This window comes from Macaca fascicularis, chromosome 16 (assembly GCF_037993035.2).
Source record: "Macaca fascicularis isolate 582-1 chromosome 16, T2T-MFA8v1.1".
Taxonomy (NCBI): Eukaryota; Metazoa; Chordata; class Mammalia; order Primates; family Cercopithecidae; genus Macaca; species Macaca fascicularis.
The window spans coordinates 41,694,628-41,766,716 of NC_088390.1; the positions used below are offsets into that span (position 1 = coordinate 41,694,628).

Consider the following 72,089-nt stretch of genomic DNA (forward strand, 5'->3'; position numbering starts at 1 on the left):
GTCTTTCTACTCCTTGGTTAGGTATATTCATAAGTATTTTGTTTGTTTGTTATTTATTTATTTATTTATTTTTGCAACTATTGTAAAAGGCGTTGAGTTCTTGATTTGATTCTCTGCTTGGTCGCTGTTGGTATATAGAAGTGCCACTGATTTGAGTACATTAATCTTGTATCCGGAAACTTTGCTGAATTCTCTTATCAGTTCTAGGAGCTTTCTGGAAGAGTCCTTAGGGTTTTCAAAGTAAATGATTATATCATCAGCAGTGACAGTTTGACATCCTCTTTACCGATTTGGATGTCCTTTATTTCTTTCTTTTGTCTGATTGCTCTGGCCAGGACTTCCAGTACTATATTGAAGAGGAGTAGTGAGAGTGGGCCACCTTGTCTTGTTCCAGTTCTCAGAGGGAATGCTCTCAACTTTTCCCCATTCAGTATTATGTTGGCTGTGGGTTTGTTATACATGGCTTTTATTACATTAAGGTTCATCCCTTGTATGCCGATTTTGCTGATTTTTTTATTGTAAAATGACACTGGATTGTGCAGAATGCTTTTTCTGCATCTATTGAGATGATCATGTGATTTTTGTTTTTAATTATGTTTATGTGGTGTATCACATTTATTGACCTGCATATGTTAAACCATCCCTGCATCCCTGGTATGAAACCCACTTGACCATGGTGGATTATCTTTTTGATATGTTGTTGGATTTGGTCAGCTAGTATTTTGTTAAGGATTTTAGCATCTATGGTCATTAAGGATATTGGTCTGTAGCTTTCTTTTTTGTTATGTCATTTCCTGGTTTTGGTATTAGGGTGATGCTGGCTTCATAGAATGAATTAGGGAGGGTTCCTTCTTTTTCTATCTTGTGGAATCGTGTCAAAAGGATTAGTACCAATTCTTTTTTGAATGTCTGGTAGAATTCTGCTGTGAATCCATCTGGTCCTGGACTTTTTTATTGTTGGTAATTTGTAAATTACCATTTCAATTTTGCTACTTGTTATTGGTCTGCTCAGGGTATCAAATTCTTCCTGATTTAGGAGACTTGTATTTTTCCAGGAATTTATCCATCTCTTCCAGGTTTTCTAGTTTATGTGTGTAAACGTGTTCATAGTAAGGGAGGAGACCACCCCTCATATTGTCTTATGCCCAATTTCTGCCTCCAAAGAAAGAATAAGTAAAAACTAAAAGGCAGAAATGAAACCCACAAGCAGACAACCCAGCGCCACACCCTGGACCTGGCAGTTAAAGATCGACCCCTGACCTAATCGATTATGTTATCTATAGATTACAGGCATTGTATAGAAAAGTACTGTGAAAATCCCTGTCCTGTTCTGTTCCATTGTAATTACTGGTGCATGCAGCCCCCCGTCACTTACCCTGTGCTTGCTCAATTGATCATGACCCTCTCACGCAGTCTCCCTTAGAGTTGTGAGCCCTTAAAAGAGACAGGAATTGCTCACTCAGGGAGCTCGGTTTTTGGAGACATGAGTCTTGCCAAAGCTCCCAGGTGAATAAAGCCCTACCACCTTTAACTCAGTGTCTGAGGGGTTTTGTCTGCGGCTTGTCCTGATACATTTCTTGGTTCCCTGACTAGGAAGCGAGGTGATTAACGGACAGTCAAGGCAGCCCCTTAGGCAGCTTAGGCCTGCCCTGTGGAGCATCCCTGTGGGGGAATCCGGCCAGCTTGAGTGACCCGGGTCCTGAGAGCACTCCGGGATAGGCAATTGCCCTGGTGGGACGCCTTGCCAGAGCAGTGCGTGGCAGGTCCCCCATGAAGGATCAACACAGTGGCTGAACACCAGGAAGGAACTGGCACTTGGAGTCCAGACATCTGAAACTTGGTAAGACTTAACCACTCCATTTGAGTGGAAGCGTGACCTGTTCACCCACAGCATGCCTGTACCAGCACTTTGGTTTCTGTTTTTGACTTGACTTGGATTGCTTGATACTTTGGTTTTGGTTTTGACTTGGTTTGGATTTTTTTTTTTTTAATATATATACTTTAAGTTCTAGGGTACATGTGCACAATGTGCAGATTTGTTACATATGTATACATGTGGCATGTTGGTGTGCTGTACCCATTAACTCGTCATTTAGATTAGGTGTGTCTCCTAATGCTATCCCTCCCCTCTCCCCCTACTCCACGACAGGACCCGATATGTGATGTGCCCCTTCCTGTGTCCAAGTGTTCTCACTGTTCAATTCCCACCTATGAGTGAGAACATGTAGTGTTTGGTTTTCTGTTCTTGTGATACTTTGCTGAGAATAATGGTTTCCAGCTTCATCCATGTACCTACAAACGACATTAACTCATCCTTTTTTATGGCTGCATAGTATTCCACGGTGTATATGTGCCACATTTTCTTAATCCAGTCTATCATTGATGGACATTTGGGTTGGTTTCAAGTCTTTTCTATTGGGAATAGTACCACAATAAACATACATGTGCATGTGTCTTTATAGCAGCATGATTTATAATCCTTTGAGTATATACCCAGTAATGGGATGGCTGGGTCAAATGGTATTTCTAGTTCTAGATCCTCGAGGAATCACCACACTGTCTTCCACAATGGTTGAACCAGTTTACAGCCCCACCAACAGTGTAAAAGTGTTCCTGTTTCTCCACATCATCTCCAGCACCTGTTGTTTCCTGACTTTTTAATGATCGCCATTCTAACTGGCATGAGATGGTATCTCATTGTGGTTTTGATTTGCATTTCTCTGATGACCAGTGATGATGAGCATTTTTTCATGTGTCTGTTGGCTGCATAAATGTCTTCTTTTGAGAAGTGTCTGTTTATATCCTTTGCCCACTTGATGATGGGGTTCTTTTTTTTTTTTTTTTCTTGTAAATTTGTTTGAGTTCTTCGTAGATTCTGGATATTAGCTGTTTGTCAGATGAGTAGATTGCAAAAATTTTCTCCCATTCTGTAGGTTGCCTGTTCACTCTGATGGTAGTTTCTTTTGCTGTGCAGAAGCTCTTTAGTTTAACTAGATCCAATTTCTCAATTTTGGCTTTTGTTGCCATTGCTTTTAGTGTTTTAGACATGAAGTCCTTGCCCATGCCTATATCCTGAATGGTATTGCCTAGGTTTTCTTCTAGGATTTCTATGGTGTTAGGTCTAACATTTAAGTCTAATCCATCTTGAATTAATTTTTCTATAAAGTGAAAGGAAGGGATCCAGTTTCAGCTTACTACATAGGGCTAGCCAGTTTTCCAAGCACCACTTATTAAATAGGGAATCCTTTCCCCATTTCTTGTTTTTGTCAGGTTTGTCAAAGATCAGATGATTGTAGATGTGTGATATTATTTCTGAGGGCTCTGTTCTGTTCTATTGGTCTACATCTCTGTTTTGGTACCAGTACCATGCTCTTTTGGTTACCGTAGCCTTTTAGTATAGTTTGAAGTCAGGTAGCGTGATGCCTCCAGCTTTGTTCTTTTGGCTTAGGATTGTCTTGGCAATGTGGGCTCTTTTTGGGTTCCATATGAACTTTAAAGTAGTTTTTTCCAATTCTCTGAAGAAAGTCATTGGTAGCTTGATGGGGATGGCACTGAATCTATAAATTGCCTTGGGCAGTATGGCCATTTTCACAATATTGATTCTTCCTATCCATGAGCATGGAATGCTCTTCCATTTGTTTGTGTCCTCTTTTATTTCATTGAGCACTGGTTTGTAGTTCTCCTTGAAGAGGTCCTTCACATCCCTTGTAAATTGGATTCCTAGGTATTTTATTCTCTTCAAAGAAGTTGTGAATGGGAGTTCACTCATGATTTGACTCTCTGTGTGTTATTGCTGTATCAGAATGCTTGTGATTTTAGCACATTGATTTTGTATCCTGAGACTTTGCTGAAGTTGCTTATCAGCTTAAGGAGATTTGGGGCTGAGACGGTGGGGTTTTCTAAATATACAATCATGTCATCTGCAAACAGGGACAATTTGACTTCCTCTTTTCCTCATTGAATACCCTTTATTTCTTTCTCCTGCCTGATTGCCCTGGCCAGAACTTCCAACACTATGTTGAATAGGAGTAGTGAGAGAGGGCATCCCAATCTGGTGCCAGTTTTCAAAGGGAATGCTTCCAGTTTTTGCCCATTCGGTATGATATTGGCTGTGGGTTTGTCATAAATAACTCTTATTATTTTGAGATATGTCCCATCAATACCTAATTTATTGAAACTTTTTAGCATGAAGGCCTTTTTTGCATCTACTGAGATAATCATGTGATTTTTGTCTTTGGATCTGTTTATATGCTGGATTACATTTGTTGATTTGCATATGTTGAACCAGACTTGCATCCCAGGGATGAAGCCCACTTGATCATGGTGGATAAGCTTTTTGATGTGCTGCTGGATTCGGTTTGCCAGTATTTCATGGAGGATTTTTGCATCGATGTTCATCAGGGATATTGGTCTAAAATTCTCTTTTTTTATTGTATCTCTGCCAGGCTTTGGTATCAGGATGATGTTGGCCTCATAAATGAGTTAGGGAGGATTCCCTCTTTTTGTTTTTTTCTAGTCCTGTGAAAAATGTCATTGGTAGTTTGACAGGAATTGCATTGAATCTGTAAATTGCTTTGGGCAGTATGGCCATTTTAATCATACTGATTCTTTCAATTCATGAGCATGGAATGTTTTTCCATTTGTGTCATCTCTGATTTCTTCAAGCAGTTTTTTTGGAATTCTCATTGTAGAGCTCTTTCACCTCCCTGGTTAGGTGTATTCCTAGGTATTTTATTTTTTTGTGGCAATTGTGAATGAGATTTCATTCCTGTTGTGCCTCTCATCTTGGCTGTCGTTGGTGTATTGAAATGCTAGTGATTTTTGTGCATTGATTTTGTATCCTGAAACTTTGCTGAAGTTGTTTATCAGCTAAGAGAGCTTTTAGGCCAAGACTATGGGGTTTTCTAGGTATAGAATTATGTCATCTGCAAGCAGGGATAGTTTAACTTCCTCTCTTGCGATTGGGATGCCTTTATTTCTTTCCTTTGCCTGATTGCTCTGGCCAGAACTTCCTATACCATCTTGAAGAAGAGTGGTGAGAGAGGGCTTTCTTGTCTTGTGCTAGTTTTCAAGGAGAATGCTTCCAGCTTTTGCCCATTCATATCAATATCAATATTATGATATTGGTTGTGGGTTTGTCATAGATGGCTCTTATTGTGTTGAGGTATATTCCTTCAATACCTAGTTTATTGAGAGTTTTTAACATGAAGGATGTTGAATTTTATCAAAAGCCTTTTCTGCTTCTATTAAGACAATAATGTAATTGTTGTCTTTAGTTCTGTTTATGTGATGAATCGCATATATTGATTTCCATAGGTTAACCAAACCTAACATTCCAGATATAAAGTCTACTTGATCATGGTGGGTTAGCTTTTTGATGTGCTGCTGGATTTGGTTTGCAAGTGTTTTGTAAAGTATTTTCACGTTAGTGTTGGCAAGCATATTGGCCTGAAGCTTCCATTTTTGTCATTGTGTCTCTGCCAGGTTTTGGTATCAGGATGATGCTGGCCTCATAGAATGAGTTGGTGAGAAGTCCCTCCTCCTCAATTTTTTTGGAATAATTTAATTAGGAATGGTACCAGCTCTTCTTTGTACATCTGGTATTATTTGGTTGTGAATTTGGTCCTGGGCTTTTTTTGGTTGGCAGACTATTTATTACTGATTCAGTTTCAGTGCTCATTATTTGTCAGTTCAGGGAATCAACTTCTTCCTGGTTCAGTCTTGAAGGCTGTATGTGTCCAGGATTTATCCATCTCTTCTAGGTTTGCTAGTTTTTGTGCATATAGGTTAGTCTCTGATGGTTATTTACATTTCTGTGGGATCAGGGGTAACATCCCCTTTGTAATTTCTGATTGTGTTTGTTTGGGTCTTCTATCTTTTCTTCTCGAGTTTTTTTGTTTGTTTGCTTTTTTGAGATGGAGTTTCACTGTTGTTGCCCAGGCTTGAGTGCAATGGTATGATCTCAGCTCACCACAACCTCCGCCTCCCCAGTTCAAGTGATTCTCCCACCTCAGCTTCCCAAGTAGCTGGGATTACAGGTAAGCGCCACCACACCCGGTTAATTTTTGTATTTTTAGTACAGACGGGGTTTCTCCATGTTGGTCAGGCTGGTTTCGAACTCCCGACCTCAGGTAATCCGCCTGCCTCAGCCTCCCAAAGTGCTGGGATTAGGCATGAGCCACCGTGCCCGACTTCTTTTCTTTATTAGTCTAGCTAGCAGCCTATCTTTTAATTTTTTTTCAAAAAACAACCCCTGGATTCATTGACCTTTCGAATGGTTTTTCATGTCTTGAATCTCCTTCAGTTCAGCTCTGATTTTGGTTATTTCTTATCTTCTGCTAACTTTAGGGTTGGTTTGCTCTTGCTTCTCTAGTTCTTTTAGTTCTCACAGTAAGTTGTTAATTTGCCATCTTTCAAACTTTTGGATGTGGGATTTTAGTGCTATAAATTTCCCTCTTTTTTTTTTTTTTTTTTTTTTTGAGATGGAGTCTTGCTTTGCTCTGTCACCCAGGCTGGAGTGCAGTGGCACAATCTCGGCTCACTGCAAGCTCCGCCTCATGCCATTCTCCTGCCTCAGCCTCCCCAGCAGCTGGAACTACAGGCACACACTACCACACCTGGCTAATTCTTTTTGTATTTTTAGTAGAGATGGGGTTTCACTATTTTTAGTAGAGAGAGGATTTCACCGTGTTAGCCAGGATGGTCTCGATCTCCTGACCTTGTGATCCGCCCACCTCGGCCTCCCAAAGTGCTGGGATTACAGGCATGAGCCACCGCACCCGGCCATAAGTTTCCCTCTTAACACTGCCTTAACTGTGTCCCAGAGATTCTGGTATGTTGTATCTTTGTTCTCATTAGTTTCAAATAACTGATGGATTTCTGCTTTGATTTCTTATTTAACAAAAGTCATTCAGGAGCAGGTCATTTAATTTCCATGTAATGGCATAGTTTTGAGTAATTTTTTTAAGTCTTGATTTCTGTGTATTGCACTGTGGTCTAAGATTGTGTTTGGTATGATTTGGGTTCTTTTGCATTTGTTGAGGATTGTTTTATGTCTGATTGTGTGGTCAGTTTTAGAGTATGTGCCATGTAGCAATGAGAAAAGTGTATATTCTGTTTTTGGGGGTAGAGAGTTCTGTGGAGGTCTATCAGATCCATTTGGTCCAATATTGAGTTCAGGTCCTGAATATTTTTGTTCATTTTCTGCCTTGAGGATCTTCTAATACTGTCAGTGGAATGTTGAAGTCTCCCAATATTATTGTGTGGGAGTCTAAGTCTCTTTGCATGTCTCTAAGAACTTGCTTTATGAATCTGGATGCTTCTATGTTGGTTGCATATATATTAGGATGGTTAGGTCTTCTGGTTAAATTGAACGATTTACCATTATGTAATGCCCTTCTTTGTCTTTTTTATCTTTTTTGGCTTGAAGTCTGTTTTGTCTGATCTTAGGGCTGCAACTCCCACTTTTTTCTGATTTCTATTTGCTTGGTAGATTTTCCTCCATCCCTTTTTTTTTTTTTTTTTTAGCCAATGGATGCTTGAGAAATGGTTGTCTTGGAGACAGAGTACCATTGGGTCTTGCCAGGATAGTGACTAGGTGCTTTTTTCTTTCTCCAGCCTAAGGTCTTGCTAGGTCGGTAACACTGCAATTACAGTGGTAGAGGAATTGCAGGTTGACTCTGGGATTTCCTCCTCAAAAGAATGTTGAGATGCCTCTGATTGAAGTGACCAGGCAGGGGCAGGGTGGTTGTGCTGGAGTCCCAGGTCAGGTGGCCCTGCCCATTGAGGAGAAGTGAGGACCAGGACCTGCATGGAGAACAATATGGCCACTTTTCCATGAGGTGGGTGCTCTGTGCTGGGGGTCTAGACCGGCCCCTGACCACCAAGGAGTCTCCAGATCCTGGAGACAGCAAGGGCAAGGGCTGCAAGACAGCAACCTACCCCTCCCACTTGGAGCTCTGTCCCAGAGAGCTGCCAAGCTGCTACTGGCTTGATAGCCCCAATGGGGGGTGGCTGTAGAGGTTTTATAAAGGAGAGTGGCTTGTAGGGTTTTATAAAGGGCAGTTCCCTTGATAATTTGATAGAACCTTCCAAACATGAACATTTGGACTTAAAACCCTTCCCATCTCCATCAACCCAGTGAGCAATAATGCTGAACTTTTCAGAAGACAATCTTTCTTAGGAATTTTAAAACAAAATGCAAATGTAAATTACAAAATGTAAATCATAAAATGTAAATGTAAACTAAATATGTTAGTTTACTAACTCTATGTTTTTCATACCCTGGCAACCTCTTCAACTCTCAAGAAAGACTATATGTTGTAAATTAGGAGTCATTTGTCTTTTACATACACAGATAAGTAAAACAAAATGCACAGACATAAGAGACAATGATTAATCTTGCCTCACTGTAAGCACCCTGGCATAGAGCTCATACACTTCTCCTTCTCCCTCCCCACCAAAGTAGTACACAAACACAATGTGTATTACACAAGATGTGGTTTGGCCATTCCTCTCAAAAACAACATTTCACATGAATTTTAACACCAGAGACGTTTACCAAAATGTGTTATTTTACTACCTCTAATTTTAACAAATGTCAGGCACTTCAGAACATCTAGAAAGACTAGATATTAATATTTCAAAAAAGTTCTTAGCATTGTCAGCTATGTATACAGTAGTGGTGAATAAAACACACACACACATAACAATGGTTAGAATATGAAAATGTCTTCTAAATATAACCAGTCAGGCATAGAACCTTCTCTTCCTTCTCAGGTCTTCCACTCCATGTCCTCTAAGCCCCTGAATAAATGTGGACTTGTCACTCTTGGTGTTGCTTCCAGAGGTGGTCTGACAACTCCATTTCAAAAAGTCATCTACAAAAGACATTTATTTTCTATGATTTCTTTTTAAACAAATGGGAATATGCAAGACGTGTGATTTCTAACTCTGTCATACCTTGGGAACCTCTTTACATCTAGGAGGGCCAGATTTAGCAAATGTTTTCTTATAAAAGGTTGGGAGGAAAGTTGAGAACTTGAGAACAGCTTTTTCATCTAAATACACAGGACTTCTATAAATGGCCAGTAAATCTTCCCAAAGTGTGATGGGCCTTTCAGTGGGTCAAATGTGGCATGTTATTCTACCATGTTATTCTACCATTCTTCCAGCTTCAACATCTGGTAGGTAGAACCAAGACCAGCCCTCACCAATGGGTGCCAACCGTTCCACCCATCATGCTTGGAGGACTCCACTCACCTTCCTGCGGTTAAGGCCTTTGTCCAGTGTCATCAGGACTAAGTAGGTCTAGCCCAACTGGGACAAGGTGGTCACCCCACGACCCTGATCTGTGTGGCTCCATGACCTAAACAGGCTGCCGAGCCTGTGTCCGTAGACCTGCCTTCTTGGACGTTTCACACCCTATAAATGGCCTCTGCAACCTTCCAGCGGCCACAATATTTCGCGCCCACCATACCCGGTGCCACCCAGAGGCGCTGCATCCAGGTGGCACATGGGGCTTCCTCTAGGCCCAGCAGTGTTGGGCCTGAAAATCCGCACCTGGCAGAGTCCTGGCAGGGTCCTGACAGGGTCCAGGCTGAGAGGTGGCAGCTGCTATCCGGTCATCTCAGAAATAATATTCCATTGGATATTGCACAGTTTGTTTGTTCATTCACCTATTGAGGGACATCTTGAGTGCTTCTAGTTTTTGGCAATTATGAATAAGGCAGCTATAAACATCCACATGCAGGTTTGCATGTGGATATATATTTTCAACTCTTTTATGTAAGTACCTAGGAGTGTGATTGCTAAATCATATGGTAAGACTGTGTTTATTTTTGTAAGAAGCCACCAAGCAGCAATGAGTGAGAGTTTCTGTTACTCTACATCCTCACCAGCATTTGGTATTGCCAGGTTTTTTGTGAGGTTTTGTTTATTTATTTTTTTGGATTTTAGCCATAGAGTTGTATAGTAGTAACTCACTGTTTTAATGTAAAATTACCAGCCGGGTGTGTTGGCTCATGCCTGTAATCCCAACACTTTGGGAGGCTGAGGCAGGTGGATCACCTGAGGTCAGAAGTTCCAGACAAGCCTGGCCAACATGGTGAAACCCCGTCTCTACTAAAACATACAAAAATTAGCCGGGCGTGGTGGTAGGTGCCTGTAATCTCAGCTACTCCGGAGACTGAGGCAGGAGAATTGCTGGAACCCAGGAGGCAGAGGTTGCAGTGAGCTGAGACCACGCTATTACACTCCAGTCTGGGCTGACAACAGTGGGACTCCATCTCAAAAATAAATAAATAAATAAATTTTAAAAATTACCGACACATAATGTTGGCCATTTATTCCTATGCTTAATTGCCATCCATAAATCACTTTGATGAGGTGTCTATTCAGATCTTTTGCCCATTTCAGTTGGATTGTTTTCTTGTTATTGAGTTTTTAGAGCTCTTTGTGTATTTGGGATACAAGTCTTTATTAGATGTGTGTTTACCAAATACTTTGTCCCAATCTGTGGTTTATCTTTTCATTATCTTAATAGTGTCTTTCTCAGGGCAGAAATTTTTAATTTTAATGAAACCCCATGGCTTATTTTTTTTTCATGAATTATGCTTTTGGTGTTGCATCTGAACAGTAATCACCAAATGCAAGGTCATGTAGATTTTTCTTCTTTAGCCTGGTAATATATGGTGGATTACATTGATCAATTTTCAAATAATAGAGCCAACCTTGCATTCCTGAAATAAATCCTGGTATATAAGTCATTTTATGTATTGCTGATAGTATTTGCTAGTATTTTATCAAGAGTTTTTGGCCAGGCATGGCGTCTCATGTCTGAATTCCCAGCACTTTGGGAGGCTATGGTGGGAAGCTCACTTGAGCCCAGGAGTTTGAGACCAGCCTGGGCAACATAGTGAGATTTTGTCTCTACCAAAAAAAAAGAAAAGAAAAGAAACATCCAGGGATGGTGACCCATGCTACTTGGGAGGCTGAGGTGGGAGGATGGCTTGAGTCTGGGAGATTGAGGCTACAGTGAGCCGTGATCATGTCACTGCATTCCATCCTGGGTGACAGAGTGAGACCCTGCCTCAAAAAAATAACAACGAAAAAGTGTTGTTACATTCATATTTATAAGGGCTATTGGCCTGTGGTTTTCTTTTCTTGTACTGTCTTTGTCTGATTTTGATATTAGGTAATACCATAAATGAATTCACAAAATGAATTGAGAAGTGGCCTCTCTTCTGTCTTCTGGAAAAGAATATGTATAATTGATGTTAACTTATTTTAAATGTCTGGCAGACTTCTCTAGTGAAATCACTCAGGCACAGATACTTCTTTTTTGGGAGCTTGTAAAAGACAAATTCAATTTGAGGAAGTAGTTCATTTCATGTTGTCTCACTTATGAATGCAGAGTTGTTTGTGTATTCCCTCATTATCCTTTGGATGTCTACATGGTCTGTGTTAGGTTTTGAAGGGAAGGCAAGGGTTAAAGAAAGACACAGAGAAAGTGGCGGCTCTACAGCAAATGCAGGCTTTGTGTCCAGCATAAGACCTACAGAAGTGGGGAACCAGCATAATGCCAGTGGCCACTGTTGCTTACAGGTTGGGTTACTTAGAGGTATGGGTGGAAGGGGTCTGGGCAGTACGGCTTGCTGCCATGGAGAACATCGATAATGTGTTCCCAGGATGAGGTGGTTCTGGCCCTTGTACCGGCAGAATATGGTGTTCCTTGCATTTGCTCCCAGCAGAATATGAGGCAGGCTGTGTCTCATGGCTCCAACCCCCATGGAATATTTCACTTTCACCAAGGTCTGCGAAATGGAGGGGGACTTACAAAATGGTGCTGTTTAGACTAACAGTCTGTATTGATATTCCCCACTTCATTCCTGATATTGGTAGTTTATATGCTATTTTCCTTCATTGTAAATCTCCCAAGATATTTGCCAGTCTTATGGGTCTTTTTTCAAATAACTGGCTGTTTGTTCTATTGATTTTCCTATTTTTCTGTTTCCAGTTTTATTGATTTTTGCTGTTTATTTCCTTCTTTTCTGCTTGCTTTGGGTTTATTCTGCTCTACTTTTTCTATGATCTTAAAGGGGCAGCATAGCAACTATTCTTTTCTTTTCTTTTCTTTTCTTTTTTGTTTTGACAAAGTCTCGCTCTGTTATCCAGGCTGGAGTGCAGTGGTGTGATCTCAACTCACTGCAACCTCTGCCTCCCGGGTTCAAGCCATTCTCCTGCCTCAGCCTCCTGACTAGCTGGGACTACAGGCACGCGCCACCATACCTGGCTAATCTTTTTGTATTTTTAGTAGAGACAGGATTTCACCATGTTGGTCAGGCTGGTCTCAAACTCCTGACCTCAAGTGATCTGCCTGCCTCAGCCTCCCAAAATACTGGGATTACAGGTGTGAGCCACCGCACCCGGCCTCTTGCTTTCTAATTGTATTAGTTTCGTATTGCTGCTGCAACGAATTACCACAAATTTAGCAGCTTAAAACAACATGAATTTATCGTACAGTTCTGGAAATCAGAAGTCCAAAATCAGTTTCGCTGAGCTGAAATCAAGGTATCAGCTGGCTTGTATTCCTTCTGGAGCTGTAGGGGAAAATCCATTTCCTTGCTTTTTCCAGCTTCTAGAGGCTGACTGCATGCCTTGATTTGTAGCCCCTTCCTGTATCTTCAAAGCCAGAAGTGCATAGCACTTTCTCTTGGCTCTGTCCTGTGCTTCCATCCTTATATATTTCCTCTTTCTGTGGCTGATTCTCTTGACTCCCTCTTATAAGGACCCTTGTGATAATACTGGATCCACCTAGATAATCCAAGATAATCTTATCACAAAAGTGTGAATTTAGTCACATCTACAAAGTCCCTTTTACTGTGTTAAGGCAACACATTCACAGGTACTAGAGATTAGGAGATTTACATCATTAGGGGGCCTATAATTCAGCCTACCACACTAATCTGTGCATTTGGTGCTTAAATTTCACTCTCATCACTGAATCTCCTTACTGTCACTACCTATGTCTCACAGATTTTGATATACTGTATTTCCATTTTCACTCACTTAAGTGCATTTTTAAATTTTCCCATGAGACTTCCTCTTTGATCTATGGATTACTTAGAAGTGTGTTTTTAGTTTCTAAGTGTTTGGAGAGTTTACTGTTATCTTTCTGTTATTGATTTGTAGTTTGATTCCATTTAGGCCATAGAACACCCTTTGAGTTTAATTTTAATCTTTAAAATTTTAATCTTTACAATTTGTTTAGGTTTCTTTTATGGCTCAGGTTATGGTCTATCTTGGTATACGTTCCATGGCATTTGAAAAGAATGTATATTCTGTTGCTGTTAGGTAGAGTGTTCTGTATATGTCGATTAGATCATGTTGACTTCTGTTGACTGGTGGTGTTACGTTCTTCTATATCCTTATATATTTTTCTTTTTTTTTTTAGAGACAGGTTCTCACACAGGCTGGAGAGCAGTGGCATAATCAGAGCTCACTGCAACCTCGTCCTCTTGGGCTCAAGTGATCCTCCTGCTTCAGCCTTCCAAGTAGCCAGGACTGCAGATGCACACCATCTTCCCCAGCTAATTTTGTTGTTGTAGAGATGGGGTGTTGCTATGTTGCCCAGGCTCCCTTTGCATATTTTTTGTCTACTTTTTCTAGCAGGTATTGATAGAAGGGTGTTAAAGTCCCCAACTATAATCGTAGAGTCTGTTTCTCATTTCAGTTCTAACACTCTTTGTGTCACATATTTTGCAGCTCTGTTATTTGAAACACATACACATATAATCACTATATCTTCTTGATGGACTGATGTTCATCATTATATAATGTCCCTCTCTGTCTCTGGCAATTTTACTAAAAGTAAAATCTTACCTAAAGTAATATCAGATATAACTTTATCTGATATTAGTATAGCCACTCCTGCTTTCCTTTGCTTGCATAATTCTTTTTCCATTTAATTTCAATTTCCATACATTTGAAGTGAGTTTCTTTAGACCGCATCTAGTTGGGTCATGTTTTTAAATATACTCTACCAATATATTTTTTAATTAGTGTATTTAGACCATTTACACTTTCTGTAATTATTTATATGTTTGAGCTTAAGTATCCCCTTTTATTTTTTGATTTATATTTCTTCTTTCTGTTTTTCTTTACTTTTTCCTGTCTTCCTGTGGGTTATGTGAATATTATTTAGAATTCCATTATGATGTCTCTATTATGTTTTTAGTGTATCTGTTTGTATAGTTTTTATAGCAGTTGCTCTAGATATTGCATTATGTATATATAATTTTTCACAGTATACTGGTGTCATCATTTTACCAGTCCTAGTAGGATATAGAAATCTTACCTCCAGTTATGTCTCTTTAATCATTTTAACTTGTTTATAATATTGTGTTAACTATTTCCTCTATAAACATGTAGAATCACATCAGATAGTATTGTAATTTTTGTTTCAACTGTCAAACATAATTTAAAAGACTTAAGCAGAGAAGGAAAGTGTACTTTTTTTTGTAGTTACTGTGTTCTTTTTCCTTCCTGATGTTCCATGACTCCTTCTTTTTGCCTTTTTTTTTCTCTTTAGCTAACTTCTTTTGGCTGTTCTATTAGGGTAGGTCCTCTGGTGATGAATTCTCTTATTTTTCCTTCATATGAGAATGTCTTGATTTCCCTTTCATTTCTGAAGAATATATTCCCTGTGCATAGGATTCCAGGTTGAGAGTCCTTATCTTTCAGCATTTGAAAAATATTGTACCACTTCCTTTTGGTCTCCATGGTTCCACTGTTATTCGAATTGTTGTTCCCTATTAAGAAGGTGTTATTTTTCACTGGTAGCATTAAAGATTTTTGGCATTTAAATTTAGTTTTAGAAATTCAATTACAATGTGTCTTGGCACAAATTTTGTTGGGTTTATCCTAATTGGGATTTCATCAGCTTCTTGGATCTGATACCTGAGGTATCGGATAAATATTCAAATGAGAAAAAGGAAAAAAAAAATGGTTGGGAAAGAGGAGACAAAAAGGGTGTGAGAGACGAGGAAAATTTTACCCTAGAGATACCAGCCATTCTAAAAGATTTTGTTTAATAAAGAAAAAAAAAAGGGAGAAAGGGGACTGGAGGGGATTGTCCACGGAAAGGCACTGCCTAGAGAAACTGGGCCCCTTTCTTCTACAGTCCTTTCTTCTCGTCATCCAGAGACAAAAACCAAAACAGCCTAAAATGGCATGGAGGGGTAGTGTGATCCATCCTCCTCCAGTGTATATCCACTGCTTGAACCCCGAAGGCCAAGCAGTAAGCCAAGACCATGGTGCCCAGCCAAGGAGCAGGTGTCCCTGAGAACCCAAATATCCTGGAATGTATCTGGGAACATATTAAGGAAAACAGTCTCATTACATGCAGTAGTCAACAAGCCAGAAAATTAACTAAAAGCATCTTAAAGACGGGTAGCTGGACAGATCTCTGGAGCTGTCCTGCTGCCACACAGGAGCCCCCTGTATGTAAGTCCTAGTAAACTCATCTACTCACCAGGCTTTACTTGTCTGTGCCATTCTTTCGTTTCTCAGCTCCTTCCCAGTTTGGAGGCCCAGTTTCGAGGGGCATTACAGTCCCAGGTTTTTCTTGTAATGAGGCAGGGGGAGGAAGAGGAAAAAGAAACCCTGAATTCTAGTGTGTTAGTCAATTTTGTGTTGCTGTATACCAATACCTGAGGCTAAATAATTTACATAGAAAAAAAGGTTTATTTGGCACACTATTCTGTTGTCTAGAAAAGTTCAAGATTGAGCACCTACATCTGGTTGCAGCCTCAGGCTGCTTCCTGAAGAGAGACAAAGAGGAGCCAATGCGTGCAAAGTGGGGGTGGTGCCAGGCTCTTTTTCACAACCAGCTCTCACGGGAACTGGTAAAGTCAGAACTCACTCCCACCCAAGGAAAGCCATTAATCTGTTCATGAGGGATCCTCCTCCTTGATCCAAACACCTCCCATTAGGCCCCACCACCGATATTGAGGATTAAATTTCAACATGAGGTTTGGAGGAGACAAACATCAAAATTGTAGCACAGGGAGAAAATAATAACCAACTAAATCATATGTAGATACAATTTTTCCATCTATAATGCAATATTATTTATTCATAAAAATGCCCATCTGTAGCTATGTTAAAGAAATACATCTACATAGTAAAATATAGTTATGTAAAACTTCTGAGTTTACTAAGTCAGATCTAATTTTTTACTTGTAGCATCAATAAAATTTACTTCTGTACCAATAGCAATTACATACAAGGGTCAATGATTTAGCTCCCTAAAATTCAGCATCCCTGAAATTCAATGGAGAGGATTTTCTAATAACATGATCACATTTTTAAACCTATTTGGGCAACAGTTGGAAATATGTGATGAATAAGCTGAATAAATTATACAGAAGTGTTCTATATAATTTACTAACTGAGAGGCCAAGGCAGAAGGATCTCTTGAGGTCAGGAGTTCAGAACCCATCTAAACAACATAGTCAGACCCCCAGTTCCACAAAAATTTTAAATTAGCTGAGTGTGGTGGCATGGGGGTGAGGTTCTAGTTACTTGGGAGACTGAGGCGGGAGGAACACTCGAGCCCAGAAGTTCGAGGCCGCAGTAAGCCATGATTATACCACTGCACTCCAAACTGGGTGACAGAAGGAGACTCTGTCTCTTTAAAATAAATAAATTGTAGCAGGACAAGCCGCAGACAAAACCCCTCGGACACTAAGGTAAAGAAGAAAGGGCTTTATTCAGCCGGGAGCTTCGGCAAGGCTCACATCTCCAACAACTGAGCTCCCCGAGTGAGCAACTCCTGTCCCTTTAAGGGCTCACAGCTCTAAGGGGCTCCTCATGAGAGGGTCATGATCAAGCAGGGGGTACGTGACTGGGAGCTGCATACACCGGTAATTAGAACAGAACAGAACAGGACAGGGATTTTCACAGTACTTTTCTATACAATGTCTGTAATCTATAGATAACATAACTGATGTTATGTTAAAGGTCAGGGGTCGATCTTTAACTGCCAGGCCCAGGGTGTGGCGCTGGGCTGTCTGCTTGTGGATTTCATTTCTGCCTTTTAGTTTTTACTTCTTCTTTCTCTGGAGGCAGAAATTGGGCATAAGACAATATGAAGGGTGGTCTCCTCCCTTAAAATCACGAACTGGTGGTATAGTGAGGAGTTTATTCCTTCCAAAATCTTTTTAAAACATTACTGGTCATGGCTGAGAAAAGTGTCTCTGGAGTCTTAAAGTTAGCGAAAATAATTTTTCCCAATATAATTATCCTACTCCACATAAGAAGTCTTGTAATCCAACCTGTAGAAAGTTGCCATGCACTGTGACTTACTTTGTATAATGTAGTTCTCAACCCTTTATGCTAGAAACTCTCAATATCTCTCATTACACACAGTGATTTCAACATACTATAATGGGCTGATTAAAACTGAAGTCACTTTATGTATAAGGAAATACTATTCTCTGAGTTACATGGTTCAAATAACTCACAAAACCATCTACCCCACATCAAAGTGCAGCTGGGGTACACAAGCAAAACCTGCTATCAGCTACAAATTCATGAAGCCTGGAACTTCCAGGAAAATCAAGCAAATATAAAGAATCTGAATTTAAAAGCCAACTAATACAATAAAAAAGTACTTTTTAAAACCCTGATTAAATTTTCAGTTAAAATACTCACATAATACTACACACTTTGAGAACTTTTAGTAATTAAAATAATGGCTTTAAAACTTACTTAAAACTGTTTAATGAGAACAGGTGACTAGAGAAGCACTTTGTACCACAGATGATTAAATGGACTTGCCTTGTAAAGAGGTCAGGAAAATATAGGTAAAAAACAAGTAAAGTGAGTTAACAGGTCAGTAAAATAATTTGGAAAACTACATACTTCAAGAAAATGTTATACATTTCCAAAAATACTAAATGTTAAGCTTTTTAAGTCTTCAAAAATACTCAAAAATGTTTTATTTAAAAGATAAAAGTAGAAATTACTCTTTAAAAATCAACAAAGTAAAATTTTGAGATACAAAATGGTATATTAGGGATAGGGGGAGTTTTCTTTTTAAAAAATACTAGTGACTAAAGGAAACTCATGAAGTTTAACATCAATGTGAAAAATTACTATAAAATGATTTTAGCCCCACTTGTTAAGAAACTATTATATATTATTATATGCTATTTCTTTTCTAGTACACCAAATAATCATCTGATATTAGGTGTTTTACATTGTAAATGAGCTTATTTATTTATTTATTTTTGGAGACAGGTCTCACTCTGTAACCCAGGCTGGAGTGCAGTGGAATGAACACAGCTTCTTGCAGCCTCGACCTCTTGGGCCCAAGCAATCCTTCTGCCTCAGCCTCCCACGCAACTGGGACCACAGGTGCACACCATCACGTCTGGATAATTATTTAAAAAAAAAAAAATTGTGTGGCGATGAGGTCTCACCATGTTGCCCAGGCTGGTCTCAAACTCTTGGACTCAAGCAATTCTCACATCTCAGCCTCCCAAAGTGCTGGGATTACAGGTGTGAGCTATTGGGCCCAGCCCTAATTTGTTTTTAAATCCAAAAATAAATCAACAACAGAAGATAGCACTCTAACTTTTAATATTTTAAAATATTTTCTGCATAGTTTCCCCAAATATTAGCATTCTAATTGTGACCACCATTATGGTTTTTAATGAGTCTAATCCAAGTAAATAATAAACAAATGAGCATGAAAACTGTGAGAAATAACCATCAGTGTATGCTTATGTTCCATAAATAGTTATCAAGTTTACCTTTAAATTGCATGTTTAGTTTTTCCTTACAACTTAACATGTATGATGCAGGAAACTCTAGAAGTCATAAACAAAGACTGAAAACAAAATCCCCTCTTCTTGCCAAGAGGTGTTCATGATTGCAGTAGACTTATGTTGAATATAAATATATGTTACCTACATGTCTCTTATTCTATACAAAATCTCAGCAAATATTTTCCCACAGAGGAGAGGAATTTGTTCTCTCAAGTTGAAAGTTTTTGCCCATTAAAAAGGCTATTTTAAATAGCCCTAAAGAAATATGTTCTGAAAATAACAGTTGTATCATATTCCACTTACTATTTGCCATTTGAAAACTTCAATAAAATAAGTTTACCATAGTCAATAAACCTGTTCAATCAACACTGAAAAATAAAAATTTATCCAGAGCAATTGCAAATGAAAATGTGTGCTGTTTCAAAATTACATGTACTTCTTTAAAAAGCAGGACAATTAATAGAATACTTAAATCATATTAGCTGAATTCAAATTTAGCCCTTAACAATAAAGTTTTCTTATCCCTTTATACTATTTTACAAAATAATGAATTACTTGATTATCATAATTTTCTTTTGCTACTTATTTCAAACTATAAAGTTAGGACTGCAAATCGATGTAGGTATCTTATATTATTGGTCTACACCTACTTATTTATAAATAGTAATGAAAACAATACTGTTTCAATCTACCACGATTTCCTTCTATTTTGCAAGCAAGAACTTCTAACCCAGCTCAACAACAAATCACATTTTAAATTTGAGTTTGAAAACATGTATTATTAGAGGCACATTTTTAAAAACAAGTACAGTATGAAATCTTGCTTTTCAGTGAGTCAGTGAATTTTCGTTTGTTTATTTGTTTCTATGGATATTGGGTTTACTTCCTTCTTCTGGGCAAGATTAGTATGCAATTCTCATTCTACTTTAGCAAGTCAGAAACCTACAGACCTAAACTATATGAAAACTTAACTTGGTATTGTTAGATGAAGACAGGTAAGCTAGCACCAAAAGAACAACTGTACTAAATTTTAACGCTATTCTTTAACAGTTACATTTTCCTGAGTTTGTGTTTGTTCTTTGGCACTGGTTTTGGATATAATCCATTTTTCAGAAGGTGTTCCTTCCTGAGGTGAATTTGGGCACCATGCTAACGTTGGAAAGAGCATAAAGCTTCAAGAGGGCGAAACAAAGTCTCTTGTATGTAATTATTTTTCTCCAAGAGGGAAAGAGCAACAGCTGCACATTCCAGTGTAGAAAGACCTCTATTAGTTGGCTGCATCCGAATTACATATTGACTAGAAATGCTAGGTGGTGGTGGTGGTGGTGGTGGTGGTGGTGGTGGTGGTGGTGGTGGTTGTTTGAGACGGAGTCTCGCCCTGTCGCCCAGGCTGGAATGCAGTGGCCCCATCTAGGCTCACTGCAAGCTCCGCCTCCCAGGTTCACACCATTCTCCTGCCTCAGCCTCCCGAATAGCTGGGACTACAGGCGCCCGCCACCACGCCCGGCTAATTTTTTGTATTTTTGATAGAGACGGGGTTTCACCGTGTTAGCCAGGATGGTCTCGATCTCCTGACCTCGTGATCCGCCCGCCTCGGCCTCCCAAAGTGCTGGGATCACAGGCGTGAGCCACCGTGCGAGCCGAAATGCTAGTTTTTAACTGCACCTGTTTGGGGTGTCAGAACAAGGAATTCTTACAGAAAATGTCCTTAGCCTGGCTCCGTGTACCATCAATGATGATGATTGTGAAGGATAAACAGGAAAATCTAACATAAATTCTTCCAAATTAGCAGCTTCAGCCCCTGGATATAATATTAATGTACCAAATTTCCGGCAAACAGTTGAAAGTTCAGGATCTTTTTCTTCACTGAAGCGACGACCAATCTTTACTTTGCACTTGTCCTGAGGGAGGCATGCTGCTAGTAGAGGAACTGTCTACAACATTTTGTTTTCCTCTGCTGGATGCTGAATTATGTACAAGTGGGTAGAGATATGCAAAGGGTGCGCTGGGAGAAATGGACACAAACACACTTTCTGAGGCCAGCTGCAGCGGCTGCACTCGGGCCTCCGCTCGGCCGGCTGCACCTGCGGCTCCCATAGCCAGTCCGCACCAGCGTCGTCCGCCTCTGTGCCCAGGGCAGCCTTGGCCAGTACTGCGCCGCCCTCCCGCAGCTCCTAGTCGTTTGGCGTCTGAGACCTTGAGGCCCCAGCCGGCCGAGCGACGGGTTCCTGGAGTGTTCGCGCCTCTTTCTGCGACTCCATGGCGGACACTTTGGTCAGGCCATCAATATAATATTTTAATATAGACATAAGGAATAGATCGTATATGTACATATAGATATGGATATAATATATATAACTAAATTAAAACAAAGGTCCATAATTTGGCCCAATTATAAATCCAGAATGTATATACCAAAGAATTTATATTACAAAAAGATAAATAGGACACTGATTGGGTTTTTTGTCTCTACAACATAAGATCTAAAATTAACTTTAGTATTTGCTAAAATATACAAACTGACATACTTCATGGACTCAATCAATACTGGGGCTCAAATTATACTTGGGGCCCAGTACTTTGGGAGGCCACGGCGAGTGGATCACCTGAGGTCAGGAGTTCAAAACCAGCCTGGCCAACATGGTGAAACCCTGTCTCTACTAAAAATACAAAAATTAGCCAGGCATGGTGGCAGGTGCCTGTAATCCCAGCTACTAGGGAGGCTGAGGCAGGAGAGTCGCTTGAACCTGGGAAGCAGAGGTTGTCGTGAGCTGAGATAGCACCATTGCACTCCAGCCCAGGCAACAAGAGCGAAACTCCTTCTCAAAAAAATATATATTATACTTGGGGTTCTCACTAAATTTAAATATTGTACCCCCTCTAATCTTAAAAAGGTAACTAAGTAAAAAAAAAAAAAAAAAAGAATATCCCTCACTTTACTGCCTTGGTTGAATTTCCCATAGTTTTGTACCCATTGCTTTAAAGTATCTCATATTGGACACAGACTCTGACATAACAAATAATAAATTAAAGTTAAAATTTTGGGACTTAAAAAATGGCTTGATAAAATGGAACCCTATAAATCCCTCTTTAAAATAGTTAATATGGCACAATTTAAGTTAGAATAGGCCCTTCAAGGATTAAGACTTGTTATATAGAACCTCATTATGAAAAGGGATAATCATCCTTACTGCTTCTCCATTTAATGGCTCAATTTTGCCTATTTGAGCCCTCTGGGAGGCCAAGATAGGAAGATTGCTTAATCCCAGAAGTTGAGACTGGCCTGAGCAACATAGTGAAACCCTATCTCTACAAAAATTTTAAAAATTAGTCAGATGAGTTGGTATGTGTCTGTAGTCCTAGCTACTCAGGAGGCTTAGGTGAGAGAATCTTTTGAGCCCAGGAGTTCAGTGCTGCAGTAAGCTATGATCACACCACTGCAATCCAGCCCAGCCGACAGAGCAAGACATTGTCCCTGAAAATAATAATAATAATTAATGGAGATTATTGCCTTCTCCTGGAGGTAGTGGTTTCCTATTAGTCAACTCCTTGACCCACTCACTCCCCAGTGCCCTCCCCTACCACTCCCTCAAGCTTCCCCGCTGCCGACCTCTTGTCTTATGTCTCTGACCATGACCACCCCTTGCCCTTGGTTATACACACATATGCTAATCTACACATACATTATTAATGTATTAGCCATACCCTTCAACGATATGACTGCCAGACCTGCCACCTTGATGTATGTATAATTCAGACTTTTAACCCACTTTACAACTCCCCCAAGATTATACTAAAGACCCCCCAAAATTTCAGATCTACTTTCTTGACTAATGACATACAAATGAAAAACTTACTGATGGGCCAGCCTGCAAGGACTCCTCATATATCCACTTGTGTTCTTCCTTCTTACTCTCATAGTAAAACATTTTCTAGGCTGTTTAGGTCAGCTTATGCTTCACTCTCTAAATACATCCACTATCACTACCTCAGGTTTCTTACAATGATGCCAAATAGGAACGGGGCCAACGGCTCTTAACTGTGTTTTCTTAGATTCTGTATTTGTCTATTTGGCATCCAGGCACCTGGAGGCTTCATCAAGTTCACATTTTCCTTTGCTGATGTTTCAACTCATCCTACAAAACTATGTTCCATGTAGATCTGGCCTATCTTGAGGCTACTGTTTCTGCATTCACCCTCCCATGGTCACATTTCTTGGCCAACAGAACCACAGAAACTGATCTGCCATGAGTTAACATTTAGTCCAAATCATTTTTCCACTTTGACTGTGCTTCAAATGGGGCTGGCCTGGTAATACTGAAGACAATCAATGCACCTATAAATTCCAGACAACAGGTTCTTGTCATTTCCCCAATCTTTCCTCATTGCAATGTTCCACAGCTGCAGGTGCGCCAAGGCCTCTGAGTCCCAGTGGAGCTCCTTCAGTGCACAATTCACACAATGGTGAACTGGCTTGGAGATGCCAGGAGGAGTTCTGGTGCACACAGTGTGTGATGATGATGGTCTTGCCTGTGCCCAGGTCACCCATACCAGCAGCCGGTACAGACTGACACACTGTGCTGGCCACAGTTCAGGGCTGGAGAGAGACTCCAGGAGTGCAAGTATGCTCTCGTTTTAAGTTCTTCGTTTTGATTCTCTTCATTGGCTGGATTTCATTGCAGCATAGTTTTCAAGAAGGTAGAAGAGAACTATGTTCCCTATATCCTTTGATAAGAATGTCTGCCTGTTTCCTTTATAGTCAAACATCATCTCGGTTTGGCAAAATATGTGTTAGTAAAACTTTTCTCAGAATGCTGAATGCATTGATCCACTTTGTCTGGCATTGGGCACAGTGGTGGAGAAGGCAGAGGCCCTGATGGGTAATTTAGGCTCTATTCTCTGTTCCAAGATCTCACTGAACGTCTCTGTTCCAAGATCCCACTGAACATCTTAGGCATGAATTCAGAACACCCAGTCAAGGGTGTATCCCACTCCACTGAGCTTCGTCTCGGTCCCTTAGCTCATCTTGGATGAGTGGGAAATGCCAAACCCTGGTGTTCCTTCCTCTTGTTGATGTAAACTCTCATTGTCTAAAAGATTTTCTACTTATACTTTGGCTGCTTTCCTTCAAATCTTAGTTAGAGAGGATTTTCCACATTTTGTCAACTTAGCTTCTTTATTCAGAACTGCTTGTAGAAAAATCAAGTAACCATTCTTGTGAGTTCTTTAAAGGTGCTAGCTGACCAATTAGAAAATCCGCAACCCTTCCAAGAAAATAGTGTGAAGGTAGCTCAAGAAGATCCAGATAATTCCTGGAGTTTTTGTTTTGAGGAAATGAGTTTTGCCTTCTTATTCATTCCCACTGTGGAAATTCTGAGTTTCATCATGGATAATCTTTTGTAAGTTATCATTGTTTTCTAGACATATGCTAGGAGATTTTCACTGTCATCATTAAGAATAAAAGTGTTGCAATTTTTCCCAGTTCAAGCATGGAAGAAAATTTATTCAGGAACTACATTCAAAGTAATACTGTGCACAGACTAGTTAACAAATTAATTTTCCTAATATCCCTCAAACAATATCTGAGAAGTAAAGATGGGCTAAACCCAATTTTCCAACATCACATCAAGTTGCTTAACTTGCAAAGTTTTCAAAGACTATTTTCACAGAATTAGAGAATGTTATCAAATATATAATGAAAAATATCTCAGTAGCCCAGTCCATCTTCCATCAGGTGAGCATTCGACAATATTTAAACATCTTTTTATCATTCTTCTGAAAGCAATCTATACTGATTATCTGGGAGACACTGGCAAAGGCAAACTGGTCTCTCACAGACTCAAGTCTCTTTAAGGCTTTAAAAAGGGCTTTCAGCAAGTCTTTCCTTGTTTGAGTGCTTGTAAAATAGTAGGATTCAGGGTAAATTACTTGCAACCTTAAATCATACTGGCAGCTTGTCTTGCCTTCAGGGCTCAAGTAGAAGATCTTTGTCATGACACACACTTTTTTTGTGTAACCACCAATTTGTCCCAGCTTCTGCTTTAAGGTTAGGGCAGTTTGTGTAGAATAGCCTTTAAACTCCTCATCCTGTACCATGTGGAAGGTGTATAGGACTGGAGGATTGTCCTGAGAAATCAGAAGAGCATCACAGAGGACTTTGTTGTTCTCTTGCAAGCCCAGATCCAAAGACCAGCTTCTAGAGAAAATTAGTGAGCCCTTACTGACAGAGCCCATTTCTTCATATATTAATCGCTGAAGTCCTTCATGTTGTAAGAACAGTTTTCTGCAAAGGTTTTCTGGAGTGTATGTTATCCTTCCTGATAGCCCTAAATAAGGAAATAATGATAATAAATTATAAAACAGTAGGAACTTCCCGTTTAAGCCATGGCAAAGTAGCTTGTAAAAGACCATCAAAAACACTGTAAACGTTGTATAAAATATATCAAACAATAATTTAAAGAACTAGAAAGTACAAATAAAAGCAGGATTTGAAGTGCCACAGTCTTTAATAGATGTGAAACACAGGAAGTCGCTTCACATTCACTCCTGCTTTTTCCCTAAGTAGATTTTCCATATCATGGCATAGGTAAATAAAGTCCAAGGGGAAATAATCAGTCTTATTATTTCTGAGGAAAAGAAGTAAGAAGAGCTGGAATATGAGAAGTAAAATCTCAGAGAAAATGAAACTGCAGAGAAGCCAAAGTCTATGCACTAATTTCCCTGAACTCATTGGCTAATACAGGTGAGATGCTGGAAACACAGAAGAAAATATCAACTGGGAGACTAAAGAGCTGAATGTAAGTTTCTTCAGCCTCATGATGCTCAGGAACCACAGACAAAAATTCCAGTCCCAAAAGAATGGAGGGATCTTGGTAAACACCAGAGACATTACGGCACTAGAAAAGCCATGATCTGGTAGTAAGGGCAAAATTAAAAACTATTATACCTAGAAAAGCATTTTAAAAATCTTCAAAGGAATAAAAGCAATGGGTGGTACTCTATCGACCTGCCAGAAGTAAATATAGCCGTTTTTGGAGAAATGTAATATCTATCAAAGTCTCTACAATTTGTAATCCATGATACAATGAAAAATTGAGAGACAATAAAAATCAGAATGAATTACTAGAAAACAGGAGAAAAATCAGATCAGAGAAAAAGACTGACAAGTGCTTCAGATATTGTCATTATCAAAAAGAGACTTTAAAATAACTGTAATATATTTAAAAACAAAAAAATAATAAAAAGACAAAAAGATGAAGATGTCTTTATTCTCTTACAGGCTTAGAAAAACTAAAATTGATGAATAAAAATAGTGTGGATATTCCTTAACTGAAAAACACAGTATGTGGTATTAAGAACTTGTTTGATAATGTTTAACAGCAGACAGAGCATAGCAGAAAACAGGACTAATCAATAGTAAGACAGGATGGTAGCAAAAGTCCGAACTCAAACTCAATGGAAAAAAAAAAAAAAAAAAAAGGTAAAAACAGAAGATAAGAGACATGTCAGAAACTGTCAAAATTCTAGAAAATTTATAATATGAGTCCCACAAAGAGAAAGGAGAGAAAACTAAGATAAGCAATATTTGAAGAGATAAACAATTATAGTTTTTTCAAAGTTGATTAAAGATATCGCTCACAAATACAAGAGTATACCAATCCTTCTCAAACTCTTCCAAAAAATTGAAGAGGAGGACATACTTCCAAACTCATTTTATGAGGTTAACGTTACCCTGATCATGAAGTCAGGCAAGGACACCACATAAAAAAGAAAATTACAGGCCGATATCACTGATGAAACTAGATGCAAAAATTCTCAACAAAATACTAGCAAACCAAATACAACAGCACATTAAAAGGATCATTCAGGATCCCGGAGCAAGGTGGCCGAATAGGAGCAGCTCCAGCCTCCAGCCCCCAGCGTGAGTGACACAGAGGACAGGTGATTTCTGCATTTTCAACGGAGGTACCAGGTTCATCTCACTGGGGAGTGCTGGACAATCGGTAGTGGTCAGCTGGTGCAGCCCAACCAGCGAGAGCTGAAGTAGGGCGAGCCATCACCTCACCTGGGAAGTGCAAGGGGGAAGGGAATCTCTTTTTCTAGCCAAGGGAAACTGAGACACACAACACCTGGAAAATCAGGTAACTCCCACCCAAATACTGCACTTTACCAAGGGTCTTAGCAAACGGCACACCAGGAGATTATATCCCACACCTGGTTGGGCGGGTCCCATGCCCACAGAGCCTCCCTCATTGCTAGCACAGCAGCCTGAGATCTAACTGCAAGGCGGCAGCAAGGCTCAGGGAGGGGCGCCCACCATTGCTGAGGCTTAAGTAGGTAAACAAAGCTGCCAGGAAGCGCAAACTGGGTGGAGCCCACCGCAGCTCAAGGGGGCCTGCCTGTCTCTGTAGACTCCATCTCTGGGGACAGGGCATAGTTAAACAAACAGCAGCAGAAACCTCAGCAGAGGTAAATGACCCTGTCTGACAGCTTTGAGGAGAGCAGTGGATCTTCCAGCATGGAGGATGAGATCTGAGAACCGACAGACTGCCTGCTTAAGTGGGTCCCTGATCCCTGAGTAGCCTAACTGGGAGACATCCCCCACTAGGTGCAGACAGACACCTCACACCTCACATGGTGGGGTACATCCCTGAGACAAAGCTTCCAGAGCAAGAATCAGACAGCAACACTCACTGTTCAGCAATATTCTATCTTCTGCAGCCTCTGCTGCTGATAACCAGACAAACAGAGTCTGGAGTTGACCTCAAGCAATCTCCAACAGACCTACAGCTGAGGGTCCTGACAGTTAGAAGGAAAACTAACAAACAGAAAGGACACCCACACCAAAACCCCATCAGTTCATCACTGTCATCAAAGACCAAAAGTAGATAAAACCACAAAGATGGGAAAAAAGCAGTGCAGAAAAGCTGGAAATTCAAAAAATCAGAGCGCATCTCCCCCTCCAAAGGAATGCAGCTCATCGCCAGCAATGGATCAAAGCTGGATGGAGAATGACTTTGACGAGTTGAGAGAAGAAGGCTTTGGTCGATCAAACTTCTCAGAGCTAAAGAAGGAACTATGTAACCCGTGCAAAGAAACTAAAAGTCTTGAAAAAAGAATGGAAGAACGGATAACTAGAATAATCAATGCAGAGAAGACCATAAACGAACTGACAGAGATAAAAAAACATGACACGAGAAATACATGACAAATGCACAAGCTTCAGTAAGCGACTCGATCAACTGGAAGAAAGAGTATCAATGATTGAAGATCAAGTGAACGAAATGAAGTCAGAGGAGAAGTCTAGAGAAAAAAGAGGAAAAAGAAAAGAACAAAGCCTCCAAGAAATATGGGATTATGTGAAAAGACCAAATCTATGTCTGATTGGGGTGCCTGAAAGTGAGGGGGAAAATGGAACCAAGTTGCAAAACACTCTTCAGGGTATCATCCAGGAGAACTTCCCCAACCTAGTAAGGCAGGCCAACATTCAAATTCAGGAAATACAGAGAACGCCACAAAGATACTCCTCAAGAACAGCAACTCCAAGACACATAATTGTCAGATTCACCAAAGTTGAAATGAAGGAAAAAATGTTAAGGGCAGCCAGAGAGAAAGGTCGGGTTACCAACAAAGGGAAGCCCATCAGACTAACAGCAGATCTCTCAGCAGAAACTCTCCAAGCCAGAAGAGAGTGGGGGCCAATATTCAACATTCTTAAAGAAAAGAATTTTCAACCCAGAATTTCATATCCAGCCAAACTAAGTTTCATAAGTGAAGGAGAAATAAAATCCTTACAGACAAGCAACTGCTTAGAGATTTTGTCACCACCAGGCTTGCCCTACAAGAGACCCTGAAGGAAGCACTAAACATGGAAAGGAACAACTGGTACCAGCCATTGCAAAAACATGCCAAAATGTAAAGACCATCGATGCTAGGAAAAAACTGCATCAACTAACGAGCAAAATAACCAGCTAATATCACAATGACAGGATCAAGTTCACACATAACAATATTAACCTTAAATGTAAATGGACTAAATGGTCCAATTAAAAGACACAGACCGGCAAATTGGATAACGAGTCAAGACCCATCAGTCTGCTGTATTCAGGAGACCCATCTCACATGCAGAGACACACATAGGCTCAAAATAAAGGGATGGAGGAAGATCTACCAAGCAAATGGAGAACAAAAACAAGCAGGGGTTGCAATTCTAGTCTCTGATAAAACAGACTTTAAACCAACAAAGATCAAAAGAGAGAAAGAAGGTCATTACATAATGGTAAAGGGATCAATTCAACAGGAAGAGCTAACTATCCTAAATATATATGCACCCAATACAGGAGCACCCAGATTCATAAAGCAAGTCCTTAGAGACCTACAAAGAGACTTAGACTCCCACACAATAATAATGGAAGACTTCAACACCCCACTGTCAACATTAGACAGATCAACGAGACAGAAAGTTAACAAGGATATCCAGGAATTGAACTCAACTCTGCACCAAGCGGACCTAATAGACATCTACAGAACTCTCCACCCCAAATCAACAGAATATACATTCTTCTCAGCACCACATCACACTTATTCCAAAATTGACCACATGGTTGGAAGTAAAGCACTCCTCAGCAAATGTAAAAGAACAGAAATTATAACAAACTGTCTCTCAGACCACAGTGCAATCAAACTAGAACTCAGGACTAAGAAACTCAATAAAAACTGCTCAACTACATGGAAACTGAACAACCTGCTCCTTAATGACTAGTGGGTACATAACAAAATGAAGGCAGAGATAAAGATGTTCTTTGAAACCAATGAGAACAACGATACAACATACCAGAATCTCTGGGACACATTTAAACGGTGTGAGGAGGGAAATTTATAGCACTAAATGCACATGAGAGAAAGCTGGAAAGATCTAAAATTGACACCCTAACATCACAATTAAAAGAACTAGAGAAGCAAGAGCAAACACATTCAAAAGCTAGCAGAAGGCAAGAAATAACTAAGATCAGAGCAGAACTGAAGGAGATAGAGACACACAAAAAACCCTCCAAAAAATCAATGAATCGAGGAGTTGGTATTTTGAAAAGATCAACAAAATTGATAGACTGCTAGCAAGACTAATAAAGAAGAAAAGAGAGAAGAATCAAATAGATGCAATAAAAAATGATAAAGGGGATATCACCACTGACCCCACAGAAATACAAACTACCATCAGAGAATACTGTAAACACCTCTATGCAAATAAACTAGAAAACCTAGAAGAAATGGATAATTTCCTGAACACTTATACTCTCCCAAGACTAAACCAGGAAGAAGTTGAATCCCTGAATAGACCAATAGCAGGCTCTGAAACTGAGGCAATAATTAATAGCCTACCAACCAAAAAAGTCCAGGACAAAACGGATTCACAGCCGAATTCTACCAGAGGTACAAGGAGGAGCTGGTATCATTCCTTCTGAAACTATTCCAATCAATAGAAAAAGAGGGAATCCTCCCTAACTCATTTTATGAGGCCAACATCATCCTGATACCAAAACCTGGCAGAGACACAACAAAAAAAGAGAATTTTAGACCAAATATCCCTGATGAACATCGATGCAAAAATCCTCAATAAAATACTGGCAAACTGAATCCAGCAGCACATCAAAAAGCTTATCCATCATGATCAAGTGGGCTTCATCCCTGGGATGCAAGGCTGGTTCAACATATGCAAATCAATAAATGTAATCCAGCCAATAAACAAAAGCAAAGACAAAAACCACATGATTATCTCAATAGATGCAGAAAAGGCCTTTGACAAAATGCAACAGCCCTTCATGCTAAAAACTCTCAATAAATTCGGTATTGATGGAACGTATCTCAAAATAATAAGAGCTATTTATGACAAACCCACAGCCAATATCATACTGAATGGGCAAAAACTGGAAGCATTCCCTTTGAAAACTGGCACAAGACAGGGATGCCCTCTCTCACCACTCCTATTCAACATAGTGTTGAATGTTCTGGCCAGGGCAATCAGGCAAGAGAAAGAAATCAAGGGTATTCAGTTAGGAAAAGAAGTCAAATTGTCCCTGTTCGCAGATGACATGATTGTATATTTAGAAAAACCCATCATCTCAGTCCCAAATCTCCTTAAGCTGGTAAGCAACTTCAGCAAAGTCTCAGGATACAAAATTAATGTGCAAAAATCACAAGCATTCTTATACACCAGTAACAGACAAACAGAGAGCCAAATCATGAATGAACTTCCATTCACAGTTGCTTCAAAGAGAATAAAATACCTAGGAATCCAACTTACAAGGGATGTAAAGGACCTCTTCAAGGAGAACTACAAACCACGGCTCAGTGAAATAAAAGAGGACACAAACAAATGGAAGAACATACCATGCTCATGGATAGGAAGACTCAATATCATGAAAAAGGCCATACTGCCCAAGGTAATTTATAGATTCAATGCCATCCCCATTAAGCTACCAATGACTTTCTACACAGAATTGGAAAAAAACTGCTTTAAAGTTCATATGGAACCAAAAAAGAGCCCGCATTGCCAAGATAATCCTAAGTCAAAAGAACAAAGCTGGACACATCACACTACCTAACTTCAAACTATATTACAAGGCTACAGTAACCAAAACCGCATGGTACTGGTACCAAAACAGAGATATAGACCAATGGAACACAAGAGAGCCCTCAGAAATAATACCACACATCTATAGCCATCTGATCTTTGACAAACCTGACAAAAACAGGAAATGGGGAGAGGATTACCTATTTAATAAATGGTGCTGGGAAAATTGGCTAGCCATAAGCAGAAAGCTGAAACTGGATACTTTCCTTACTCCTTATATGAAAATTAATTCAAGATGGATTAGAGACTTAAATGTTAGACCTAATACCATCAAAAACCTTAGAAGAAAACCTAGGTAATACCATTCAGGACATAGGCATGGGCAAGGAGTTCATGTCTAAAACACCAAAAGCAATGGCAACAAAAGCCAAAATTGACAAATGGGATCTAATTAAACTAAAACGCTTCTGCACAGCAAAAGAAACTACCATCAGAGTGAACAGGCAACCTACAGAATGGGAGAAAATTTTTGCAATCTACTCATCTGACAAAGGGCTAATATCCAGAACCTACAAAGAACCCAAACAAATTTACAAGAAAAAAACAAACAACCCCATAAAAAGTGGGCAAAGGATATGAACAGACATTTCCCAAAAGAAGACATTCATACAGCCAACAGACACATGAAAAAATGTTTGTCATCACTGGCCATCAGAGAAATGCAAATCAAAACCACAATGAGAGACCATCTCACAGCAGTTAGAATAGCAATCATTAAAAAGTCAGGAAACAACAGGTGCTGGAGAGGATGTGGAGAAATAGGAACACTTTTACACTGTTGGTGGGATTATAAACTAGTTCAGTCATTGTGGAAAACAGTATGGCGATTCCTCAAGAATCTAGAACTAGAAATACCATATGACCCAGCCATTGCATTACTGGGTATATACACAAAGGATTATAAATCATGCTGCTATAAAGACACATGCACACATATGTTTATTGCGGCAGTATTCACAACAGCAAAGACTTGGAATCAACCCAAATGTCCATCAGTGACAGACTGGATTAAGAAAATGTGGTACATATACACCATGGAATACTATGCAGCCATAAAAAAGGATGAGTTCGTGTCCTTTGTAGGGACATGGATGAAGCTGGAAACCATCATTCTGAGCAAACTTTGGCAAGAACAGAAAATCAAGCACCGCATATTCTCACTTATAGGAAGGAATTGAACAATGAGATCACTTGGACATGGGAAGGGGAACATCACACACCGGTGCCTATTATGGGGAGAGGGGAGGCTGGAGGGATGGCATTGGGAGTTATAACTGATATAAATGACGCGTTGATGGGTGCTGATGAGTTGATGGGCAGCACACCAGCATGGCACATGTATACATATGTAACAAACTTGCACATTGTGCACATGTACCCTAGAACTTAAAGTATAATAAAAAATAAATAAATAAATAAAGGATCTTTCAGCTGGGTGCAGTGGCTCACACCTGTAATCCCAGTACTTTGGGAGGCCGAGGCGGGTGGATCACCTGAGGTCAGGGGTTCAAGACCAGCCTGGCCAACATGGTGAAACCCTGTCTCTACTAAAAATACATAAAATTAGCCAGAGATGGTGGCAGGCGCCTATAATCCCAGCTACTCAGGAGGCTGAAGTAAGAGAATCGCTTGAACTCAGGAGGTGGAGGTTGCAGGGTACCAAGATAGTGCCATTGCACTGCAACCTGGGTAACAAGAGCAAAACCATGTCTCAAAAAAAAAAAAAAAAGAAAGAAAGAAAGAAAGAAAGAAAGAAAGAAAGAAAGAAAGAAAGAAAGAAAGAAAGAAAGAAAAAGAAAAGAAAAGAAAATCCCATAATAAGTGGGATTTATCCTTGGGATGCAAGCACGGTATAACATGTGAAAATCAATAAATGTGATATACCACATTAATAAAATGAAGGGCAAAAACTGTATGTTCATATTAATGGATACAGAAAAGGCATTTGACAAAATTCAGCATTCTGTAATTTTAAAAAACCTCTCAACCAATTAGATGTAGAAGGAATGCACCTCAACACAGCAAAGACCATATATAAAAAACCTACAGCTAACTTCATACCCAGTGGTGAAATGTTGAAAGCTTTTCATCTAAGATCAGGAACAAAACAAGGATGCCCATTTCACCACTTCTATTCAATATGGAAGTCCTAGCCAGGGCAATTAGGGAAGAAAAAGAAATTAAAAGGATCCAAATTGGAAAATAGGAAATTAAATTGTCACAGTTTGTCCACAATGTGAACTTATATACAGAAAACCTTAAAGATGCCACCAAAAAAATAATCAGAACAAATAAAAGAATTCAGTAAATTTTCAGAATACAAAAATCAGTAGCATTTCCATACACTAACAAAAAATTATCCTAAAAAGAAATCAAGAACATACTCCCATTTATAATAGCTACAAAAAATACTTGATAATAAATGTTATCAAGGAGATGAAAGATCTCTATGCTGATATCTATAAAATGCTGATGAAGGAAATTGGAAAAGACACAAATAAATGGAAAGATAGCTTGTGTTCATGGATTGAAAAAATCATATTGTTAAAATGCCCAAACTACCCAAAGTAAGCTACAGATTCAATGAAAACCCTATCAAAATTCCCATGTCATTTTTGATAGAAAAATGATTGTATACCTAGAAAACCCTAAAGACTCATCCAAAAAGCTCCTAGATCTGATAAATGAATTCAATTAAGTTTCAAGATACAAAACCAATGTACACAAATTAGCACTGCTATACAGCAACAGTGATCAAGCTGAGAATCAAATCAAAAACTCAATCCCTACTACAACAGCTGCAAAATAAAATAAAATACTTAGCAATATACCTAGCCAAGGAGGTGAAAGATCTCTAAATGGAAAACTACAAAACCGTGCTAAAAGAAATCATAGATGAAACAAACAAATGGAAACACATCCCATGCTCATGGATAGGTAGAATCAATATTGTGAAAATGACCATACTGACAAAAACAATCTACATCAATGTAATTCCCATCAAAATACCATAATCATTCACAGAACTAGAAAAAACAATCCTAAAATTTCTATGGCACCAAAAAAGAGTGCACATAGCAAAAGCAAGACTAAGCAAAAAGAACAAATCTGGAGGCATCACATTACCTGATTTCAAACTATACTACAAAGTTATAGTTACCATAACAGCATGGTTCTGGTATAAAAATAGACATGTAGACCAATGGAATAGAATAGGGAACTCTGAAAGAAAGCCTAATGCTTGCAGTTCAATTGGATCTTCAACAAAGCAAGCAAAAACAAAGTGGGGAAATGACACCCCATGCAAAAAATGGTGCTGGGATAATTGGCAAGCCACATGTAGAAGAATGAAACCAGATCCTCATCTCTCACCTTACACAAAAACCAACTCAACATGAATCAAATACTTAAATCTAAGACCTGAAACCATAAAAATTCTAGAAGATAACATCAGAAAAACAATTCTAGTCATAGGCAAAGAGTTCATAACCGAGAACCCAAAAGCAAATATAACAAAAACAAAAATAAATAGATGAGACATAATTAAACTAAAAGTCTTCTGCACAGCAAAAGAAATAGCAGGGTAAAAAGACAATCCACAGAATGGGAGAAAATATTTGCAACCTATGCATCTGACAAATGACTGATATCCAGAATCTATGAGGAACTCAAACAAATCAGCAAGAAAAAGACAAAGAATCCCATCAAAAAGTGGGCAACGGATATGAATAGACAATTCTCAAAAGAAGATATACAAATGGCCAACAAACATGAAAATATGCTCGACATCACTAATGATCAGGGAAATGAAAATTAAGACCACAATGAGACTATCTTACACCTGCAAGAATGGCCGTAATTAAAAGTCAAAAAATAATAGATGTTGGCACGTGTGCACTGAAAAGGGAAATCTTTTATACTGCTAATGTGAATGTAAGCTATTACAACCACTATGGAAAAAAGTATGGAGGTTCATTAAGGAATTAAAAGTAGAACTACCATTTGCTCCAGCAGTCCCACTGCTGGGTATCTACCCAGAGGAAGATAAGTCATTATATGAAAAAGACCTTTATACACACATTTATAGCAGCAAAATTTCCAATTCCAAAAATATGGAACCGGCCTAAATGCCCATCAACCATCAAGTGGATAAAGAAAATGTGGTATATATACACCATGGAATATTATTAGTCATGTAAAGGAATGAAATAATGGCATTCGCAGCAACCTGAATGGGATTGGAGACCATTATTCTAAGTGAAGTAACTCAGGAATGGAAAACCAAATATCAAATATTCTTACTTATAAGTGGGAGCTAGGTCATGAGGACACAAAGACTAAGAATGATACAACAGACTTTGGGGACTCAAGGGGAAGAGTGGGAGGGGAATGAGGGACAAAAGACTACACATTGGGTACAGTGTACATTGCTCGGGTGATAGCTGCACCAAAATTTCAGAAGTCACCACTAAAGAACTCATTCATGTAACCATAAACCACCTATTCCCCAAAAACTAGTGAAATAAATATTTTTAAAATTAACATATAAGATACCTAGGAAAAGCACTCACTACACAAAATAAATAAATTTTTGAAACCAATCTGCTTTGTTCTCACAAGAAAATAAAAATAGCCTGAAATAAGTATCTGAAATATAAGTCAGACTAATATTGAGATGCCAGCTATTGAATTTAGGATTCCTTAAAAATATCTTACCAAAATTAACACCAAAGGAAACAGAAAGTGTAGGCAATCCTTTTATTAAAAAACCAGAAATATGTCAGGCACAATGGCTCAAGCCTGTAATCCTAGCGCCTTGATAGGCTGAGGCAGGTGGATCACTTGAGCCCAAGAACTTGAAGCTACAGTGAGCCATGATCACACCACTACACTTCAGCCTGGGTGACAGAGCCAGTTCCTGATTCAAAAAAGAACTAGGAGTCTTCCCACATAGGGAAGACAAACTATTGTACAGGCAAATTCCACCACAATATCAAGCATATCATTCTAATCTCATATAAATTTTTTCAAAGGATTGAAAAAGAGGAAATAATCCCCAACTCATTCTGAGTTCAGCACAATTTTAATACAAATACTAGACAAAGAGAGAAAACTACCCTTAGACCTTGTCACTCATGGATTTAGATGCAGAAATTCTAAATTAAGAATTAGCAGCTAAATAAAAATGAGTAAAAAAGATAATACTGCAAGACCCAACTGAGTTGGTTCCCGGAATGCAAAAATGGCTTAATAGAAAATATTAAACATCATTTGCCAATCAACATATTAAAGGGAAAAACATATAATCATGTCAACAGAAGTAGAAAATGCGTTCGATAAAATTCAGTATTCATCCATGTAAAAAAAGAAAAAACATTTAGTAAACTAGAAATATCATTAAACTTCCTTAGGCTGATAATAGTATATTCAAAGTACTTAAGGCAAACCTCAATTTATTTTTATTTTTTATTATACTTTAAGTTCTGGGGTACATGTGCACAATGTGCAGGTTTGTTACATAGGTACACATGTTCCATGTTGGGCAAACCTCACTTTAAATGGGAAAGCCATAGACATACTCTCTTTAAAATCTGAACTAAGACTACTTGCATTAAGAATTGTCTAAAAGTCTTCATCAGTTCATTAGGACAAGAAAAAAAGACATTAAAGGCATAAAGGCTGGAAAGGAAAAGACAAAACATTTTATGATCTGCATATTTGTTTATACGAAATGTAAATAATCTGTGGACAAATTATTTAAAATAATAAGGAAACCTAACAATGTGGCCTTATATCAACTCATTATGTAAAAATCAACTGCATTTCTACACATCAGCAATAAACAAGAAAATGTAACTTTTAAAGAAAAATATCTTTACAACAAAAATTAAGGAACCTAGACATGAGTGTAATAAAAGGTGTACAAAACGTGTACACAGAAATTTATGAAACTATAAAGGCAATAAAGAAGATATAAATAAGTAGAAAGATTTCCTATGCTCAAGGATACAACTTACTGATATAAATATGCCATTTCTTCCCAAATCTATCTAGAGATGCACTGTAAATGCAAATCAAAATCCCAAAAGAATTTTTTTTTTGGCACTTGAGCATATTCTATAATGTGTATAGAAGATTAAATGACTAAAAATTGCCAAGACACGCTCAAAGAAAACCTAAAGGGCTTACCCTACCAGATGTCAATACTTAGTATAACATTACAATGGCAGGGACAGACGACTTGGTCAAGGAAACATAATAAAGATTCTAAAAAGAGGGTTATCTATAGATATACAGTTGATCCTTGAACAACATGGGTTTGAACTGCATGGATCCACTTATGCCGGGATCTTCTTCCACCTCTGCCACCCTGAGATAGCAAGACCAACCCTTCTCTTCCTCAGCCTACACAACGTGAAGACATTGAGTATGAAGACCTTTAAATGATCTTCTTACACCTAATGGATAGAAAATATATTTCCTCTTTCTTATGACTTTCTTAATAACATTTTCTTTTCTCTAGCTTACTTTGTAAGAATATAGTGTATGATACATACACAAAATATGTGTTAATTGACTACATTATTGGTAAGGCTTTGGGTCAAAAGTAGGCTATTAGTAGTTAACTTTTTGGAAAGTCAAAAGCTATACACAGACTTTCGACTGCATACAGGTTTGTTCAAAGGTGAATTGTACTTAGTAATATGCTGAGGGTGGCATGGCATATCATGGTGAAAGTGAGACTTTTCAGTATTGCAGCTGGGAAAGTGGTTATCCACATGGAATAAAATGAAATAGCATGCTACATTACTGTCTATTGAATAGATGAATTGTGTATTTATTTATTTATTTATTTATTTATTTATTTATTTTAGACAAGGTCTCACACTGTTGCCCAGGTTGGAGTGCAGTGGTGTGATCTCAGCCCACTACAACCTCCGCCTCCTGGATTCAAGCGATTCTTATGCCTCAGTCTCCTGAGTAGCTGGGTCTACAGGTGTATACCACCACCCCTGGCTAATTTTTGTATTTTAGTAGAGACACAGCTTCACCATGTTGGCCAGGCTGGTCTCTTGGCCTCAAGTTATCCACCCACCTCTGGATTGTGTATTTACATATTACATGTTGAGTGCAAAACTTTAAAATTTTTAGGAGAAAATTAAAAGAAATATCTTTATAATCCTGGGGTATCGAAGGATCTCCTAAGCAAGGCGCAAAGAGCAGTAAACCACAACATTTTAAATGATAGTTTTGCCTACATTAAAATTTAAAATGACTACTTATGAGAGTATACCTTAAGAAAAGAAAAAATGCAAGCCACCAGCTTGGAGAAGACATTGGTAATCGTTAATACCTATGACTAAAAGAGGATTTCATTCTAGAATCTCTAAATTACTCCTATAAATCAATAGGAAAAAGACAAAGCTTATTAGAAAAATGGGCAAAGACAAAACAGACACTGCACAAAGATGAAATACATATGGCCAGTAAGTGTATGGAGAGATGCTCAACCTAATCAATAACAGGGAAACACACATTACAAAGAGATACCATTTTATACACATTTGATTGAGAAGACGGAGGTTAAGAGAAGGAGAAGCGTAAATAAGAAAAATTTGACAATTGGAGAAGATGTGGCATTTCTAATATATTGCTGATGGCAGTAACATGACCTATCTACTTTCAAAACAATTTGGCATTATCTTATTACTCGAATATTCACACACCTCCTGAGCCAGCAATTCTACTCCTACTTAGGCACCCAAGAGAAAATCTTGCACATATGCGCTAGAAGACTAAGAATGTTCAAGGTAACAGTGTTCATGTAGCAGAAAGCAGGAAATAGCTCAATTGCCCATCATCAACAACGATAAAAAAAAAAGATCAGTCAGAGATCCTGAGTGCTGATGGCATTTCTTCAGTAACTGAACATAGCCATGCCTGAAGGTGGGCCTCAATCTAGACTGTTCAGTGACATTATATATATGCTTCCTTTTTTTGTTTGTTTAAACTAAACTGACTTGGGTTGCTCTTACTTTCAAGTAAATGAGTTTGTATTGCACCAAGAAAATTCTAACCCAAATATAAAGAAATAGAATTGTACAGATTCAATGACTTAAAACAACAAAGAATTCCCATAAACACAAGAATGTGCTTTCAGAGCAAATTTCAAGACTGAGCTGGTTTGAAGAGAAAGAGGTTTGAATACAGCCACACCAACAAATCCAAAGAAGCCAGAATGAAACTACCTGGACGGTGATGTCTCTGCCGTTGCCTTTCCAAATGAGGCCAACTGTGGGGAGTAGGTGATGACATATTTATTTGAGAGATCAGCTCTTCATATGACCTGGAAAATTCTTAGAAAACAAAAAAGAAAATCACATGCTTAATTTGGCAGAAGGGAGACCCCAACTAACGAATGCATAGTATTATATATTAAAAGTCTATTTGTAACTGATTTTGTTTTTGGAAAAAAAAACAAAATATTAACGTTAGATATTGTGGTTAGATTCTTAGGTCAGATACAAATTGCAAAATTAACTTTTGTTGCCACTGACACACTGTATATTTCGAATGAAAATTCACAGTAAAAATGCATTAATAGTATTTAATACATTACCATATAATTGGGTTTATTTTTAAAGCAGTTAAAATGAGACGTGATGGCTAGTGAAGGAAAGCGGACTTTTGTGCAGATTCTGAGGAAGAAGTTTACATTTTCAGACATTTTATAAGTTGCTAGTACTGGTACAATTTCATTTGAGGGTTTCTTTTTCCAAAACCAGATAAAAATACCAGCATGATTCCTTCCTTATTGGTACAAATTAGGGCTACCATTTGGCTCACAAATGTGAGAAGAAAAAGGAAGCAATTTTATAGGAAATAAACAGAAAGGGAACAAGAAACATGAAGGAGCAAGTAAGTAAAAGAGGCAAGTGTTCCTGAAAGAAAGCAATGGTTACTTACTGAAATAGAGCTCAGAAACAAAAAGGAAAAGGATTAAACGGGTTTTCCTTCAAAGCTAGTAAAGACGTGGTAGGGAAGAAACTTCCGGGTTTAACTGGATCTTTGCACCAGGTAGGGCTACTAAAAGTAGATCATGTGCTTATTTTATGAAATATCTATCTTCTTCTAAGGGTGTAGAAGAAAACGAGAGGTAGGGAAGCTTTTTTTTTTTTTTTTTTTTTTTTTTTTTTTGAGACAGAGTCTTGCTCTGTTGCCCAGGCTGGAGTGCAGTGGCGCAATCTCGGCTCACTGCAACCTCCGCCACCTGGCTTCAAGCGATTTTCCTGCCTCAGCCTCCTGAGTAGCTGGGACTACAGGCACGTGCCATCACACCCTGCTAATTTTTTGTATTTTTAGTAGAAACGGGGTTTCACCATGTTAGCCAGGATGGTCTGTGTCTCCTGACCCGGTCATCTGCCCGCCTCGGCTTCCCAAAGTGCTGGGATTACAGGCGTGAGCCACTGCACCCAGCCGAGGCAGGGAACTATTGACCGTATCCACCAGAGATTAATAGATTAGGTGCTGAAATTTGAGGACTATTGATCTTGCCCCAAATCCCAAAGAGAAAACCTCCCTGCCACCCAAGCCAAATGCATTTCTGTTGCGAATCCCCCGCTCTCAACTTGGTTCAGCCTCCACCATGAACTGGATCCATTCCTTCCTGGTCAACTGCATCACACGGTTATCTTTCACATGCCAGGAATCAGGCTCTTTAGCAAACACTGCACAGCAGAAGCGCTCCACTCTGAGTGCACAGACATATCCACAAAGACTTCCTTTATCATATACTTCAAGGAATTTGCATGAATAATTTATGTTCTTCTTCTCCATACAGAAGTGATGCACAGGCATCTTCTTAATGGACTTTTCAATTTCTCTTTCTAACTTATCGAGGTCACTCATCTCTGCTTTAAAGCCAATTATTTCTTTATCTTCATTTACACCAATGAACAAATATCCTCCATCAGTATTTGCAAATGCAGAAACATACTGAGGGAGAATCTCTTTAATTCGTTGTAACAACTTTTCTGTCGAGAAGTTTTTAATTTCAACATGTGTGGATTCGGTAAAGGTCAATTTTTCTTCCCGATCAAGTTCTGTTCTGTCAAAAAAGACCCCAGCCAAGGCCTTCATGTTACTTTCTTCTTGTATATCAACATGGGGCCTCCTTACCACCAATTCCGGTCTTAAGTACAATCTCCGTCTAGTCTTTTTCGTGTCTTTGAGGAACTGCAGTGCAGCAGCAGCATTCATGACTTTTGTAGACGTTATATCTCTTTTGTACAAATTGGAGCTCAAGGTGGTAATCCGCAGACCAGAGGTGTTCACGCTCCATGACTTCACAAAAATCAGAAAGTAATTACCATTCTGCATGAAGTCTAAGTACTCAGGAACAAATAACAGCATGTTACTAAAAGAATGTTCCAAATCTAGTCCTATTCCATCTTTTGTATAACTATAGTCTTCATTCTCAATTTCAGCCTTGATCACTCCCCCTCCAGAATTCAGCAGAGCACACACAGCTCGTGAGACACTTTCATTCTGCTTTTTTCTCAGTTTACTGTCCTTCATTTTCTTCCTGTTGTTCTCTCCAAGAGTGACTCTTCCCACATCTAGAACCCATTCGGCATAATTCGTTTCCAAATCAATACTGACGTTCATTTTCCCAGCAGCTATGCAGTGTCCAAGCAGAAATCCTTTTCTGTAAAATAGACAGAGCCATTAGAATAGGACCTGAACTAGAAAGATAGCAAATTCTGTATTATGAGGCAAATGCAAAAAAAAATCCTGTGCAGTATATATTCCACTAGACTGGTAAGTATATGGGTATGAAGAAACTGAAAACTGACAAATTTTGAGCTAAGACTATAATTGTACTCCTACTGAATTTTCATATTTGTTACTATAGTTTTATATAATGTATTCTAATTATGTAATCTCTTTATCTGCCTTTTTCTCCTTTCTAGTCCCTAATATTGTACAACCTGTTTTCTCTCTCCTTTTCTTAAACAACACCTGGAGTGAGTCTATGTTTTTATCTTCTCAGTGAACCAGGCTTTAGTTATACATATTATTTCTACTTTTCTTTTTATTTTAACAATTTCAGCTTTTACCTTAATTATCTCCACTTATGGTGATAAATCTTTTGGAAGATTTCCAGTTAAGGTCTAACGACATCCAGCAATATGTCATGTTAATTATTTTTCCTTCTTGTAAGAATGAATTAGATTTACAAATTTTGGCCATTGATCTTAAGCAAAGTGGGCTAAGTCATTGTGCCTTTTTAAAATCTAATATTCGCATATTTTCAATAAGGAAAATTCTTATATACAAAACACCTGTGCTACGCTTTGAATGTTTGTGTTCCCCCAAAATTCGTATGTTGAAATTCTAACTCCCAAGGTGATGAGGTTTTTGGGAGGTGATCAAGTTACGAGGGTGAAGCCCTCATGAATGAGATTAGTGCTCTCCTAAAAAGGACCCCAGAACACTAGCTCATCCCTTCCACTATGTGAGAACATAGCAAGAAAGTAGGCAGTCTGCGACACGAAAAGGGCCCTCACCAGAACCCAGCAGTGCCGGCATCTTAATCTTGAACTTCTCAGCCTCCAGAACTGTGAGTCATAAATTTCTGTTACTTGTAAGCCACCCAGTTTGTGGTATTTTGTTATGGCAGCCTAAACAAATTAAGACAGTGTGCTTTAGTCTGTGTATCCCTAATCCATTAGCTCTGTTCCCTTAAAATCTATTGGGATCACTGCGTTGCTCTAAATGGAAAGTTTTAGGTTAAGAAGTGTAACTTAAGTTCAACTTTTTTTTAAGTGTAACTTAAGTGTCACTTTTAGGTTAAGAAGTTTTTTTGGTTTGTTTGTTTGTTTGTTTTTGGGTTTTTTTTTTTTTTTTTTTTTGAGATGGAGTCTGGCTGTGTTGCCCAGGCTGGAGTGCAGTGGCGTGATCTTGGCTCACTGCAAGCTCTGCCTCCAGGGTTCACTCCATTCTCCTGCCTCAGCCTCCCAAGTAGCTGGGACTACAGGCGCCTGCCACCATGCGCAGCTAATTTTTTGTATTTTTGGTAGAGACGGGGTTTCACCGTGTCAACCAGAATGGTCTTGATCTCCTGACCTCATGATCCGCCCCCCTCAGCCTCCCAAAGTGCTGGGATTACAGGCGTGAGCCACTGTGCCCAGCCAAAGTGTAACTTTTTTATAACTTTTTTAAAGTGTAACTTAAGTGTAACTTTTAAGTTAAGAAGCATAACTTAAGTTTAACTTTTTTTAAGTGTAACTTAAGTATAACTTTTAAGTTAAGAAGTTTAACTTAAGAAGTGTAGGTTTTCCAAGTGGCATAGAGACAATTAAGAATAAAGTCCATCATAGGTTGTAATTACTATACTAGAAAAGGAATGTAAAGGGGATCAGAATATTCCTGTCCACTGCTAGACCAATATCACGCAGATACTCAGCTAAGGTTGTGGATACCACCTGTGTCCATATAAATTCCTGATCACATGTAAACAATGTTAACGTTGGAGCCCCAAACTATTTGGACAGTTGGGGTTGAATCCTTTAGTTCTTTGTCCATGTTTTCTCTTAGCTCTTTGAAGATATTTAAGACAGTGTTTGTTTTTTGTTTTATTAATTTATAAATAAAATCCTATATATTGATCATTTACAATGTGTTTTTTTGAAACATGTATATACTGTGGAATGGCTATGTTGAGCTAACTACCATATGCACTACTTCACAGACTTATCATTTTTCTGGTGAATATTGCTACTGTTTTAGCAACTTTCAAGAATACAGGCCTAGCACAGTGGCGCATGCCTATAATCTAAGCACTTTGGGAGACTGAGGTGGGAGGATTGCTTGAAGCCAAGAGTTCAAGACCAGCCTGGACAACAAAACAAGACCACATCTCTACAGAAAAGTAAAATAAAATAAAATCAGAATTGGCTGGGCACAGTGATTTGTGCCTATGGTCCCAGCTACTTAAAAGGCTGAGGTGGGAGGATCACTTGAATCCAGGAGTTCAAGGCTGCAGTAAGCTATGATCATGGCACTGCACTCCAGCTTGGGCAACAGAGAAAGACCCTATCTCCAAATAAATAAATAAATAAATAAATAAATAATAAAGAACACAATATATTGTTAACTATAGTCATCATATTGTACAATAGAGCTCTTGAACTTATTCCTCCTATCTAACTGACATTTTGTATCCTTTAACCAACATTTCCCCAAAGCCCATCTTTCCCCAGTAACCACTATTCTACTGTATATTTCTATGAGTTTAACTTTGATAGATTCTACAAATAAGTGAAATCATGCAGTATTTGTCTTTCTCTGCTTGGCTTATTTCACTTAACATAATGTCCTCCAGATTCATCCACGTTATCAAAAATGACAGGATTTCCTTCTTTTTCTTAAGGCTAACCAGTTTTTTTTTTTTTTTTTTTTTTTTTTTTTTTTTTTTGAGACGGAGTCTCGCTCTGCCGCCCAGGCTGGAGTGCAGTGGCCAGATCTCGGCTCACTGCAAGCTCTGCCTCCCGGGTTCACGCTATTCTCCTGCCTCAGCCTCCTGAGTAGCTGGGACTACAGGCGCCCGCCACCTCGCCCGGCTAGTTTTTTGTATTTTTTAGTAGAGACGGGGTTTCACCGTGTCAGTCAGGATGGTCTCGATCTCCTGACCTCGTGATCCGCCCGTCTCGGCCTCCCAAAGTGCTGGGATTACAGGCTTGAGCCACCGCGCCCGGCCAAGGTTAACCAGTATTTTATTATCTCTATGTACCACTTTTTCTTTATCCGTTCATCTGTTGGTGAACACTTAGGTTGCTTCCATATTTTGCCTATTGTGAATAATGCTGCAATAGACATGAGAGTACAGATATCTCTTTGATAGATTGATTTCATTCCCTCTGGATATTTATCAGGAGTGAGGTTGCTGAATCGTATGGTGGTTATTTTCCTTCTTTTTCTTTCTTTCTTTTTTTTCTTCAGAAACCTCCATACTATTTTCCATAATGGCTATGCTAGTTTAAATTCCTACCAATAGTGTGCAAGGGTTCTCTTTTCTCTACATCTTCGCCATCTCTTTTTATCTCTTGTCTTTTTTGTAATAGCCATTTTAACATGTGTGAGGTGATTTCCAATTGTGGTTTTAATTTGCATTTTCCTGATGATTAGTAATGTTGAGCATTATTTCGTATATCTGTTGTCCATTAGAATGTCTTCTCTTGAGAAATGTCATTCAGATCCTTTGCCCATTTTTTAATCTGTTTTTTTCTTACTATTGAGTTGTTTGAGTTTCTTATATATTTTGGATATTAACCTCTTATCAGATCTATGGTTTACAAATATTTTCTTTCATTCTATAGCTTATTGTTTTACTCTGTTGATGTTTTTGCTTTGTTATGCAGAAGCTTTTTAGTGTGATGTAATCCCATTTGTCTACATTTGCTTTCATTGCCTGTGCGCCATTGGGATGACATCCAAAACATCACTGCCCAGGCCAACGTCTTGGATCTTTTTAATATATTTTCTTCTAGTAGTTTTATAGTTTCAACTCTTACATCTAAGTCTTTAATCGATTTTGAGTTGATTTTTGTATTTGGTGTGAGATGAGGGTCTAATTTCATTTTCTGCATGTGGATATTAAGAACGTTGTTTTAAAATCTTTGTCTAATATGTGTGGTATCTGGCCTTCCTCAGAGACGTGTTCTGCCAATTTACTTTCTTCTTTTGGATAGATCATATTTTTCTGTTGTGTGTATGCTTTATGAATTTTTGTTGGAAACTGGGTATTTGAAAAAACAGTGATCTCTCATAGTCTTTGCAGACAAATGCTATGGCAAGGCAAACCTTCAATGATTGGCTAAGTATACTCTGATCTTAGGGATCAGCTTGAGGAAAAAGTTTAAGGTCTTCTCAGGTCTTTTCTGAGCATTTGTCCTGCCTGGATTGAGTGGGGCTTTCTTGATTCCTCTACATACATGGCTGCTTTTGAATGTCTTAATTTCCCAAAGAATCTCACCCCAGCTCCTCTTGTGAGCCTTAGATCGTTATTCTATGTCTCTAGCTATAATCTCTTGCCTAAGACATCTGGGGGTCCATAGTCTCCTTGCAGCTTTCCTGAGCAGTGGCTGTCACTTCTCCTCACTTGAGATCTGAGTTAGGGGATACAGAAATGAATCCCTCAGGCAGTCCCCAGACAGGTTACAACATTGAAAATAAGTTTTACTATGCCCCATCAGTTCCAGGGAGGAAACTAGGAGCAGTGATGCTGCCTCCTCAAGACTAAGACCTTGCGTGGCAAAAGGTTGGGTAAGGGTGAATAAAAACATCATGAAATTGCCTACAGCTTTGAATGTTGCTTTTTCTTGCTCGGGCATTCATTTAGTTGCAACAGATCTTTGTTGTTAGTTCAGTCAGTTTTGGGTTGCTTTTGATGTTTCCATGGAGAAACAGAGTTGAAGCTTCCTAATCCACTATTTTTCTGGCATCATTCCTGTCACCATTTCTTTATATTAAATGCAATTAGATAATATTTTTAAGATTTTGTACCCACGATGTCCCTTTCTCCTATTCTTGTTGACAGGTAATGCAAATCAAGTAGCTTCATAAAATAAGTTGGGGATGTAAGCTGCATTTCTATTATTTCACATTTTAGCAGTATGAGGACCTTTTTGCAGTGAGAGAGTTGGTCATGGTAGGCCATACTGCCCAAAACTAAAATATACAATTTGAATCTTGCTTTTCCATATATCAATATAGTATATACAATCAGTTTTGCAAAATAATAATTAGCTATTATTTAAAAACCTTATTAACTGCATAATTTCGTGCATGGTATTAATGTACCATTATTTAACTACTACCCTACAACTGAACATTGAAGTTGCTTTCAATCATTCAATATAATTGTACTAGAATCTTGACTCTGTTATTTCAATGCTTGGGTATGCTAATCACATAGTCTAATTTTCATTGAGTCTAAGAGTGCCCTGGCAAAGCGCTTCAATTATATATACAGATACGGTTCAGATATGTATAAAGATGGTTAAATCGAGTATGGGAGGCCAGAAGAGGCAGACAGAAAAGAAGCCAGATTTCAGGATATAAGAAATAGAACTTTGAAGGGGAAAAATTATGTAAGAGAAGAAAGAGTCTGAATCTGTGGAAATAAAGGTTCATGGTGAAACATAAGGTTATACTTGAACTTGTGGCTTAGGTACATAATTAACCTGAAATTATGTAAGTATATAGAGTGTATATATACACACAGAGAGAGACAGAAGTTCGTAAAAGTTAAATTACTGTATTAAGTGACAAAAAGTTTAAAGATTTTGATATATATTGTCAAATATTTTCCCAAATAATTGTGTCAGATTTTTCTCTAGCAAATTTATCTTAGTGGTGATTACAGCACTTTGCCCTGTACCTTTTAGGGGGAAGAGGATGTGGTATAAAAGCTATTAGAAAGCAGCATCTTTCCCTCAGTGTTTCCTGAAAACTCAGAGGGAACCAAGAGAGGGCTGCCTTCTAAGAGATATTGGACCTAGCATTCATTCAAATAGGCTCCCTGGGCCTGGGTCCATAGAAGAAAGCATTTGAACATGACCCAGAGAGATTCCAAAAAAAGAGAATCTAAGGGAGGAGGACTTGACTCCTGGTAGTTGAACAACAGTGAAGCCAGGTAAGCACAATCATTGAAGTTTAAATTTAAAACTCAATAATAGTCTCAATATGGCATAATTACGCAAGAAAGCAGAGGAAGATGTATATCTCTGCCATGCTGAGCTTTCTCCATAGTATTATAGCACAATTTGTGTTCTTTAGACCCAATTTCTTCACATTTCTTACACACGAGGCTGCCCCAAAGGCAAGTCCCTTCCCTGTTGATCAGACAGAAGAGATTCTCCATCTCTACCCATAAAGGCTGCAGGAGAATCAGTTCTGCTTTTAGCCAGGCACACAGCCCCAGTCCTACAATTTTCTGGTAATGCCTCACCAAGCAGCCTCTGCTCCCCAATTCTTTTTGCAGCCTCTGTAACTAGAATCCTGTCCCCTTTCCTCCCAACCCACGTTTTTGCACTGTCTACATCAGGCCCAGCTCTGTGTGAACTTTTTTGGCTAACCCACCAGACACAGAAGGGGACAGAAATCACATCTCACCCTCAGATTGATTAAGGAGGGTGCCCATACCACTGGAAAACTTGGAACCCATGGGAGCTGCAGTTGAGCCACCTTGTAGAGGACCCAGTGCTTGTGGACTAGCCTGGGATCCTGGCCACCCCAGTCCAACACCTGCAGCTGTGTAAAACTTTCCATAGTTCAAAATCACTGCCTTCAAGCATACATCTGGAACACACTCCTTAAAAAATTAGCTGGGGATTGAGCTTACCAAATCCCTAGGGCCTAAAACTTACTGGCCTCCCTTAAACTTTGGGTCTAGGTTTACAGGTTAGATGTTTCCACTGAAATCCTTTATACTTTTGACTATAGGGGAAATTCTATCAGACCTGCACTCACTATTTAGGCTATGTTGCTGACTCTCTTTAATGGGAAAGGAGACGGCATTCAGATCTCCTTAGAGTTATGTCAGAACAGCAGATTAGTAGGAACTGCACACTGGGTGGGACAGAAGTTGTAAGAGCTACCTCCTGGGAAACAAAAATCATGCAACACTCTTTGCCCTCCTAGGATGTCACTTTGCATTTAGTTCAGGACAGCACTGCTCTCATCCTTCCCACCTTCTAGATGATAAACCAGCAGAGTATGAGGGTGCTTGGTTTTTCTTTTAGGATCTAGCAATGAAGTTCGTCAGTGCCTGGTCACGTTTCATCTAAAGAACCTATTCCCCAACTCCCCGCATGTTCAGGACTCCAGGAGGATGGGCAACCCTGGGAGCTCTGGACACCCACCAAGCCCGGCCTGACCATAGAGCACTCTGCCCTCCCTGCCTCTCTAGCTCTGCTCGAACACTGCAGATCCCTGGCTCACGGGTCCCACAGCTCTTTCAGGTGCTCCCCAGCCCATGCAGGAGCAAAAGTTCCACCCAACCTATAGCTTCCAAGTCCACCATTCCTAAGTCCTCAACAGCCTGCAGTTTTGACAGAAGTTGCTACAGAGACAGGAAAGTGTTACTGGTGGAGGTTGTGCTGGTCACTGAAACATTCTGTTTGCAGGAGAAAAACAAAAACTTGGGTCTGTTCTAGGATCTGTGTGTTTCCTTAAAGTCTTAGAATGAGCAACTCCATTTTGGTTTGGTTTGATCCGTTGGGGCCTAGCACATGAGCTCAGTCCAAAACACTGGCCTCTCATAATTTTGTTTTTAAAAATTCCCCCTTTTTGTTCAGGTTCTCACTTAGGTGAGCGTGTAACCAAAACGTAAGGCCTTAGCGCTGCTCTCAGTTACCATCATTTTGGGTTTCCAGTCTCAGCATATCATTCATAGGTTACGGTGTCCTCATGATCGCATATTTATTTCACTTCTTACCATTCCAGTTGAAGAGAGACCATTTGACATTCTAGAGATGGCTGCATGCAAACATTGAAAACCTTTGAGAGAATACAGCGCACCAGGGAGCCTATTATTATGATGACTATTGGGAGGATAATACTGAGAGTCTGGAGGATGCTTCTTGCCCAGGGTCCCCATAAACCAAACCATCTAAAATTAAATAGATCAAATAATGAACTAAATAAAGAATCTACTAACTTAAGTAAACAATCTCTTCATTAATCCCCTACAACTGAATCTCTTAATCTTCATTTAATGTATTTCTCCATAGACTCCAAGTGCCAGCAGTTGCACAGATACTTCTCTGTTCGGTCAATGCTATCATAACTTTCTCAAAAGAATTTAAAGTCTATTGTGTAACTACGGCCTTAACGGTAGATGTTCTGAGAACATCTAACCTATGGGTTTTACATCGTGAAGGGGTTAATTGTTCTCAGTGAACCATAAAAAACTTTCTTTACCTGGTGAAAGTACACTGTAGCATAATCATGGGAAAAATTTTTATGCAACAAGAAAACATGCATTGAAAATGACATTGAATAAAACCCCTTTGTAAATGCTTAAATGGCCCATCGGGTAGCCAAATGTACCTGAAGCTTTGATTGTCTTCCCAGGAATATGAATTTGAAAAACCAAACATTGGTTATAAACTACTTTTGCAATTTATAAGTCAACAGTTTCCATGGTAGCTTGATTTTTAAAGGTCAAACTCCCTCAGACTTCAAAGAACACTGGGGCCAAATAGCGCCAACCAGACCCCCTGCTTAAGAACAGCAGCACAAGAGCCTGCACACATGCAAACCCCTCTCACTTTCCTATTCAACTGCAAACTCCAGATTCCAAACAATATTGGGGCCAAACAGTATTACAACTGCAAGAGAAAATTCTAAGGAGGGCTTAGTACTAGGCCTAAGAACCTCTATCAAAGGAATCCCCCTTGGAGAGGCTGAGGTCCAGAGGATCCCCCAGAGCATCCCCCTTTAGGGTCCAATCTTAGAGCATCAGATGTCTCTGACCTTAGGTGAGCACCAGTGCCACTTTACATGTTTTCCCTCCAGAGGCAATGGCCTACTATGAGATTTCCTTTTGTCTCTGGATGAAGGCCTTGACTTCTAGCATCCTTATAATTTGATAAGCCCGGGCTTTCCCATGGTTCCCATTCCACTAGAGTGATAGCCATGAACTTTAATAATAGGAAATGGAGGCTAGGTGGGTTTCTTTTGTCCTTAGCCAGTAGAGTAGGGGAAGGGAAGAATTTAACACAAGGAAAGAAGGTTTAAGTCACCTGAAACACGTGTGAGTTCGCCCTGGAGAAGCTGTGTCACACATAGGGATCAGGGACCACAACCAGAAAAGACAGAAAAGACACATGCACACATATGTTTATTGCAGCACTATTCACAATAGCAAAGACTTGGAATCAACCCAAATGTCCATCAATGACAGACTGGATTAAGAAAATGTGGCACATATACACCATGAAATACTATGCAGCCATAAAACAGGATGAGTTCGAGTCCTTTGCAGGGACATGGGTGCAGCTGGAAACCATCATTCTCAGCAAACTATCGCAAGAACAGAAAATCAAACACCACATGTTCTCACTCATAGGTGGGAATTGAACAATGAGATCACTTGGACACAGGAAGGGGAACATCACACACCGGGGCCTATTGTGGGGAGGGGGGGTGGAGAGGGATGGCATTAGGAGATATACCTAATGTAAATGCAGCACACCAACATGGCACATGTATACATATGTAACAAACCTGCATGTGGTGCACGTGTACCCTAGAACTTAAAGTATAATAAATAAATAAATAAATAAATAAATAAATAAATAAATAAATTTTAAAAGTCCTTCCTGCTTCTGGGCAGGGCAACTATCCCCATTCACGCCTTGGCCTTCAAGGCAGCACTGGAGAGTAGCCCCTGGCCAGAAACCTGCAGTCGCCTGCGTGTCTAGGCGCTGCCCACCAAGGATCCCAAGTTGGAAAGGAAAAGAAAAAGAGAGAGATTCCCCTGTATGGAGCAGAAAGGAAAAGGGAAAGAAGAAAAATAAATCCCAGACTTCGGGCTTACCTCCTGGCTGGCTTGCCAAAATATGTTACCAGTGAAGAGCGTCCAGGTTCTTGGCGTGTTGAACAAAGAAATGGACAAACACAAACAAAGCAAGGAAAGAATGAAGCAACAAAAGCAGAGATTTATTGAAAACGAAAGTGCATTCCACGGGGTGGGAGCAGGCCGGAGGATAGGGGCTCTCAAGAGCCCGGTTTCAGAATTTCCCGGGGTTTAATACCCTCTAAAGGTTTCCCGCTGGTTACTTGGTGTGCACACAATGTAAATGAAGTAGGAGCCCGAGATCAGTCTGAATGGTTGCAGAAAACGATCAATCGCAAGTTGAAGTGAAGTTACAAAGTTATGCCCTGTGCAAACATCTGATTGGTTGCAGAAAGCGACGTTACAAAGTTACACTCCTATGCAAATGAAGACTTGGCCCTGGAGAGTAGCCTGATTGGTTGTGGGAGGGGACCAATCAGAGATATTTTCAGTTTTTCATCTGTCACTTAGGAAGGGAGGGGTCGCAAAGGAAGTAGCCTCTGGTCCTTTTGTTACTTGAGTGTGGAAAGTTGGGGTTTTCCTCCAGACCCTTATTCTCCTGCCCCAGAAGGGAGAGAAAGCAGCCCGGGATAGGGGTGGGGGGTCTTCCCGGGAGTGGTGGGGCTGTGTTACCGGTGCCCCACCTCCTCCAGAGCCAGCAGACGCCCCAGAAATGAAAAACTAAGGCTGGAAGGTTTAGCGATGGAGCAGGATCAACTTACCAGCTCGCGCTGCTCCCTAGAAGCTGGATTCTTTGCAGGTGCAAGCACACCCCAGATGCCAGCGTGGGCCCTTGAGCAACGGGAAGTTAAAAACCTACGAGAACAGCTCTGAGTGATCTCTAGGGCGCTCTCGTTTCATTTTCTTCCATGAGTATTTTCTAAGACAAAAAGGAAAAAAGGTAATTTAAAGAAAACAAAGAACAAAGGAACTTGTCAAGGCGCAGGCTACAGTCCGTCGGCTCACTCTCCACAGAGTGTAAAGAATGTGAATCCTTTTCTGTTTTCCAGCCCTCCTCGTCCCGCCCTCCGGCTGCCCATTTCCCAGAGTGGCCTGCATTTCTATTGGGCAGTTGGCGCTCCGGAAGTGTCCACATTCTTTATTATCGACTCTGCACCTTTGCGCAATTGTCACTATTTTGGTTCATCAAAATTGAAGAAATACCAGGCTTTCTTACCATGCCCTTAAAGGGGTGACTCAACCTTTCCAGCTTTCCTCGCATTCCCAGAGCAGCCCTGACGCCCTCTTGCTTTTTTAAAAGCACGGTGGCCACCGGGAACCAAGTCAGACCAGCTGTGGATGAACAGAAGAAGACAAAGGTGCAAGGAGCGGATTGCTCCAGGAGAGACAGATTCAAATACCTAACCCTGGCAGTGTAGGGAGCATCTTGAGGTCATTTGGGAGATTCCTTTAGTTGGGATGCTCCAAGGGTTGGTCTCGCTGGATACAGACCTCCTGCCACTTTGCTTTCCTTTAGTCCCCTTATTATGGTAATTATGGTAATACATGTTTTTTTCTGCTCACTTGTCTAAGAATTGGTGTTTCAATACATAGCTTTTGAAATGTACACAGGCCAAAATGACTCATCACAGGGGAATTTGCAAGGCTGAGTTGCTCCTTCTCCGCAAGCTCCACCTACCCCACTCTGGACTGCATTAACTCCCTACTGCCTATTCTAAAATCTTAAGGTACCTAGGAAGAGTACCTATTCACATTAAATAACGTAAACATTGAAAGCACATAGCTGTGCTTTTCTTCATCTCATCTGATCTAGACACCAGCTCTACGGATACAGTCTTACCGAAGAGAAAAAACTATTCTTCAGTCATTGGCTTAGAAAATGCTAGTGTAGGCTGGGGGCAGTGGCTCATGCCTATAATTCCAGGACTTTGGGAGGCCGAGGTGGGTGGATCACCTGAAGTCAAGAGTTCGAGACCAGCCCGGCCAACATGGTGAAACCCCGTTTCTAGTAAAAATACAAGAAAAGTAGCCGGGCGTGGTGGTGGACCCCTGTAATGCCAGCTACACGGGAGGCTAAGGCAGGATAATCACTTGAACCCGAGAGGCGAAGGTTGCAGTGAGCCAAGATCACACCACCGCACTCCAGCCTGGGCAACAAGAGCAAAATTCTGTCTTGGGGAAAAAAAAGAAAAAAGAAAAAAAGAAAGAAAAAAGAAAAAGCTAGAGCAGGCCAGGTGCGGTGGCTCACGTCTATAATCCCAGCACTTTGGGAGGCCGAAGTGGGTGGATTGCCCGAGCTCAGGAGTTTGAGACCAGCCTGAAAAATATGGTGAGAGGGCATAGTGGTGCGCGTCCGGTAGTCCCAACTACTGTGGTGGATTGAGGAGTGGGTGGGAGCACTGAGGCATGAGAATCGCTTGGACCCCAGGAGGCAGAGGTTGCAATGAGCCAAGATCACAGGGCTGTACTCCATCCCAGAGCAAGGGATTCTATCTCAAAAAAAAAAAAAAAAAAAAAGAGAGAGAGAAAAGAAAAAAGAAAATGCTAGTGCAGGGATTTTCCCAGAATACCAGGATGGCTTCCAAGGCAGAAACAAAAAAGATTAAGAAGTTGTTCCCATGAGAATGTGTGTGGCAGGCATGACATATCAGATCAACTTGGAATGGAAAATGCATATCCCAAAAGACCCCTCAGAAGTGAGAAGAGTAAAACCATTCACAGAACTTTTAAATTATGTTTTTATTAACTATTGAGTAGAAACAAGATAATATTTATAGAATACATATAAGGTATAAAGAACAAAAGCATGAACGTCTGTCAACCCCTTACATGGCTAAAGAATATTAACAATAAGCCTCTCCTCAGAGGTAAAACACCATATCAAAGTTTACATTGAACATTGTGTTGCTATTCTTTATAGTTATTTTTTGGAGGGGCGGAGGAGTTGGGTTTTTTTAACCCACTGCAGCCTTAGCCCCCTGGGTTCCAGTGATCCTCTCACCTCAGCCTCCCAATTGCTGGGACTACAGGCACACACCACCAAACCCAGCTAATTTTTAAATTTTATTTTATTTTGTAGAGCCAGGATCTTGCTATGTTGCCAAGGCCCCTGGGCTCAGGTGATTCTCCTGCCTTGGCCTCTGGAAGTGCTGAGATTGCAGGTGTGAGCCACCATGCTGGCCTGCTGTTTGTTTATGCCGTAAATTCCCTTTGTTGATTTCCAAAAGTGTTTTATACTTCTAATTTGCTAAGAGCCTTTATCATGAATGGATGCTGAACTTTATCAAAAGCTTTTTCGTCTATTCAGATGATCATGTGATTTTTCTCTTTTGAACTCTTAATCTGTGGTGAATAACACTGATTAATTTTTTTTTCTTTGAGACAGGGTGTCAATCTGGCACCCAGGCTGGAGTGCGGTGATGCAGTCATAGCTCACTTCAGACTCAAACTCCTGGCCTGAAGGATCTCTCCTCCTTCAGCCTCCAGAAAGTCTGGGATTACAGGAGTGAGCCACTTCTCTGGGCCTGATGATTGATTTTTTAATGCCAAAATCAACATTGAATTCCTGACTTAAACCACCTTGGTCATGATGTATTATCACTTTTACATATTGTTGGATTTCCTTTACTAAAACTTTGTTTAGAATTTTTCATGTAGATATTTGAGTGACAATGACCTGCAATTTTCCCTTCATACTTACCTACCAAACTTGTTATCAAGATTATGCCAGCCTCACGAAATTAGTTAGGAACTGTTTCCTCTTTCTAGGAAAACATTTGAGTGAGACTGAAATTCTCTCCTCCTTAAACTTGCTAGTTAGAACTCGCTGTGACAATGGTTACAGAGTTTCTGCTTTGATCCATGAGTTAAACACTTTTTTAATTCCAAAAGATATGAACATTTTTCTAGTTACTGTTTTATTACTAGTTTCTAATGTATTTGCATGTGGGGTCAAAGAATGTGATCGGTATCAGTTCTTTGAACTCTTTGAATAATTACTCTTTAATTAGAAGAAAATCTCAAATATTATGCATTCAGAAGCAAAAACACCCCACACACATACACACACACACATACACACACACACACACGCACACACACACAAGTTACTAATTACAAAAAGCAAATTGTAACTGCACAGTAGGGAAACCTGGCAGATGCCACTTTATCCAAATGATTAGAGTTAACATCATCAGGAATGGAACTAATCACTATCGAATGCCTTCTAATACCATGGACTGAGAACCATAACAGCCCTTCTATGGTATTCGTACCAAAAATGCATAACCTGAATCTAATCATGAGAACACATGGAATGACCCAAAATCAGATACTCTGCAAAATAATAGGCCAATCCTCTTCAATAGTGTCAAGGATATGACAAAGACTGATTAACATCTCCAGATTAAATGAGACTTAAAAGAAATAAAAGCTCAATACAACGCATCATCTTAGATCAAATCCCGGACCAGAATTTTTTCTCTTGTGCCATAAAGACACTTGTGGCACAACTGATATAATTCAATAAGGTCTATAGATTAGATAATAGTGTTAATTTACTGATTTTGATGATGGTACTATAAATATCCTTCTAGGAAATACCCACTGAAGTATTTAGAGGTCAATGGGAGCCCTGTCTGCTACTTACTTTCAAATATCTCAGGAAGAAAAATGGTAGAAGGAGGCACAGGGACAAGGCAAGAGAAGGCCGCATCAAGATCATCTGTGGTCAAAGGCCTCTGGGCACACTGGCATCTAATAACTAATTTTAAATTTTTGATTGTTTTATCATTATTTTGTTAGAGATGGGGTCTTACTCTAATGCCCAGGCTAGGATGCAGTGACATGATTATCGCTCACTACAACCTTGGACTCCAGGAATCAAGCGATCCTCTCACCTCAGCCTCTGGAATAGCTAGGACTGCAGGAGCACACCACCACACCCAGATAATTTTTTGTTGTTGTCTTCCGGAGTGGGCGGGGGGGGGGGCAGTCATGCTATGCTGCCCAGGCTGGCCTCTATGATCCTCCCACCTCAGTCTCCTACTAATTTATAACTTCAATATTTGTCTTTCACTATTCTCAAGGCTTTACTAAGCTTTGTTGAAAGTAGGCCCAGGTGTTGACTGTTAATTTGTGAAACAAAAGATGTGACCTCTTTCCACGCTTGAGATTCAGAGGAGCAGAAGTAGTTTAGTAAAGTCATTATGTCAAGCCAACTAGAAACTAGCAGAGGTCTTGGTACAGCACTCCATAGCAAGAAGTGGCCGGAGACTACAAGGACAGATCTGTGAAACATGGAAGCATTCCTGGAATTCTCAGAAATCTTAATGGAAATAATCTAGGTTTGTTTGTTTGTTTGTTTGTTTGTTTGTTTGTTTGTTTTAAAAAGGAGGGAGCTAAGTGAGGGTATACAGGAACTTTCTGTACTATGCTTGCAACTTTTCTGTTCTTCTAAACTAAAATAAAAGGCTAATTTAAATTTTAAAAGCATTTTGTTTCATTTTACAATGGCTGGGTAGATTTTCAGATCTTTAATGAAGCAGGTCCTGTATGATTAGAGCCAGATTACAGAGATAGGCAAGCACCCATCAAAACCTAACCTGACATAGTGGCTCATGCCTATAATCCCAGCAATGGGAGGCTGAGGCAAGAGGATCACTTGAACCCAGGAGTTCAGGGCTATAGTGAACTATGATCACACCACTACCCTCCAGCCTGGGCAACATAGTGAGACCTTTTCTCTTTAAAAAAAATTTAAAGTTAATCTTGCTTAACCTATTACTGGCTCATTTTTGGCTATGTCATGGAGTTGCTGGCCTCAGTCTTCTCCTTTTCCTCCATTTAATCATTTATTTTACAGAACCGTTTTTTTTCAGTTTAATGAGACACAAACTCTCAATTTTTTATTTAAAACAGAAATGCAATAAACATATAAGCTAAACATTTCCTCATTAATATGAAAAAAGAAAGCATCAGTAATCCTCTTTGGTCTAAACAAAAATTCAAAAGTGTTTATACATTTTAAAATATGATACTGTTTCAAATATTACTAGGCCAATAAATCATATAGACTCAACCAGTCAGAATTAGACTTTTAAAGAATTACTCTCAAAGGCTGAAATAACTCCAAAGACCAGGGAGTTTACTAAGAACATTTACAAAGATAGAGTTTTGGTGCTGGGCTATATCTCATTTAATGCAGCCAGAAGAAAGAAATATTTTTCTCCTTATTTTGCTGATCTGTCAGTTTTTGCTCAAGTTAGAAGAGCCTACAATTTCAAGGCTAGATAACTGGAATTCCATGAGTTAACACAAATAAGAGGAAGACCGGCAGAAGAGTTCAACACTTATAATATGGAGGGAAATCAGTCAAATAGGATTACTCATAAATGGAATACTGGGCATGTAGTTTCTTAATTTCATTAGTTATGCAAATATTTTATTGTTAGTATTTAGATTAGTGTTTTAGAATGTTTTGTAGAGACTGAAAAGCAAATAAGTAATTGCATTAGCATTGTTAAGTATCAGTGTTTTTAGTTTGATGAATGATCGCACAGCTGTGTTCTCAGGCTGCAATAACAAAACACTACAGACTGGGCGGCTGAGCCAACAGAAATTTATTTCTCACAGTCTGGAGGCTGGAAGTCCAAGACAGAGGTGCCAGCGGGGGGTGGTTCATTATAAGGCTTCCCCTCCTAGCTTGTAGGTGGTTGCCATCTCTCTGTGTGCTCCCATGCCCTCTTGTCTGTGTGCACAGGGAGGAAGGGAACAAGTTATCTGGGGTCTCTCCCTATAAGGACACCAATCTTGGCAGATCAGATTCTCCACTGTGACTATGTGTAACCTTAATTACTTCCTTAGCAGCCCCAGCTACACACTGAAAGTTGGGGCTTCAACATGGGAATTTAGGGGTGACAGTGGGACACATTCAGTCCATAACAGTGGCCCACCAAACTATGAGAGCAGATAGAAAAAAAAAAATCACAATTCAAGAATGACATAAAACTTAAGTAGGTATGCTATAGGTTAATGCATAGAGCTAACCTGAGATGTTACAACTTAATAACATAAACTCACTGCTTTTTTTCTTCTTCTTCTTTTTGAGACAGAGTCTCACTCTGTTGCCCCAGCTGGAGTGCAGTGTCATGATCTCAGCTCATTGCAACCTCTGCCTCCAAGATTCAAGTGATTCTCATGCTTCAGCCTCCCGAGTAGCTGGGATACAGGCATGCACCACCACGCCCAGATACTTTTTGTATTTTTAGTAGAGACGGGGTTTCTCCACGTTGGCCAGGCTGGTCTTGAATTCCCAACCTCAGGTGATCCACCTGCCTCAGCCACCCAAAGTGCTGGGATTACAGGTGTGAGCCACCGTGCCCAGCTAACATTCATTGATTTTTAAAGACAATCTTTCCCAAGTTCGTTCACCTTAGGGCTGATATACACCTTCAGAACCAGATTTTGGTCTCTAATATTAACTTCTACTAAAAGCCAGGATTTTCTCTTGGCCTATAATTTCTCTGTAAATGTATCATTAATGTTCACTATTACAATTAAGCCTGGGTCTGGGCCATTCTGAGAACAAGCTCTGGAGATTACAATTTTAAGGATTAAGTAATCATAACGATATTCTTTGTTCTGACAAAATTATTAATCTGACAGTGACTGAATTATCTTGGGACTCCCCCAAGCCCTAAATGAATACAGCAAAGATAAATGTCAAGAATTCAGGAAACAATCGCTTCTGCTAGGCCTGTAAGCTACTAACAGATCATGCTTCTGCAGAAAACGATTCTGCACAAATTTTTAAAAGCAACAAACTACATGAAGTCACGTAAAAAAAGAACTCCAGCCTTGGAGGAAAGGTCACAGGCTGAGTTTCTTATTTTTATGGCTTTTACCCAGAGTGCAAGACACAGATCTGCATTGTGCAGGGCAGCTAAAGTTCCTTTAGAAAACCACCATCTTTCTGGCTGGAAGAGTCAGGGGTCAGAATGGGGGGCAACCACCGCTGGTGAAAAGAGCTGGGGGAGGAATCCCCGAAAGGAGAGCCAGAAATGGGGGAGCTCCAAACTCTTTGTCCAAATCTCTAACCAACTTGTGAACTAAAAAGAAAGGTTTCTACCATCAGCAGACTATCACCCATAGACATTTACATAGCATTTTGGTTTGGAGCTCTTCCTAATAGTCACTTCACAGAAAAATATATAGGTGTTGTTTTGCCCTGGAAGCCAGACAGATCAGAATATTGGGTAAGATAGCTGGATCAGTTGTCCTTGGATGGATCCCAAACACTATGTTCCTTTCCAGGCCTGAGAATCGCCGGACACTGTCCAAAACAATGCGATCACCCGACATATCAGACGCATCACTGAGACCCACAACCCTTTTCTTCCTCAGTGCTTTCGAGAGCTCATGCCAATAGTGCTCCACTTCTCTCGTGGTGCTGACAAGCACAGCAACATCCTTCGGAGAATAGCCCCTTTCAAAGAAGAACCTGCAGGTGTCTGCCACAAAGGTCACTATTTGCTCCATAGTCCAGTTTTTAATAATCTTTTTGTTGCCTGAAACACCTGGAGCCCATTTAGCTTCACTGAGAATTGCCAGATACCCATGGGGGATATTAACTGGAGGATTTTCTATGATTCGTTGCATTTCTTGTTGTATGTACTCGGCTATTTCATCTGCATTGCGGACTACTCTGGTGAGCTCTTCCCTTGGATACTGTGCTGAGAGAAGGGGAAGGCCACTACGACCTAAGTGGCTGGTCTGAAAGTAGTCCAGAAAGATCCAGAGAACTCCTGGACAATCCTTTTCTCTCTGAGTGATGGTTTTTGCCTTCTCATACCAGTAACCATCTTCAGTACGGAAATTCTGAGCTTCGTCAATGATGATGTGTTGAATGTGATCAAAGTATTCTCTCATGAAAGTTTTCCGGGTCTCTGCTTGGCAGATTTTTTTATCACTGTAAAAATTAAAAGAACACACTCAGGTTTTCTCTAAAAAAACAAGGGGAGAAAATGATTGTATCATGTTTCTCTGAGCACAGTATGTTATCACAGATCATTTAACCACTCAATTGTCAAGGAAGAAGGTGACTTAGCAGAGAATATTAAATCCAGATTAAACAATACTTAAAGACGGAAGATCCAACTGCTTACCTGATAAAGTTCCTCAGAGGCTGGTTTTCGCAAACATAGAGAATTCTCTCTGCCTCACAGTGAAACACATTCCTGATCTTCTCCATGATCTTCATGGCCATGATGGTCTTCCCTGAGCCAGGTAAGCCGTGGACAAACAATTCTCTGTTCTTGCGGAGGTTTTTGGAGAATATCTCATACTGCTGGGCTGTGAGCAGATTTAAAACCTCACAGCCGAGCTGGTCACTCAAGAGAGACCTGAAGCCGAGCAAGACAATCACGAGGGACTGCAGCAGGGCTTCCATGTGCCGGGTGCCTGCAAGGCTATAGGACGTGGGGTAATCCATCGGAGACACTGCAGCCTCCAAGGCCTCTGCACTGTTCTCAGGACTCAGGCAGAGGACCTTGGCCCTGACACACACCTTCCCGGTGTAGCCCCCCACATTCACCAGGTTCTGCTTCAAAGTAAAGGCGGTGCGAGTGCAGTAGTCCTGGCCCTCTGCATCCTGCTCCCTGAGAACAGTGTAGAGAATGGGGGTGCTGTTCCGTGCTATCAGCAGAGCATCACAGATGACTCCTGGCTTCTCCTGCAAGTTCAGGTCCACAGCCCAGCTTCTAGAGAGGATCACAATTCCCTGGGAGAAAGGTTGCACTTGCTTGTTTATTAACTCCTCTAGTCCTTCATGCTGTGAGGACAGTTCCTTCCAGAGGGACTCTGGAGTATATTGCAAATGTCCTGGTGGGACTAGACATGAAGAAAACAGAAAGATGTTTTCACTGTGTTTGTGTGATTTTGTATGAATCACATGTTATGTTTAAAAGGGAGAGGAAAGCCCCCCAAAGAATCGTACGCTTTAACAGAAATTCCTTCTGGTGCATCTCTTTTTTTTTTTTTTTTTTTTTTTTTTTTTTTTTGAGATGGAGTCTCGCTCTGTCACCCAGGCAGGAGTACAGTGGCCCGATCTCGGCTCACTGCAAGCTCCGCCTCCTGGGTTCACGCCATTCTCCTGCCTCAGCCTCCTGAGTAGCTGGGACTACAGGTGCCCGCCACCACGCCCAACTGTTATTTGTATTTTTAGTAGAGACAGCGTTTCGCCATGTTGGCCAGGATGATCTCGATCTCCTGACCTCATGATCCGCCCACTTCGGCCTCCCGAAGTGCTGGGATTACAGGTGTGAGCCACCGCGCCCGGCCTGGTGTATCTCTCTTTAACCCACACCCTACAAATCTGGTAAAACGAATGATGTCACCCTTCTATGTATCTCATGGACAGTGGAGCATGTCAACTGAAATGTAATTTACTGAGCCTGAGAAAGTGAAAGTCGTATATTCAATTACTCTTGCATCTTGGATTCTTATGTGGAATGTTTAAAAACCTTTCTGATAAGCTAATGACTATAAAGATCTCAGGTAAGTAAAGAAACTATTTGGTGGTAAACAGACCTAAGGCAGGTCCAATATATGAATTACCTTGCCCTTGATAAATGTTTGGACATACATAGGATATTTGTGTATCATATTCTTCTGTCAAATCTCATACTTAATATATTCAATTTGTGAAGTTAAGCCATTTCCCTCCTTGAGAAATTTAAGTTTCATTTTGCAAGTAGGAACTCTGAGAAAAAAAAGCTTGCTAAAACAATGTTTGGGCAGCAGGGGGAGGTGTTACCTAACATTGTCTATGGGCTTGAATTGTTATTTGGTGCTACCTCTGAAGCATTAGTGAGCTGTTTCCTCTAGCCTCTTCCAAAGGAAAATTATTTGTGGTTTTTCTGTATTCTTATATTCTACCAGGTGAACATTTTTATTCCTTTTACAGACATAATTCCTCCATCCTAGAAAAGTAGACCAGAAGTGGCTGATTATTCCATTGTGCCCCTGTAGTTGTACTAGATCACTGGTTTCCAAACCCAGCAGGGCATCAGAATAATTTGGGAAGCTTGCACAAATGCACGTGGCCAGGCCTTATCTCTGGAAATTAAGCATTTATAAGTTCTTGGTGTGGGCCTGGACATCTGCATGTTTAACTACCTCCTATGGCATTTCTAATAATCAGCCAGATGTGGCAACCAATGGGCCTGATGATTTCTAAAGGTACCTGAAACTCATCCCTGAGAGGCTTGTGGCATTGTCACTGTATACACCTGGATCTGCAGGACACAATCTTTCATGGATTTGTTTTCCACGAAATGTATTAAATGACTTCCCTCTGTCCTGATGTAAAAACTGGCAGTTAGTACCTGGAAATAAATGTCGTCGTAGATCTGCTTTGTGTTCCAGACCTTTCTTAGAATACACTGGTCTGCAAAGTGAAGGACTGTCAGATAGACTCAACTGAGACTCAAAGGCCTCAGCAAAGTCTGGAGGAAACTCTGAAAGAAAGAACATTTTAATTTACACTATATGATTTCATGTCTCACTACTGCAATAGGCTGTACAAGGCTGTGTCTAAATTTCATCTAACATGGTACAAGTCAGGCCACAAAGTCAGATGCTTTACTCTTTCTTGACTCTATGTCCAGGTTCCCAAAGACTCATCATTAAAAGCCCTTTTCCAAACCTTGAATGGTGTTTCCCCATGCAATATAATGCTCCCTCTTCCATGTTTGAAGTTCTTTGCTTGAATTGCAGTGAAAAAAAAACACTCTCTTTAAGTTCTAATCATCAGGTTTTTACATCCCTGTGCACGCACCTCCACTAATCCCACTTAAACAAACCTCAACCAACACTAGCCCTTGTCTCCCAGAGTTGATTTTATGCTAAATTGAGGTACAAGCTAATCATTATTATGAGGCTCCAGCAAATTCCAATTCAATGATTTTATTAAAGGAACCAATTTCTAAGTTTTTCCTTTACTTCTTCTTTTGTGGAAAATCACCATTCACAAAATATCTCATTTTGGTTTTTTCTCACCCAATAAAACTTACCATCTATGAAAAGCATGGACATTTAGAGAAAGTAAATTTCAGTGGGTGTGAGAAGGTCAAGCTTAGAGAATAAAGAAGGAAGTGATATTGGGGAAGAGGTAGAAAGGTCAGGGAGGGAGAATCTGCTTCCCTCTTACCTGGATCTGCGTCCATCATTTTCTTTACCCATTCCTCAGTTGTCAGGGGACAGACATACTTCTCCTTCACCATCCATGACCTGGGAGCTTCCGAGAACACCACACAACAGAATGCCTTCACTTTAATCACACAGAGATAACCGTACAACTCTTTCCCGCGAAACACTTCTATGATTTTGGTGCTGCACTCTACCGGAGGTTTGGAAGAGCAAAAATGGACAATGGGCAACTTAGAAATTGCTCTTGCAATTACATTTTTCAAAGAGTTAGGGTCAACTTTGCTTTTGGCACATCCCAGGACTTTCCTACTCTTATCATCCACTCCAATAAAAAGATAGCCTCCCTCAGTGTTTGCAAATGCAGAGATGTACTCTGGAATTATATTTTCTACATATTGTTGGATGTGTTCTGTAGAGAACTGTTTAAACTCGATGGATGGAGACTCAGGAAAAGATAGGATTTCATCATATTCAATAGTGTCGGTTTGGAAAACTTTATACGCAGGATTTGAGTCAGATATGTTCTGGTATACAGCTTTCATAATTTTAGTAGGTGGAGACCCTTCATTAATCAGATTATATTTGGACTGTCCTTCTTTGGTCTTCAGGAAATCGAATGCCTGTCTTGAACTCATGGGAAGCACAGAGGTGCCAGATCTACAGTATAATGAAGTACTAAGGCTGCAAATGCGGGAATTGAAAGAACCATCTTTAGGGAAAGGGTCACCGCTCCAAGATTTAACAAAAATGTAAAAACGCCTTCCTTGTTGCTTAGTCTCAAAGAAAGCCTGCAAATATCGATACTGAATAAGATTTCTCAAGGATTCTTCTAAATCCAGTCCCATCTCTACGGGACGCTCATCCTTGTTGGCCATTTCCATCCGAATCACTCCTCCTCCTGAGTTTAATAAAGCACATGCAGCCCGTATAACTCTCGCCTTCTCTTGGTTTCTCTGAGTTTTCTGCAACTTTTTTCTGTTTTCTTCTCCAAGAGTCACTTCTCCGACATCGATGACCAGGTCTGGGTAAGATAGATCCACACCCAGGGAGCAGTGATTTGCCTCCATGTTGAACTTGCACCTTAAAGTATTAGAAAAGTTGTTTCATTTTTGATTAAAAAATTGTTACAGGCCTGCAATTCACTTACTAGAAAATATTTAAAACCTGTCTAATATATGCTGGTAGAAGACAATAGCAAGAAAGACAGGTGTAGTCTCTTCAGGATCTGACTGGCTGGCAGGGAAGGGAACTAATGAAATTAGCCTTTACCATCATGTGTGATATGGCCTCTAAGAGGGAAAACACATTGAATAGGGTATCTGAACTAATCTGGAGACCATGGTTCAGTAAGACTTCCGGGAGTAGGTTCCATTTAAGCCAAGACCTAAAGGATGCACTAGAACTGGCCAGGTGAAGTCATCAGCATTGAAACATGGAGGTAGTGGATCACCTGAGGGGCATGTGTACCACGGCATGAGAACATCTAGGTTTGGAACAGATTCTCCATGAACATCAACTTTAGAAGATAAGTAAAAGAAGAACACATTGAAAAGGAGACTGTAGAAAGGTCTGAGTATGAGAAATCAAAGAAGTAGGAGAAAAATCAAGGGTATTTGGTATTAACAAAGCCTGGAACAAGGTCACCTGCCGAGGTTTTAAGATGTCTAATACTGCTGACAGATACAGCTAGGTAACGACTGGAAAGTGTTATTAGGTTTAGTAAAATTAAGGTTAACAGTAACTTTGAAAAATGCTGTTCAGACACCTGGGAAATGGGCATCAGGAGACAATAAACCAGGGGCCAAGGTCTTGGAGAATAGAGTCAATGAAGATGGCTTGAATTCCAGTTCTGTCATTTAGTGCTGTTATTAATCTAGATATTTACTCTTTCTAACTCTATTTTCTTACTATAAAACATGGTGCAGCCACCTGTGACTGTTACTATGAAGATTAACTCAGATAATTTACAGCAAGCATTTAAAACTATGCTTTGGTTCACAGGTGTTCAGTAAGGTAATCTATATTAATTGACATTATTTTACAATGGGTTGAGGAATGAATGAGAGGTAAGGAAATAGCATTAAGTATACACCTGCTGTCTTCTTACACCAAAATCAGTCCTGAAGTACCTGTACACAGAAACATGTGTAGAGAGAGACAGCAGAGTTCAGAGGTCAAGATTCAGAAATAAAGGCTGGGACATTCACAATCTTACCACTTTGCCTAATTAAGACCCTTGCCTAGAAATTTCTACTGTCAGGATTCTGTCTTGCATTCCAAGACCACCGAAGCATCTTTGTCAAGTTACTTGTAAAATATTCTTTTTGATATATGGGGACTTCAAAGTTAAATCTTTTCTCTTTACCCCCATGAACTTTATTGTTAAAGCCTAGATACGCTGATAGTTTCTCATTGGTAACTGTATTCAAATGGCAACCCCACCCATATCTTTTGCAGGCAGAAAAGTCTTAGGGAACTGTATCCCAGCTCTTCCTTTGGGTATAAAGGTATTATAATCAGTGCCACTTGCAGATTCTTTGTAAGATAGAGATATTGTTTCCTAAATAAAATTGAAACCCTAAATAAAATTGAACTATTCAATAACAAATTGAGAATTCAGGGGGAAAAAAAAATCAGGAAGTTTACCAATATATTTAACAAAAACAACGGATTCTGTTTTATTTACAGAATAACTTTGCCAGAATCCCTTTCTTAATATAACCAGACTTCCCACCAGCACAGTGAATGCCCGCCACCTGCTGTCTTCTTCCACCAAAATCAGTCCTGAATGAAGGACCTGTGTGCAGAAACATGTAGAGAGAGGCAGCACAGTTCAGGGGTCGATTCAGACTTCTTTGAACCCCCCCAGTTCACATACCGGCTCTGCCATTTATTAGCTGTGTGGTTTGGGGATATTTACTTGACCTCTCTGTACCTAAGCAAAACAATGATAGCCATAAAAGCTGCCTCACAGAGTTATAGTGAGAAGTAAATGAGGTAATATATGTACAGCATTTAAAATGCTACTCGACACAAAGTAAACATACAGTACTAGAGTTTGTTAGTTAAACGTAGAAATAATACCCTAGAATCCAGGAAACAGGAGGTGGGGGGGGGAGGTGGAGAGGGGCCTATGAGAAGCCCCTGGGGGCAATGGATGGCTGTTGGGTAACAGCCTGCACACATGCGTCGATCGGAGTAATTCGAGATAATTCTTGCCCTTGCTTCTCTGTGGAAATTGATGGAAAGTTTCACTTCCTACACAGGTATACTGTAGGTAAAATCAGAACAACACAAATCCTCCCATCCACTCCCAAGCCCCCGCCCCAATCCACTGAGGAAAACTGGGTGGGAACTAGCTAGTTTCAGGCAGAAACGAAACTGAAGGAAACAGCTGCGACAGAAGCCCCCTCTTGGGAAACTGAAACACGGAGCTCTTTGTCCTTCTCAGATAGCGTCTCTGTATTTTACAGACGTTGTTGGGAAGGAGACATTTTCTCATTTTTCTCATTTGTACCCTTTCTAGATTACAGGGTAATCACAGGGTAATGGGTTTTGCAATTCTAATTGCCAGCGGTACAGGATAATGGCAATTCTAATTCTGTTTTGTTGTTTTGTTTTGTTTTTGTTTTGATACAATGTCTTCTTGTGTTGCCCAGGCTGGAGTGCAGTGGCGCGATCACAGGCTCAGACGATTTTTACCTCAGCCTCTGGAAAAGCTGGAACCACAGGTGCGCGCCACCAGGCCCGGTTAATTTATTATTATTATTATTATTATTATTATTATTATTCACAGCGATAGGGTCTCCCTACATTGCCCAGGCTGGTCTCGAAATCCTGGGCTCAAGTAATCCTCCCACTTGGCCTTTCAAAGTGCTGAGACTACAGGCATGAGCCACCGCACCAGGCCTAATTCTGTTTTTTAACTCTTAGATTAAGAACAATAATTTACGGTGGTTAGTGAGTCAATGCCAAGAACCCTGAAACAAAGGGCCCAACTTCGCGACGGTGGAAGCCTCCAGGACGCACTCGGCTCTGCCTGTTTGCTCCGCCCCCGAGGAAACCGCTGCTTGCTGGGCAGGGTCTTTCTGTTTTGCAGCCGGAACAGGAACGCAGGTAAGGCCCGCCAAGCCGCCGGCGACGCCTTCCAACCCCTTTCGCTCCCCGCACCGTCATCCCCACCGCCCCGCCTCCACCCGCATCAAGTCCTCATAGTCAGCCTTTTAGGGAATTTGCTCAGCAAACTAGCTGGACTCCAAAGGCAGGGGAGAAGCACACAAATGCCCCCATTCCATCCCCTGGCTGGAGCTGGGGGCCGGGGGTGGCTCTCCTAGCTTGCTCCCCATCCGAGTCATCACCAGTCCAGGGTCGTGCTGGACTATACCCCGGGGCTTGGGTACAAGCGGGAGCACCGCAGTCCCGGTAGGAGTAGGGACCGTCTCTTACCTCTCAAGCTCCAACGCGTCGGAAGGCCACACCGCGTTTCCCTGGAGGCGCCAAGGTCCGGTCCTTATAACCAATGGTTGGCTCCTCCCTGAGCACGCCCCACTCAGGGGATGAACGAACCAGTGGGTCCCACGCAGGGCATGGAGGCGCCAATGGGAGTGTCTGCAAAGTCCAGCAACACTTTGCCACGCTGCCTAGAAGGCCTGGTGGGTGGCTCGGGCCTATGAAATTCCAGCACTTTGGGAGGCCTAAGCGGGTTGATGGCTTGAGCCAAGAAGTTCGAGACCAGCCTGGGCAGCACAGTGGGACCCCCGTTTCTGCAACAACAACAACAACAAATTACTCGGGCTTAGTGGCGCGCGTCTGTGGGCTCATATGTAGTCTCAAATGCCCGGAAGGCTGAGGCGGGAGGATCACTTGAGCCCAAGGAGGTAGAGGGTAAAGTGAGATGAGATCGCACCACTGCACTCCAGCTTGGGCGACAGAGTGAGCGCCTGTCACAAAAAAAGAAAAGAAAGAAAGAAATTGTCCGGAAGCGCCAAGTTTTCTGATGCTTTCGGTGGTTCTTAGTTCTTTCTTACTCCCACTCCGCCCGGCTGCGTCCCTATCTCTCTCTCCTCTCCAGCAGCCTGAGGTCCCGCCTTCCCCGGATCCCTCCTCTGAGGGTCCAGCCAAGCTTTCGCCCGGGTTTTCCCCTTCCACGGCACTGGAATTGCCCAGACCCCAACCTGGGCTTCTCTCCCCACCGTCTGCCCCAGAAAGTGGGCCTTGAGACCCGGGAACCCAAGGTCAAAATGCGACGGATGCGCGGATCGGGCGGCGCTCGCTTCCTGGCTGGATTTGTGGCTCTGCAGAGTGGGATGTGGCGGCGGCCGGTGCGCTGTGCTCGGTCAACCCCTTGGAGAGGAGGACTACGAAATCCAAATACTCTGGACTCCGGCAGGTGCTAAAGGCACAGAACCAGCAGAACCCTGGCTGGTTTTCTTGTAACGCGAGCAGCGTGACGGTTACCCGGGTTGACCAAGCACCGCGCACCGGCACAGTTCTCACTGATGCGGAGTAGCCCAAGGGTGGAAGCAGCGGTTAACACCAGGCCGATTAATATAAGCTCCAGTGGAGGCTAAAGTGAGAAAATAAAACGTACTCCTATCCCCTCGCCCTCCGCCCCAGAGATTACCACTGATTACTATTAACACCTTATTGTATATATCTTCACGGATCATACATATATATTACACAAACGTATATGTAATACATTTTTATTAAAGTCACACTGTACATACTGTTCTTAACCTGCTTTTTTCAATGACTTCCACCTTTCTATTTCAATAAATCTTCATATTATCATATTCCAGTTTTTCCATTTTTCTTTAAAATGTGATTTATACATTGTGCAAACCTGTGCTGAATCCAGAACTATGCATCTGTAAAGCGCTGGGAAAAAAAAGACTGTCAATCTAGAATTCTATGACCACCAAAAACAAAACAAGTCCTCCAAAATGGAGGCAAAATAATGACCTATTCAGAACCCCCTCGCCCCAAGAAAAAAAACTTATTTGTCACCAGCAGATCTTTACAAAAACCATTAACGTGTTTTTTTGTTTGTTTGTTTTGTCTTGTTTGTTTTTGTTTTTTTGTTTTGTTTGTTGTCTTGCTCTTGTTGCCCAGGCTGGAGTGCAATGGCCTGATCTCCGTTCACTGCAACCTCCACTCCCCAGGTTCAAGCGATTCTCCTTCCTCCGCTTCCCGAGTAGCTGGGATTACAGGCTCCCGCCACCAGGCCCAGCTAATTTTTGCCCTTTTAGTAGAGACGGGGATTCACCATGTTGGCCAGGCTGGTCTTGAACTCCTGACCTCAGGTGATCCACCCGTCTCGGCCTCCCAAAGTGCTAGGATTACAGACCTGAGCCACCGCCCCTGGCCTAACAAAGTTCTTTATTTTGAAGGAAAATGATACTAGGATGAAACTCAGATCTACATAAAAGAATGAGGAGCAATTGACTTTGTATGCTTTTTTTTTTTTTTAAACCAACTTTGCTAAACTTTGTAGTTAATTTTGATGATCAATCTCTGTTCTTTTAGGTCATCTAAGAATACAATAATATTAAGTGTGCATAATGAGAGTTTTATTTCTTCCTTTGTAATCTGGATACTTTTCTTGTTTCCTTTTCTTGTATAATGCATTGGCCAGGACTTTCAGCACAATGTTAGATGAAAGAACTAGTACCTAAAGACACAACCTAACAATACTAAAATTCCATCTTTGGAGATCTGTTAACTGGGATGGCCTTAAAGAACAGTTTCTGTGTTAGTCAGGGTCCTGTCAGAAGACCAGTTATTTTGAACAGAGAGGTTTTAAAATGAAGAACTATTCACTAGATATAAAGACTTTTTAACTCAATCATGGAAAAGGCAAAAAAGTAACACCACAGTATTATGCAGGTGACTATGGAAAAGAGCCATCACCCCTGAGGCTAGGAGAACAAATGGAAAAGATCTTTGAGGGAGCATAAGGCAGCCACTGTGAGTGCTGGGAAATTTTTAAAAAAACATCTGAAAGGTGTTTATGGGAAAGTTTATAAAACCTTATTGAAAAATAATAAATATATAAATACATTAAATCATATACCATGTCCATGGATTGGAAAACCCAATATATTAAAGACCACTTTGGGAGGCTGAGGCGGGTGGATCAGCTGAGGTCAAGAGTTCAAGACCAGCCTGACCAACATGAGTAAACCCTGTTTCTACTAAAAATACAAAAATTAGCCTGTAAAGCCGGCTACTCAGGAGGCTGAGAGGCTGAGACAGGAGAATCGCTTGAACCTGGGAGTCGGAGGTTGCAGTGAGCCAAGATCATGCCATTGCACTCCAGCCTGGGCAACAAGAGAGAAACTCCATCTCAAAAACAAACAAAAAAAATTAATTCTCACTCAATTGATGAGTAGATCCATTAAGATTCCATTTTAAATCCCAGCAGTATTTTCCTAGAACATTACATGCTGATTATAGATTTATATATAAGACCCGAAACACTCTTCAAAAGAAAAAGCACGTTGTGGGCAGACATCAAATTTTCTTATATAGCAATAATAATTAGAAAAAATAGAGCATGGAATAAATGACAGAGCCTAAAATTCACATATTGATGGAAAAATCTATGACAGAGGTGGCATTGCAGTTAAGTGGGGAAAGGAAAGATTATTTTATAAATTGTGTTGAGATATCTGCTATCCCTAGAGAAAAAATATTAATTTGCATTCTGTCCTCCAAAATCTATTCTGCTAAAATAAAAACATAAATACAAAAATACAAAATCAGTAAATTTTTAAAGATAATATAGGGACCAGGTGCAGTGGCTCACACCTGTAATCCCAGCACTTTG

At 40.2% G+C, this 72,089-nt stretch overlaps 2 protein-coding genes and 1 pseudogene across 4 annotated transcripts; all 3 read right to left on the minus strand.

The window, feature by feature from the left end:
* Positions 1 to 19,721: 19,721 nt before the first annotated feature.
* Positions 19,722 to 21,097, minus strand: LOC102118645 (tRNA-uridine aminocarboxypropyltransferase 2-like; annotated as a pseudogene).
* A 2,394-nt stretch (positions 21,098 to 23,491) lies between these two features.
* SLFN12 (schlafen family member 12) lies at positions 23,492 to 53,106 on the minus strand. 2 transcript variants are annotated; one of them, XM_065531235.2, is made up of 4 exons: positions 52,813 to 53,106; positions 41,094 to 42,172; positions 39,714 to 39,821; positions 23,492 to 25,159 (listed from the first exon to the last, which is right to left on the minus strand). In XM_065531235.2, the coding sequence occupies exons 2-4, from the start codon at positions 42,130 to 42,132 to the stop codon at positions 24,564 to 24,566; spliced, it is 1,743 nt and encodes a 580-aa protein (XP_065387307.1). In that variant the 5' UTR covers positions 42,133 to 42,172; positions 52,813 to 53,106; the 3' UTR covers positions 23,492 to 24,563. The 2 variants fall into 2 exon arrangements, with proteins under 2 accessions (XP_065387307.1, XP_065387308.1); XM_065531236.2 differs by lacking the exon at positions 52,813 to 53,106 and adding an exon at positions 52,073 to 52,385.
* Positions 53,107 to 58,654: 5,548 nt separating this feature from the next.
* LOC102119667 (schlafen family member 13) lies at positions 58,655 to 68,746 on the minus strand. Of its 2 annotated transcripts, XM_005583464.4 has the most exons (5): positions 68,705 to 68,746; positions 64,260 to 65,338; positions 63,436 to 63,567; positions 61,216 to 61,939; positions 58,655 to 61,019 (listed from the first exon to the last, which is right to left on the minus strand). In XM_005583464.4, the coding sequence occupies exons 2-5, from the start codon at positions 65,323 to 65,325 to the stop codon at positions 60,248 to 60,250; spliced, it is 2,694 nt and encodes an 897-aa protein (XP_005583521.3). In that variant the 5' UTR covers positions 65,326 to 65,338; positions 68,705 to 68,746; the 3' UTR covers positions 58,655 to 60,247. The 2 variants fall into 2 exon arrangements, with proteins under 2 accessions (XP_005583521.3, XP_005583522.3); XM_005583465.4 differs by lacking the exon at positions 63,436 to 63,567.
* Between the last annotated feature and the right edge of the window lie 3,343 nt (positions 68,747 to 72,089).

Bases quoted from the DNA above. Each gene is read 5' to 3' on its own strand.
- SLFN12 (XM_065531235.2), bottom strand. From the start codon at position 42,132: ATGAACGTCAGTATTGATTTGGAAACGAATTATGCCGAATGGGTTCTA. The intron at 39,822-41,093 runs GTTGAGAGCGGG...TTGTTTTCTAAG, and splicing joins CATGGTGGAGGCTGAACCAA to AATTTTCCAGGTCATATGAA. The intron at 25,160-39,713 runs GTAGTTTCATTC...TTCCTTATTTAG, and splicing joins GCAGAGACATCACCGTCCAG to GGCTATCAGGAAGGATAACA.
- LOC102119667 (XM_005583464.4), bottom strand. From the start codon at position 65,325: ATGGAGGCAAATCACTGCTCCCTGGGTGTGGATCTATCTTACCCAGAC. The intron at 63,568-64,259 runs GTAAGAGGGAAG...TCTTTCTTTCAG, and splicing joins AATGATGGACGCAGATCCAG to AGTTTCCTCCAGACTTTGCT. The intron at 61,940-63,435 runs GTACTAACTGCC...CTTCATGTCTAG, and splicing joins ACGACGACATTTATTTCCAG to TCCCACCAGGACATTTGCAA.